This window comes from Coptis chinensis, chromosome 9, assembly GCF_015680905.1.
Source record: "Coptis chinensis isolate HL-2020 chromosome 9, ASM1568090v1, whole genome shotgun sequence".
Lineage (NCBI taxonomy): Eukaryota > Viridiplantae > Streptophyta > Magnoliopsida > Ranunculales > Ranunculaceae > Coptis > Coptis chinensis.
Window position 1 is genome coordinate 46,656,630 of NC_141464.1, and position 72,089 is coordinate 46,728,718.

General features: G+C 37.4%; 3 protein-coding genes, 1 long non-coding RNA gene and 1 other non-coding gene across 6 annotated transcripts; 4 read left to right on the forward strand and 1 right to left on the reverse strand.

Annotated features, from left to right (window-relative positions):
• The first annotated feature begins 20,536 nt into the window (after positions 1–20,536).
• On the forward strand, positions 20,537–25,432 carry LOC147476307 (formin-like protein (DUF1421)). Its single transcript, XM_086582328.1, has 3 exons — positions 20,537–20,833; positions 22,587–22,868; positions 24,015–25,432. The coding sequence occupies exons 1-3, from the start codon at positions 20,690–20,692 to the stop codon at positions 25,215–25,217; spliced, it is 1,629 nt and encodes a 542-aa protein (XP_086438454.1). The 5' UTR covers positions 20,537–20,689; the 3' UTR covers positions 25,218–25,432.
• A 2,351-nt stretch (positions 25,433–27,783) lies between these two features.
• On the forward strand, positions 27,784–36,815 carry LOC147476308 (callose synthase 12-like). Of its 2 annotated transcripts, none has more exons than XM_086581729.1 (3): positions 27,784–27,937; positions 29,010–34,411; positions 36,444–36,815. In XM_086581729.1, the coding sequence occupies exon 2, from the start codon at positions 29,057–29,059 to the stop codon at positions 34,403–34,405; it is 5,349 nt and encodes a 1,782-aa protein (XP_086437855.1). In that variant the 5' UTR covers positions 27,784–27,937; positions 29,010–29,056; the 3' UTR covers positions 34,406–34,411; positions 36,444–36,815. The 2 variants fall into 2 exon arrangements, with proteins under 2 accessions (XP_086437855.1, XP_086437854.1); XM_086581728.1 differs by lacking the exon at positions 27,784–27,937 and adding an exon at positions 28,659–28,917.
• On the forward strand, positions 32,043–32,122 carry LOC147476309 (small nucleolar RNA J33). Its single transcript, XR_015210004.1, has one exon. It is a non-coding gene; the product is annotated as a small nucleolar RNA J33 (small nucleolar RNA).
• A 3,776-nt stretch (positions 36,816–40,591) lies between the features above and the next one.
• LOC147476310 (uncharacterized) lies at positions 40,592–42,454 on the reverse strand. Its single transcript, XM_086585692.1, has 2 exons — positions 41,878–42,454; positions 40,592–40,728 (listed from the first exon to the last, which is right to left on the reverse strand). Exons 1-2 carry the CDS (start codon positions 42,452–42,454, stop codon positions 40,592–40,594), a joined length of 714 nt encoding a protein of 237 aa, XP_086441818.1.
• Positions 42,455–51,695: 9,241 nt separating this feature from the next.
• On the forward strand, positions 51,696–53,080 carry LOC147476311 (uncharacterized). The gene is made up of 2 exons (XR_015209008.1): positions 51,696–52,438; positions 52,526–53,080. It is a non-coding gene; the product is annotated as an uncharacterized LOC147476311 (long non-coding RNA).
• The last annotated feature ends 19,009 nt before the right edge of the window (positions 53,081–72,089 follow it).

Consider the following 72,089-nt stretch of genomic DNA (forward strand, 5'->3'; position numbering starts at 1 on the left):
CTTCATAATTTTTTAAATCCTCCTAGCAAACGGATATTCTTGGAAGGACAAACTATTTGACACCTTCATTTTCAGAATTGAGGCAGGTCCACACACACAATGAATGAGTTGATTGCTAAAACCACATCCTCATTGTGTACAAGCCGTCTTTTCTAGAACTTATCCATATCTACCATATTCTCCACAACCATTCACTTTTCCACACTTATTTACTAGAACACCCACTCATTCAAAATGAAAAATAAGGTGCATGATAGGTTACACAATAGGGTAATCCGACTTAGCTTTCATTTCACTAGGTTGAGTCATAGGAAAAATTGGTGTTTCATTGTGTTTGGATATGTTTTATGTGATATTTATTTATGGAATGATCCACAACTATTTCGGTTGTTGATATATGATCAACTTCATGTTCATACATATGTTTTAGATAAAGTCTCGAGTATCGACTATAAACGACTCAAATTTACGTGTTTGGTGCACTTCCTTTCACTTTAATATATTGGTGAGTGCACCATTAAGGTAACCGGCCCTCCCTATGGAGTGTGTGGGCTGTAAGTACGGATCCTAAGTCCACGGTTCACATAGTTCAAGTTTTCCACTCTTGCATGTTTTTCTCGGATTTTTTGAGTCATGTTTCTCTATGGTGTGAATTATGTCTTTATTGCTTATTATTTTTCCTTCTAAAAATAAAAATAAAAATAAAAAAATAAAAAATAAAAATAAACATAGTAATCTAGGAAGTCTCGGGAATCTGACTTTAAAAGACCCACTACTAAAAACAAATTTTCTAAGCTTCATTGTAAAAATTTGTTTGGGGGTGGGGTGTTCGTGTTTCCGTAATAAATGTTTTATGTCCCATTAGAGTTGCTTAGGCCGTTTTATTGTATTACGATTCGGATTGACATGATCTATTAATTTAGAGTTCATTCGTTCACATAACTTACGTCATGCACGCACTTCGAGGCGTTTTCCACTATCTCGTATGTCATCCGAAGTCGGAATAGAGTGTTTTATGGATCATTGGATAGGAAATTCCCTCCTGATCATTTCCATATCTCATTCGCAAAAATCGGACCGGTAACGAAGCGGCAATTTTGATTTGAAATTCGCGAAAAAATCGAAAAAATCAAAAATTTCGATTTTGGGTTTGGGCCCAACCCGCGCCCACGACCAGCGCGCTCGCGCCCTTACCTTCTTCAGCAACAGTTCATCGTTTTTTCATCTTCCACCGCCATTAACAAAGCTCCAAACCTAGAAAAATAAAAATTAAAAAGAAAATACCATAAACCCACCAAAAAATCAAATCCTAACCCCAAATCTTCTCTAAAACCAAACCACCACAACCCCCACCGATTTAAATAACTAAAACCACCAAAAATTCAAAATTTGGTGCTACGCCACCACCACTCCACCACCACCACTGTTCTTTCCGGTCGGTCAAGTCAAACCACCACCACCACATCATATTTAAACCACCATCCATTTCAAACACTAGATGGCTCAACAACGCCCGAATTATACTGGCAAGTTTTCATTCAATTCGACCATTTCGCCTCCGTTTTCACGGTGAAATGGCTAGTAGAGCTGGAATAGTCTCGGTACTTCGACCGAAGCCTTCTACCACGAAGACTTGGTCCGACGGGTTCTACAACACCGGGGAGTTGGAGGGGAGTAGGATTTTGTGATGGTAAGGAAGAAGAGAAGGGAGTTGACTCACGGATCGTTGGTGAGATTCTAGGCATTCCGCCTAGAATCCATCTGAGGCCACTTTACAGGAGCCCCAGTTTGACGGGGTAGAGCCATTGATGGGCGTTACTGTCATCAATGGGAGCTACAATACAAACTCCCATTGTGTTCGCCAGGCATCCTCCGGGACCAACCAACCGGCTATGACCCCATGGATTAATTCGGATGTCTAGGGAAGGACAAGGTCGATGACATCGGTCCGACCTGCCTCCACGACTTATGGGTACTCCAGGGAGCGTAAGTGCGATTTCTGTATCACGGAGTTTTTGGCCGAAAGCATGATTAGGGGGTCGGAAGGTCTTTGGCACCTCTTCCTATGTTAATCACCAAGATCATCTTTGAAGATGAAAGCGACTCCGCCCGATAGGATTTACATTACCCCGCACCGTAACACGCCAGATCGTATCTATAGGGAGTGTGTCCAACAAGTTTGGAGGAGGGCTGAGGATAGAGAAGAAGAAGAAGAGGATGGAGGAGCTGAGAATGAAGAGGAGGAGGATGAGGATGCCTCCGGGATGAGGAGGATGTGACTGCTTTGATCACGGATGCCTTCCGAGAGGTGTTGGTCGATCACGAGCGCATGGCTATGCTTCATAGGGGCATCGCGTTCACTAAACACTATCTGCAGACCTCCGGACTCGACGAGGCGACTATTCATCACAACTTCGGTGAGATCCGCACCCAGAGAGAGGATGAGAGATGGGAGCAGGCGGGGATGGAAGCCCAAGCCCCGGTTTAGAGTGGATATGCTTGCACGCTTCCCACCTCATCTGAGACTCTGCCCAGGGGACACACTCTTTTGAGGCATGGCGTCGTCGGCGAAGGGCGGCTTGACCTTTTCCTACGAGCCCGTGGAGCCACCACTAGAGAGTGTGCCCTCCGCCACCAAATGGCGAGGTGTTTAGAGAGTCCGAGGATTGATAGTGGTTGTTGTTTTATTTATTTTTGTTGTTTTTATTGTAATGTAACTTTTATTTCCGTAATTTGAATTTTGTAGTGGTACTCCGAATGAAATTTTAATATAAGGGCTTATTTTCATTATGCATGGTCGTTTCATATTGACCCCACCTTCCCAACTTGTTTGGGGGTGATTTTATCAATTCAAGCATGATTTTTGTATAACCCTCGTATTAGAATTAATTGCAGAGTCAAGGTGAAAATATGGTTGTTTAGGCAGAAATATGATCAAGTATCATTGTAGGATGAAATCTAGATTAAATAGGTACATTCTATCATAAAATCAACCTAAAAGATACTGGGTTTGAATTAGAATCCAGGTTATGAGTTGTTTCCGTTTTCGAGTTTGGAAATTTTAGGATTTCCGGAAACTGCCGTAATTAGTTTTGGCAACTTTCCGATCCTTTTTAGCAACTTTAAACCTATATAAACTTGATACAAACTATTCTCACAACTCACACTACACCTAAACTCCATCACTCACCCTTCACACCCGCTGATTCCCGTTTTCGACTTCATTTTTGCAAATCAGAATCTCGAGCTTCGGCTTCAGCAGTAGTAAGGCTTCAGCGCTCAAAACCGACGAAAATTTTTACTTTCGAGGCGCGCCCATTTCAGCATAACTTCACTTCGCTAAAACACTGGAATTCCAAAATACTAAGGCGCCAGCGCCTTCAAGTCAAAGCGACCATACTAGTTCTTGGAATTCCAAAATACAAAAGCGACTTCGCCCTAGTTAGTCGCTTCAGCCGCGACTTCCGTGGACCAGAAATTTTCCGTTTTTTGCTCATAGTATCCGGATCTTTTCGCGGCTATTCCAAAGCGTAATTTTGAGATGACATCTCCAACATTGATACCGGAACAGTCTTTTCGAAGATTTGTTCCAAAGCATTACTTACGGTGCTTGGTTTTGCGAGGTGATCACATCGTTGGTGGGAACCTCTTATGGTAAGACCGGCTGAACTTTATTCTCCAAAGACTTGCATCTTATTTTTATAATAACTGCATTTTCTTTGAGAGACCGGATGGAGAACAAGTGTTCTCCATCAACATTAACGAAGAACCAATGGAAATTACGGTGTTCTTGCTAGCATTTGTTCTTGGACTTGCTATGCCCGGCGAGATACAAGACCCATGGTGCTATTATTAGATTACGATAATATGCATGTCTACACTTATGAGTTTTTGCACGCGGGGCTTATGGGGCGGGCATTTTCCAGATTGAGGACCAAGGGGACTATAACGTTGCCCTTGGTAGCCCGGGTCCATGAACATAGGAACTGTTATGTTTTGGATTATGCTAAACATTTTAGGGGAATGGCGTTTTCTTACGTGAATGGCGCCACTTGCGGCGTTTTCCTTGCTTTAGCCACGGGGGCCCGGTTCTATGACCTTCCCGAACTTTGATGTCTAGTTTAGCGAGCCTATACCATGCGGCATAAGTACCTTCTTATGCCCGCTCTAATTCCGCGTATTATGCTATGTTTCTTTCCTATTTTTTGTACACGTTTCACGGATTGGATTAGGGTAGACACGGTGCGACCCACCAATAGTCTTATTCGATCTTTCCGTGCAATGACTTGGCAAGGGTGGCGGATACAACCTCACCAGGTTGCACCCTACACCCCATCAGACCAAGTGGCACTTAATAGGTTAGCAACCATAGATGATAAATGGCGTGAAGCCTGGCAAATTATCATAGCATGGCAGGACTCGAAGGAGCCTCACTTCTTTATAGAAGTAGAGGATGACGAATATGACGAATAACACCGGGAGTGGAGGTAAGTTTTATTTTCTGTTAGTGTCTGCTTATGTCCCAAACAATTTCATTCTTTTAACCCCATAATGGGTAGAACTTCGTTATAGAGTTGAGTCGGTTTATTTCCTATATTAGTGCGTTCTAACCTTCTTTTACGGATGTTCACGAATTTCACGCTTCTTCAATGGTATTTTTTTCTACCCATTTTATTTAAATGCTTTGAGGACAAAGCATGCTTCTTGTTTTTGGGGCATAGAAACACGTGTAATTAAGACATCTCTTTAGGATATAAATATGTATAATATGCATTTGTTTTCTAGTTAAAATTTCAAAAATTTAAAAATATAAATAAATAAGTTATGCTATACACTTAGGAATATTGGTATTGTTTCTTTCTCTATGCTCTTAACAATCTAGAAGTCTCACATAGCTTTTGCATCGGAATAATTGTTAGAAACTTAGGTTAATATGTAGGTAATAATCTTTGCATCTATCTATAAATATATTACATGAGTATCTATGATTGTTTGGCGATAAAGTTTTTCAAAATCTAGGCTAGAGTACTTATTCTACAAATCTGTGAGAATATAGCCTAAAGCCTTATATGAGTGAAACAATTGAGAAATGACACAAGGGAGAAGTAAAATCCGGATAGAGAAATCACACGTCCACTTGCTTGATCACTAAACCATATCCTAAGGGAGAATTTAGGCCCTTTTGGATCGATATAGCCGAAATTCAAACCTATGAATTATTTTCCGCTAGTCGCCCCATCGAGCCTTTCATTAGCCCTTCCATAAACCACAATTCCTTTACCACATTACAAAAAAAAAAAAAATATAAAATAATATATATATATATATATATATATATATATATATATATATATATATATATATATAAAAATAAATCAACCTACCCAATTTAGAATAAGTCTGAGAATAGAATGAATGAAGAAAGAAGAAGAGAAAAACCTGTGTAAACAAAAATTAGTTAGTGCTTCAGAAAATAAAGAAAATAAGTTTCCATCCAAGGAAAAGAAAAAAAATAGAAATAAAATAAAAACTCCAAAAATAGAATAAAAGGGAGTCAAAAGCCAAAGAAAAGAAAAAGAAAAATATGGCTAAGGATGGAAACAAAGTGTAGAAGCAAAAGTAAATAACAAGGTTTTCTCTAGTTACATAATATGAAGACTCTATTATCTCGGACTTGTCCTTTAGAATATCCATTTCCTTCCTTCTTAAACCATCTCCTAATCCCCGTAACACCTAATAAAGACCTCTAGCTCAATTAGGAATATGGTGTGATAGTAAGTGGCGGATGTGTTTGATCGACTCGGCTTCTGTGTGTCATTGAGATTGTAAGGTAAAGTGTGCTTATGCCCACCGTATTAATGGAGTAGCGAAACTTGAGTGGAAAAATCAGTGTTGTTTCTTGACTATTATTGTGAGAACCTACTTAAGGACGCTATTCGAAGTTCTCGAAACAAACAAACCTGCTAAACATTTTATAGTACTACTCATTGTGTATATGTTTATTGTAGATGATAGATTATTATGCATATATTAGCTTAGGTTTTTGACTTGGTTATTCTTGTTCATTTCTAGAGAGATGTATAGATAATTTGGAGCATGAATAAGGAAACAATAGTTTTATTTTTCTTAGTCGTTGTAGTATAGATGAAGTTTGTGAGTACCTTCACTGGAAAACTCTCACGAGGGCTATAACTTCGTCCACTAGGAATTCCTAGTGGTTTAAGGCCTTGTTGCATATGGTCAATGCAATCGCACTCAAATAAACGAGATTAGGTAGAACTCCATTTTTGTCACTTATTCTAATTTCTCATCTTTGCTTGAGGACAAGCAAAATGCCGCTTTGGGGTGGTTTGATAAGAGCCCAAAACTGTAGTTTTAACCCCTTAATAATCATAATGTTAGACCAATTATGTGAATAATAAGTAAGAGTTAATACCGATTACGTGTTTTTAGGCATTTCGGGGCTTCAAAGTCCATTATGTGCGAAAATGTGCCACTTTAGCGAGATAAAGGAGCAAAAGTCAACGAGAACTTCCGAATGCCATATCTTTGGACTCAGACCTCGGATTGAGGCCTACCTTATGTCAAAACGACCGGCTCGGAAAGAGCTTTGCAATGGTCCAAGCCTTGACCCAATCAGAGGAGCAGAAGTGGACGAAAAGTCTGTGGAAGCCAACTGCAGCTGAAGAGGCCTTTTTGGACTGAAAGAATTGGGTTTTGGGCCTGATTCTCTGGCCCAAAACATGGCTCCAAGCCCATGCACGATTTTTGGATCTGAATGTATAAGAACAAAAGCTTAACTCATTGTTAATGGCAGTTAGGTTAGGTAGATAGCTTAGAATAGAAAGTAGCCATTAGAATCACTTCTAGATCTAGATTTAATTGTTTTATTTAATTAGTTTCAAATCCTGTATTAGATTTAACCTTGGAATCTTGCTCTTCAATTTGATTAGATCAATAAAGTTGTATTCTTTATCAATTTCGATTTTTGTCATTTCCATTTCTAGATCTAATTTCAATTCTTGTTCTTATTTCATTTTAGTCATTAATTTAGATTTCATTATTGTTTAATTAAGTAAATTTTAATGCTTTATATTATGTTTAGTTTTAATCTAAATGGAAATGATTGCGGAATGATTCAAGGCTAAACCTCCATTAGAGGGGGTTGAGAAGCCTTGATGAAAGCTTGATTCCGTTTATCGTAGAGTCGTCGTAATTTCTATTCCACGCCCGAAAATAATTAGTTCACCATGAGAATGGGTTTAATTGTTCACATGCTAGTTATAAATTGGTAGAAATGCCATGTGTAATTAGGGATTAGGAAGAACCAATTGTTCTCATTAGCGATTCAATTCGGATTCTGACGACTTCGTCGCTAGTGGATTAAGTTGAGTTAAGGTGGAATCAATCCCCTCTAACTCCTTAACATCGAATCAACGTAGCATTCTCTTAATATTCTGATAACCGACTAGTTGCATTTAGGTGGGTAGTTGCATCGTAGTCTAGTCCCCTTTTCGTAAAAGCTCTCATTGACTTTAAGTAGAGTATTGAGACTAGAAAACAAGCATACGGAAGGACTAAGAGTGGAACGAATCACTCTACTCCACTATATCTCATAGGATTGAGAGTAGAAGAAGAAAACTTTGATAAACAAGCAACAAAAAAATAGTTTAGTTTACTTACGTTGTGAATTCATCGTTCATTTCGTAGGTAAACTATTCATTTCATTCTTATCATCAACTAAAAAGTCACAATGATGAACTTTTCTACTTCCCATGAATAGATTTGTTCTGAGTTATGACAAGGTTTTGAATATATATGAATGTAGTGATTAACAATGCCCTCATAAAAAAGACGATGAAATGCAAATTTGGAAATACTTAATGAATCTCTGTCGTTCTTTCAGAATTAACAACAAGAGCTTAGGTAAACGGAAATTAAGACAACAAAAATAGAGTATGTCTAAATTAAGAGTAATACCTGGGAGGATTTGTCTTTTCATAAGGGTTCTCATCACTCCCACTTTGTTATGCTCCATCATCTTAATGTTGCTTTTACTACCACCTACTCCATTATTTTCTTTAGACGCCATTATATTAATACCATAAAGCTTACTCATATTTTTTTTAAACTGTAAGGATTCATAACCAGAATAAAGACACATAAAAAGAGAGCTATATTTCTGTTGTGAATAGGATAATGCGGAAACAACGTTACCCATAACAAATAGATCAATCCTACACAAGGATCGATCCTACACATTAGACAACACTTCAACACCCTCCAAAGTAATCCCAACACTTCTCAATGTCAAACAAACAAGCATATAAAGTAAAACAATTAATGCTAAAGAAGAACCAACCACAAGACAAAGATATATCATGGTTCGGCAATTTGCCTACGTCTACACTGGCGAGATCCAAGCTTTACTAGATGTCCGGAGTAACACATTACAAGAGCTCTCAATTCACTCACAAAGAATGAACACTCAACTCACTAAGAATTTCTCTCTTACAATCTCTTTCTTTCTATCTTTTGGTTAGATTAGGTTTCTACAGAAAAAACCTATATTTATACTGTTTCAGAAAAGCCTTCCGAAATAGTGTTTTCAAGTTGAAATACGGTGGAGCGTGGGTCGCGCCCTCGGCCAACAAAATCGAAAAGGGTCGCGCTTTAAAATCACCGGAGGTCGCCAAAGACATGAATGAAGCGCCACGCAGCGCTTTGTCCAGTATAAATCGAATGCGGGTCGCTTTTCACAACAAAGAGAAAAACACCATTTTTCTCTACATTCTCCACCTCGGTGAGGTTTTAACACATAAAACCGAGCCGAATACATCCAACAATAACACATCCATCCAGAACTCGCAGTCAACCGACCCGAAGGGCCATGCCCACAAAGGGCCACCCACAAAGAGTGTCGTGCTCACGAGTAGCCACCCAAAAAAAGTGTCATGCTCACGAGGAGCCACCCACAAAGAGTGTCTTGCTCACGAAGAGCCACCCATAAAGAGTGTATTGCTCACGAAGAGCCACCCACAAAGAGTCATGCCCACGAAGAGCATGTCATGCCTACAAAGAGCTATCTTCACAGAGAGTCATGCTCACAAAGAGCAATCACGCCCACAAAGGGCCATACCTATGAAAGGCATCAATCAACAATGCATGAGCCTCCACCATTTGTGGAGTACCTCCAACCAATGTTAGAACTCAACTCCATAGAGAACCTTCTACAACCCAAAGTCCTTTTGCCTTTAGGCAATGAAACAAATTCCCAAATACAAAACTTGTCACAAGCCTCCACCATTTTCTGCATATCCACCGACCAATCTCTGTAATGAGCATCTCTAACAGCTTCCTTGAAGCTAAGTGGCTCATCATCTTCAATATTCAGTGCGTTGACCATAATGCTTCACTAGCTTATCATGCCCGTACTTCATAACTTGTTTCACACTTCTCTTTGGCTTTAATCTAGCCAAAGCTTGCTACTCAGGTTGTTGTAACTCTATTTGTTGTTGAATAGTTCTTTCACTAAGAACCTCACTCTCTTTAGCATCCTCAGACGCTTCTATCTTAATCACTTGAGATTCTATAGAATCACCACTATTTCCAGCCTTCTTCGCCCTGCTAAAATGTAGCACTGAAGTCTCATCAAAGGTAACCTTACTGCTGACCAGGAACTTGTGGTTCTTAAGACACCACAATCCGTATCCCTTTCCTCCTTTTGCATAGCCTAAGAATATAGCTTTCTTAGCTTTAGAATCAAGCTTACTATCCTTCATATGGTAGTAAGCACTAGATCCAAACACGCGCAAAGTACCATAATCAGCTGGTTTCCCTGTCCACACCTCATAAGGTGTCTTGCAGTCTATCGCGGGAACTGGTGATCTATTATACAAATAACACGACATGGCCAATGCATCTGCCCAGAACTCTTTGCCAAGATTGGCATTGGAAAGCAAACAACTAGCTTTCTCAAGCAACGTGCGATTCATTCTCTCTGCTAATCTATTCTGCTGCAGCATACCCTTCACTGTCCAGTGTCTGACAATTCCCTGTTGCGCACAAAACTCTTGAAAAGGCTTATAGGTATACTCAGTGCCATTGTCAGACCGTAGAGTCTTCACCTTTCTATCTGTGCAATTCTCAACCCTTGCCTTCCACTTCTTAAATGTCTCGAAAACTTCATCCTTGGACTTCAAGATATATACCCACACATAGCGTGTATAATCATCGATGAAAGAGACATAATACCGGTTACCTCCCTTAGAAGCCATTCTAGAAGGTCCCCAAACATCCGTATGCACATAATCCAGGATGCCTCTTGTCTTGTGCTTGCTTGTACCGAACTTGACTCTGCACTGCTTGCCATAGACACAATGCTCGCAGAATTCCATACTTGGTTTCTCCAAGTCTTTCAATAGCCCTCGCTTGCACAACTCAGACAATCCCTTTTGGCTCATATGCCCAAGGCATATATGCCACAATTTTGTGCACTCAGAATCATCACTACATGTACCCACTGCTACATCACCTATCACTGTACTACCCAAAAAAGTATACAAGTTTTCATGTCTTTGACCCTTCATAATGACTAAAGAGCCACTAAAGATCTTTAGGACTCCACAATTTCCCACAAAATTGTTTCCTTTGGAATCCAAGGTACCAAGAGAAATAAGGTTCTTCTTTAGCTCAGGAACATGCCTCACATCGGTTAAAGTCCTCACTACACCATCATGCATCTTGACCCGTATAGTTCTAATTCCTACCGTCTTACAAGCAACATCATTACCCATCAAAACGGAACCTCCACTCAAGTTCTCATAGGTAGCAAACCACTTCCTATTTGGACACATGTGGTAGGAACACCCGGAATCAAGAATCCACGTATCGGTCATGTGGTCATCTTGTGTAGACACCGAAAGACTTACATCATCCCCATTGAAGCCAGAAGCAAGACTTGCTTCACTAACATCCTCATTCTCAAACTTACCACTCATCTTGTTACTCTTTTTCAGGCTAGGGCAATCACATAGATTATGCCCCTTTTCCTTGCAATTGTAGCACCGTACATGTTTGAAAGGCTTCTTCGAACTATCCTTCCACTTGCTTGTGGAAGTCATCTTATTCGACATCACCCTTGTCATCTTTTCTTTTGCTTCTTTATCAAACTTCTCTACTTTAAATCTAGCATTTGACATCTTAGGAGTTTTTTTTCAAGTCACACACAATAACCCAAAAAATATCTCACTCAGAAATTTTATCGAACAGCTTGTCTACATAAATTTCGTGCACTATAGTTCTTTACCAAAACTCAAAATCCTAGGTCGTATACCTCGCTCTGATACCAATTGTTGTGAATAGGATAATGCGGAAACAACGTTACCCATAACAAATAGATCAATCCTACACAAGGATCGATCCTACACATTAGACAAGACTTCAACACCCTCCAAAGTAATCCCAACACTTCTCAATGTCAAACAAACAAGCATATAAAGTAAAACAATTAATGCTAAAGAAGAACCAACCACAAGACAAAGATATATCGTGGTTCGGCAATTTGCCTACATCCACACTGGCGAGATCCAAGCTTTACTAGATGTCCGGAGTAACAAATTACAAGAGCTCTCAATTCACTCACAAAGAATGAACACTCAACTCACTAAGAATTTCTCTATTACAATCTCTTTCTTTCTATCGTTTGGTTAGATTAGGTTTCTACAGAAAAAACCTATATTTATATTGTTTCAGAAAAGATTTCCGAAACAGTGTTTTCAAGCTGAAATACGATGGGGCGGGTCGCTACTCGGCTGGCAAAATCAAAACGGATCTCGCTTTTGTCGCTTAGAGGTCGCCAAAAGACATGAAGCGGCGCCCATTTGTCTAGGTATAAATTGAGCGCAGGTCGCGCCCTTCACACCAAAGAGAAAAACGTCCTTTTTTCTCTACAATTTCTTAACTCATCATGCCAAAAATCAAAACCACTTATAAAGCCAATAGTATGAAGGAGCACTAAAACATTTAATTATACATGCAAAATTACTATGAAACCAAACCGCCATATATGACTGTAGGCTCTTCTGGTCTAAATATACTTTCGAGAGCTAGTATTAAGAGGATAATCTGGTCCCAACAACGGAAATAGGAGGTCTTTATACCACTATAGTATAATTGGTACTAATCTGCTGCTGCTTAGCCCTTTAGGGAGCCAGTTCAATTGCAAGAAAAGTTTCACTCTCTCCAGTTGAGTTATTGCTGCCACCACCACACTATAATATTATAGAAAATCTTTTGTCCTTGGCGATATAAAACTCCCCAGATAAGGTAATAGTCGCGAGATAGAGACAATGTCAGTAGACCGAAACATTCAGCCATTATTATCAACCTGTTAGAAAATTGGTACTAATCTATTATCGGTATAAACCTATCAAAACCTGTCAGAAAATTGGCAAAAGCACGGCTATATAAACCTGTCAGCCACTATTATCAACTTGTCAGAAAATTGGCAAAAGCACAGCTGAACCACCCTAGAAGTTCAATAAACTTGTTAGCCAATATTTTCTTACCTGTATAAACCTGATGCTAACCACTATTTTGGTCTCGAATACTGATAAGTATTGCAGGTCCATAGTTCATATAGTCTTTTTCTTCTAAGACTACATGTTATAATTCATCGTTCGTACAACCATAATTACTAGATTATACAGCCATCTGATCGAGAACACACTTTGCATTAAGCAAACATGGTTCATACATTGTCTTAGACCAGCAAACATACCCAAAAACACAAGTAAAAAAACAAAACAAACCCCAAAACATAAGAAATAAATCCAACATTATGCCTATCACTTCTTGTTAGCCATGGCACACAAGCTCTTCTTCAATTCCCTGCAGTAGTTTGTGATCTTGTACTCTTGGAAGGGTTGCCAACACTAGATGACTGTGTTCCTAATGTTGCTCCATCTTTCGAAACTGTGGCAACCTAAGATCTTGTATTCTTAGATGGGCTAAAAGCACTTGATGATTGTGTGCCTAATTGTAACGTCCGTATTTAAAATACATATTTATTAATTAATTAATTAATTTAATTATTTATTTAAAATTCGCTGGATTGGATTTGGAATATGTGGGCCTGATTTTTGAGCCCGAGTCTGTGTTGGGCTTAGGTTTCAAACCCAAGTATATATACATATTTTTCTAGAGAATAGGGTTTTGAGGAGATAAAAAATAAATAAATAAAAAAATGGAGGCAGCTCGTTGGCTAGAGCGTTGGAGCGCGACGATTCGGACTAGAAGGAATTCGTCGAGCTGTTAATTAAGGTGAGTAGTTATGTTTTCCTTTTTCATCGGAACTAGAGTTTTACGTCTACGAATTTAAAACATTTGCTGCGAATAAAAATATTTACTGCCGAGTTTTTCCGCTCAGTTTCTATGTGCTGCCATTATTATTCTTTCCATGTTTTTCTTATCATGCTGAAGTGTTAAACTCGTCAGATTGTTAAACTGGTTACTTATATATTGTTTGTTGTTCGTAACTACCGAAATTATTGAAGTTGTTGGAACGGTTGGAACTCTGGAGATTTGTTAATGGAGGCGGGTGCCCCTGGGAATCGTACTGCCTTTATTATGTTGTTTGTGTTAGTGGGGTTATGTTGTGTGGTTAGTTGGATTATGATTGAATGCTGGATTGGGTGGGCTGTTGAACCTCTGTCGAAGCTTTGAAGAAGTCGTTAATGGAGGCGCGAGCTCGAGTCTGTATTGTTTGAATTTTGTTGGTTGTTTTGGGTGGGTTATGCTGTTGGGAGCTTTTGAAGGGGATTAATGGGTGCTGTTGGAAGCTTGAAGCTTGGACAAACGTTAATGGCGGACGGTCCAGATCTAGTTTTGAGGAAGGGGATGGTTTTAACTAATCGAGTTTTTGTTTTTGTTAAAGTCGTTGGGGTTTTTCCCCTGAGCAATTTTGGATAGATTAGGAGTGCCGGTGGGTGGAACCTATGGTGGTCGATCTGATGGTGGAGGGATCGGCTAGAGGAAGAAGAAAGAGAGTGTGATCCGGTGCTCCCGGACGTATTTTAATTTCATTAAATCTGTTTGGTTCGTGGGCCTTGGGCCGGAATCTAATTTTCTGTTTTGGGCCAAAATAAATCTTTTGGTTAGGCCAGTTCTATTTTGTTTCTTTGGGCCCGATTTTGGTTGTTTGGTTGGGCCAGTTCTATTTTGTTCTTGGGTCAGACCACTTTAGTTTTCTTTGGGCCGAACCAACTAAAGTTTTGGGCCAGTTTCAAGTTTGTTTTGGGGGCCGGTCCATATAACTTAAAATAGATCTAATTGGGTCTTTAAATGTTTAGACTTTTAGGGCCGGGTTCTAAGGTTTGGGTTTGGGCTTGGCTAGTTGGGTCCGAGCCATTTTCCTTAGTCATGAGCCCCTGAGCCATGCACCTTTGCCCTTAGCCATGAACCATGGCTATGACCCTGAACCTGTTGAACATGGAAACGACAGTTTGACTTTGATATTGACCGTTGACCGTTGATTGTGGAATGTTGATTTTTTTCAGATTTTCACATATTTAAAAATATGGACAAATGTAGTAATAAAATATTGTCGAAAATTGTATAACTTTGTTTGTCATTATCTAATTAAGATTTGACGTGAGTAGTGTGTAAAGAATATAAATACTGGCACGTAATAAGAGGGGAATTCTTATAAGACTTAGATATATACGTTTTTATGAGAATTAAACTACACATGGACTTAGATTCATGGACTTTAGTATTGGGCTTTAATGGTGACTTGAGTTCACATAAATATATTGAATGAATACATTACATGATTGATTACTATTGTGAGTTGCTACTTAAATGAATTGTAGTATTTACGAAGGCTTGAGATATTCTATATGGTGTAGTCCAATATATAATTGGCACGTGAAATAATAAGTTTCGAGATTTGATATAGAGATATTTGGATATCGTGCAATGAATAGTATTGGCACGGGATAATGTGGATTGTATTATAACGAGAAACGTTGAGCTTCAGTACAATTAAGTATACTGGCATGAGATAGAATAAGAATTATTCTGAGATATAAATGTATGACACTTGAATAAATTACGTAACGAAAATCCTAGAACCTAGCTACCACAACTCATGTGATTTGGCCTTGTGATGGGCGTATGTGATATAATTGGCCTTTCGGGCGTTTCAGTGAATCTGAATGGCCCTTCTGGCATAAGTAATGTGATTGGCCCTTCGGGCATTTCAGTGAAGCTGAATGGCCCTTCTGGCATAGCCGAATGGTGGCTTGATTATTCCGTTCGCAAAATTAGAACGAGACGCGCGATATTTTATGCCGAATAGTGGCAGTACTTACATAATGGCTTTCGTGTGAGGGTTACCTGGTGTGCGGCATCCCGCTCAGGGTAGTTATGCACGAAGTGGTTCATTATGTGAGGGGAGGCATGTGGATGTACATGTTCGGCGTTGGGAAGCAATTGTGGTAGCCAGGAAAACTAGGTAAGACATAGATACGACGTGATTTTAGGAACACGCAAAGAAAGCCTTAATTAATCTAATTATGGTAATATGTTGGTTAATGATATATCTTTAGATAGATGATTGTATATGGTTTTGCAGAAGGGTGGGTCAAACTAATTACTTGTGCAGAGACGACCCACTCTGTAATTGAGTATGAAATGCGGTAAGTATAGAATATGCTTGGCTGGTTATTAGTTTAGTTAGAACCTAAAACCTCGTGGAGGAACTAAATGCATTTTTATTATGCGTATGGTTTGTTGTGTGGTTAGTGGGAAGTTAAGGCGCCTCAGTGGAGGAATTACCTGCCTCACTTATTGTAGTTAAGAATGTCGTATTAGTTGTGGGAAGTTAAGGCGCCTCGGTGGAGGAACTAACTGCCTTATGGATTGTGTATGTATATATATAAGTATATGTTGTATTTTAGAGCTACTCACACCAAAGATTTTTATAATCTTGACCGATTTGCATGTTTGCTTATCGGGTGTGTTAATTAAATGAACATAGTTGATAAGTCTTGACAGGTTTAGTGTTGAAGAAGGTTGGTTGCTGCTTGTGGTTTGCGTTAGCATCGCATTTCAAGATAGGTTTTGTTTTCCCTTGAGGTGATATAGATTTTCAGTTGAGACAATGTTATTTGTATTTTCATTTGTAATTTTAAATAAAGAGTTATTGAAAAGAGATTTGTAACCTAATCTTATTTGTGAATTTTTGTAATGAAGAGGACTTTTGTTTAATCTTAAAATTTTTATTGGTTTTTAATTATCCGCATGTTTAAATTGATTATGGGTTTTGGGAGTTGAGAGTGCATCACACCTCGAAAATTGAAGAGTTGGGAACAAATAATATTTTTTCGAATTCTGTCGAAATTCGGGGTGTGACACTAATGGTGCTGTATTGCTAGCATTTGTAGATGTCTACAAATCAGTGCTGGTCTTAGGTGGTTTCCTCTTTTTTGGCATCATACTTGGGTCATACATACCTAGCTCATACAATTTTCCCCTTTTTTGCCCCCACAAGCTGCACAAAAGAAGAATATAATTTCGAAATTAAATCCAACTACATATTTCACAAAATAACTATTTTACGTTTGTATATCAAACCTTATATGATACCTTCACAAAAGTCCTCACAGTTATTTCGGATGTATGCACTCCAAATCCAATAGGTGCCTTTTCTTTAATTTTTCTTTGTTGAATAGGTACGACATTGGCTGGTACATCATTATTGCTTGAGACTTCATTGGCTGGTACATCATTGTTTGGTATTGCATTCTCTACTTCAGTGACCTAAAATTGTGTGAGAACGAATTAAATTAGAAAATTTATTGTTATATATACATCAAATAAACAAAATAGACATACTTACTTGTTCTATAGGTGGTTCGGTAGTTCGGCAGGTGGTTCTTTACACCCTGTTTTGTTATGCCCATACTCTTTACAATTGGAGCATCACATTTGCTTTCCTCTCCTTGATAGTTTTCCTGACTTGTCCAAATCTAGTTTTCTTTCTCTTAATGCACACCCCATCACCATCACATTCATCATCAGTCTCCACATGGCTATCATAGTCATATGAGTCTCTATAATCACTATCTTCAAAGTCACCAATGTTGTTACCTTCCAAAACTTCTTCCCTTTCACCAATAGCACCAACACCTTCACCACCACCACTAACACCTTCACCAACACCACCACTAACACCTTCACTAGGACTGACTCTCTCCTTATCTTTAGCGTTCCTCAGTTCAATAAGTTTCTTCCTCACCTCAATTAGCTCATCATCATCACTAACATGGTCTACGCTAGCCACTATCAGAGTTATTACACTCATCACTGTTTTCTTCATTGTCACTCCCACTCTCACCAGGTTCTATGTGTTGAACATAAACATCAATGCGTGCAAAATTATATGCCAGTTTTAATATCTCATTAATATCGTTATCTTTCATAATCATTCTCAAACCCTCTTCGATCAAGACATAAACCAGGATTGTTATAGTACAACTTATAACTGTTGACATTATACCCTAGTCGTTTTACCATTTCCTTCAGAGTGAAGACATTCAAACTACTTGGACAACTTTCATAATCGCTTTTCATACCCCCAAAAAAAAATATACTATAAGCTAGGACTTGCCTCAAACCTACCCCCATGGAAAATCTGTAAAAGGTAGAATTTCTCCATGGAACTAGGGTTTTTAATTTGTGGGCGTGGGAAGAATCCGCGTGAGAATTTCAATTTGAGAACTAGGGTTTCAATTTGGGGATTTAGGTCTTCATAGTCGATTTTGGATTTTGATTGAATAATTGATATGAGTTCTGAAGTTAGAGAAGAGATGGATGTTCGTCTGAACCTATTGGGCTGGGCTTGGTTTTTAATTTGTGGGTGTGGAAATTTTCACTTGAGAACTAGGGTTTCAATTTGGGGGAATTTGGATTTTGATTGAATAACTGATCTGAGTTGGTGCATGTTGACTTCCGCTTCATCCATTAGGCACGCGCAAGGTAATAAAAATTATCTATGACGTCATCTAAAAAATGAAATATGTTATATATTGCTAACGATCGACATCAAGCAAACTAACAGCTAGTTGTGTTTGACATTAGCAATTTCAGGGTTTTGTTCGCTTAGAAAAAAGTTTAGGGATGTAACTGGTTATCGGGGGCAAGTTCAGGGGTGACTTTTGTCAAAAATTCAAAGAATTATGTATACGATCTCACTCATACACGAGATTCTAATGTCTATCCTATCCCAGGTCTCAGCAACGATTTACTTCACTGATGGTGACTTTAACAATATAATGGGATGCAGACTAATCCAAAGGGAGATGTCATGTTGCTAGTCTCCACTAGAGATGAAACTGGTAACCAAGTTAAGGTCACAACTCACTTTAATGTCTTGGGCATTCTGACGACTTATAACGCCATCCTAGGGCGTTGATGGATTCACCAAATGCGAGCTATTCTATTAATGCTCTGTCAGGTTATCTAATTCCCTGGTCCTCATGGAATCATAAAGCTTCGTAGTGATCAACTCCAATCACAAAAGTGTGTGCCACAACAATGTAAAGAATGTTCAAACTACTGTGAATGCTAAACTATTTCAGACCGCGCGTCTTCACAGCTCTTGCTCGTACTGAAGTACATAATGTCAATTCAACTCTCAAACATGGTCAGACTTCAGTCAGGCACCCTTCATTTGCCTGAGGACTCAATCATTGAAAAGTCTATCCATATAGATTTTACAACTTCAAACAATAGAGCAGAATATGAAGCTCATATTATATCTTACAAATAAAACCAATATCTCTTCCTCTATCATTTGTTTCTCCAATTTTTTTTTTACAAACTCATCAAAACTCCACACAATTTTCTTCCCAGTCTCATTCCTCATCCTACAATTTCTAATTCATTGTTAAGTTCTCATATAATCTCATCACCGCTCTTCTACATTTTTGTATATTCATCTTTTCTATTGGTGGACCGTTTCACGATTTTCTAGTCTATTGTAATAATAATAGAATAAGAAAAAAAAAATTAAAAAGAATAAAATAAACTAGGTGAAGTCAAGAAAATCATTATGAGTTATTAGTGCTTAATCAAATTAAAATTGACTTTGTTACACGGAAACCCTTTGAGAAAAGGAAAGCAGAAAACTACCCGGTGCAGTGACACCGACCAAGAAAGAACAAATACGCCTTACATTACAAGCAACATCACCATCCAACAAACATCACCACGTGTCACAAAAACATAAACACGAGTACAACACCTAATAAACTCACATAAACAAAATACATATCATACCGGTCAATTGAAACACTTTCTCGACTTTTTATCCATATTTTTGAGTGTTACAATTTTCAAACTTCTTCTATTATTTTTTCTCTAATTTTACTGATAAACTCATTAGAAATCCGCCCTATATTCTTCTTCTCAGTTTCATCCCACAATATTTGAGTCAATGCCAACATTATCATCGTTGTCATCATAGGTCGTTTACATTTTTTTTTACTCTTATTCTTTTCCATTGTTGGTTGTACTCCCTCGCAGTTTTCTACTCCAATTTAAAAGTAATAGGAAAAAAACAAAAAAGAATAAATTAATTGGGTTGAAGTAAAAACAAATAATTATGAGTTATTTAACCACACACTTAGTGCCAATGGTCCGGTTTTTAGTGTTGTAAGAACTAAGAATCATTTAATTTTGTGGTTTCAATTCTAGTTCCGGTTCTTCACGGTTTTTAAATTGTGAAACCTTACCCATAACCACTAGTTCCTAGCGGGTATTTCCGATTTCGATTTTTCATTTCAATTTTTAAAAAATTCACTATTTACACACATTTTTTATTGGTCTTATTAAAAAATGTGTACTAAAAACACAAAAATACCCCACGAACGAGTCGGTTTTAAAATATTGATATAAATAATTATGTCATTTAATAATTAAGTCAAGTAAAATAATATATTTAAAATTGTAAGCTATATTTTTATATTATTTATAATATTAAATACTATGAAAACTATATATTACACTAATAAATATAATTTAGTAATATATAAATAAATGTTTTGAGTTTTTATATACTTTATTTAGATATTTTTTATGTTAAAATTTCGATAACATTCGGTTCTAGTCCGGTTTTAGTTATAATCTGGTTCTTTTTGTTTGCAAATATAAACCATTAGATTGTGGTTCTACACTTGTATATAGTTCGGTTTTTTTAAGTGCACATTTTCAAATGGTTCCATGATTTTTTATGCGGTTCCGGTTAAACACTTAAACCCCATGGACACCCCTTTGGCACACTTTATATTTGCAAATTAAAATTGACTTTTGTCACGCGGAAAACCTTCGAGAAAAGGAGACTACGGCTGCACCGACCAACACTCTACCTCTTTTTATCTTCTCCACGAGTAAACTTAACGTTACAATCCCAACAAACATCACCACGTGTCACAAAAACACAAACAGGAGTACAATAGCCTAACAAACTCCCAGAAACAAACACACACATAACGTAATACCGGTCAACCGAAACACTTCTATCCTTCACCAAAAAAATTCCCTTCTCTGTTTTCTTCCCCTTGAAAAATTTATCCTTATAAAAACAAACCCAAATTTCAGCTTACATAAAATTTTGAGTTACAGAATGGCGTCTGGATCATCTACTGGTAGAAGAGGTTTTGATTTTGGAACAGATGATGTGTTATGTTCTTATGATGATTTTACTAGTCAAGATATAAGTAACGGGAAAAAACATATTGATCCTGTTAATACTAATGATCATTCTAAGGTATACCCTCTTTTGTTTATTCATTAAAGATTATAACTTTATACTAATTAGTGTATAATTGTCATTGAAAAGCTTGCTTGTGAATTAGAAGTAGCTAGGAGAGAGTATATAGTTTAGTTTATAGAGGTGTTGTAGGGAACGGACACGTGTCCTAATGAGTAATGACCCCTTTCCTTTTTCTCTTTCATAAAATATTTGAATTGAGGGCTGAGAGCCTGCATTCCTTGATTGTTGAAATGGAAACAATGGACGTACTATGATTACATTTGGTTATTACCAATACTATGTGGAGAACAGCTAGAGAGAAGTGGGAAAGCTAAAATTCTTATAGAAATAGAATGGAAGAGGGATAATAACAGTAGGTGGTTTTGTTTGAAGTAGAAGAAGCAGCTGTTGAATAGAATAGAGAAAGAAGTGCAGTATCGACCCTTTTATGTTATGTGGATCTCATTTTTGTTTTCTTAAAAGGTACTAGCTTATAATTTAGGTCTGTATGGCACCGAGTTTCATTTTTTTTTTATCCAACTCTAAATATTGTAGAAATGTAAAAAAATAAAATGTTGAAAAATGACAACTCTTTCAGATTTCTTAGCTCTCTTTGCTTTTTTGCAAAAGGTAAGCAAAATTGTATCTTATCTCTCTTCTCATTGTCACACACTTATGAAAACCTTATATTGCTTTACGTATTGTTCAAATCTTATTTATATCCTTATTCAAAGCTATTATGTATGATGTCAGTGTCATGACTGGTTAATTTTAAAGGTCTCTCATCTTATTTATAGTACCAGTTTTGCGGAAAACCAACTTGTGAATCAAAGCTCATGGAACATAAAAATTCAACAATTAACAGCTTCTTTCTCTGCCCCTTTAAATTTTATCTACCTTGATCTCTCCGGCTTTTAGCTTTTCATATATTTTTTCTTCTCACATGAACACCATACCGCTGTTGGTTTAAAGCCAACATTAATTATTAATGTAGTAATGTATGCTTACAGAAAATCTCTACCACAACAAACTATGTACTCCTTTAATGCAATCTCCACCCTTAGATTACTTTCCAAATTTCTTTCTAAATTCAAGATTTCAGGCTTCTATATTACACAGATGATATAGAATTTTAAAATATGTGTAGTGTGGCGTACTTTTGATGCTGTGTTTGTTTGTTTTTATTGATCTATACCCATGTTGCTGTTTCACTATCATAACGTTGGCTGTATAAGCCAAACAAATGTAGATACTGGTGGGACAAAAGTTGTGCGAGTAACACGCTCGATACACTTGATCTTATCTTATATTGCAGCCCCTTAAAAGGTGGATTAAAGAACATGTGGATGGGCACAAATAAAAACACATCATCAGTAAAGATAGATGAGAGACATAAAATAATACACAGCCAATGGATTATATTTTCTTGTTAATATCCACGGCTGATGTCTTCATTGCATTTTTAATAACTTAGTTGTGGACTTGTGGTGTTATTTGATATCTTAATTTCATATGTAAAACTCTATGATTAGGTGCTTAACTGAAATTCATACTATTGCCTTTCATGTGATGCTTTATGATAGTCCTCTATTTTGATATGATGTAGGGTTTTGCAATTTCTAGATATATGTAGAGTGATTTGTAACGTTAGCTGAAAGCTTTTACTTTATGTTTCTTGTTATTAAGTTCAGATTAACACTTTAATTATGTTAGACCAACTATCAACTTATTTGTCTCAACGCACTAATCATTGTTCTTAATTTGGTAGGACTTCCGTGAAAGCAGAATGGGAAGATCAGCATTTTTACCTGTATATAATCAACCTGAAGAATCTCTTCACCAGGAATTGATTTCCACTGTTGAGAAGACTATGAAAAAATATGCTGACAATCTCCTCCGCTTTCTTGAGGGAATTAGTGCACGCCTGTCACAGTTGGAATTGTATTGCTACAATCTTGAGAAATCAATTGGAGAAATGCGGTCTGATTTACTTCGCGAGAACAGAGAATCAGATGCAAAGCTTAGTACTCTTGAGAAGCATCTTCAGGAAGTAAGTTTATATCCTTTTGATGGTCTGGTATGTGATTTTTTCTTGTTAGAGATATTTTGTCTTGATGAGGTGCAGTATTTGATATAGAATGGTGTTTCATTTTCATACACACACACACAAAACATATGGAAAATCTATTTAGTACCTTGCCCTGAGGCACAGTGGACATGTTATTCTAAATTAACTATACTGGTAGCTGCATCTTATTTGCAACACACTCTTTGATTCATCAAAAAGTTGGGAATTGGGATCCCTTTCTATTATGGTTTGCCATTGTTCCTATGTGACATTGACACGTATACATGTATCGGTATCCGATGGCGAAATACCAAATACTGAGGTCCAACATGGTTAAAAGCATATGCAGTGTCGATTTTGCACAGATTTGTTCTTTTATTTGTGCACTGTATATGTTTTTTTTCCAGGGTGGATTGTATGCATTCTTCTTGTTTTACATGAGGCATCGAGTATACTGTAATCTAGATACCTGGTTCGTCCTGGTTTAAATTTAGTAATAAATAATTTAAGACAAATGGGTTTTGGAAAATATGTACTTGCATAGTATAATTTAAGCGGTTTACGCGATATCATTGGGAAGTTCTCAGTAATTGCTTGCATACGTATGTCTTTATGAGCAATGCAAATGTTGATTGCCTGTGATCTGTAGTTTAAATGCCATGTTGACATCCTACAGCAGTGCACTGCTAAGTAGATTCTTCTGTGGAAAATATGCTGAGCCTACTGATTTGGTGGTACTGTATGTAAATGTAGCATACTGATTCGGTGGTACTGTCTCGTCAGCACGCGTAAAGTGTTTCCCTCTCCATTTAGTCTTTCATGCCTTTAGACTTGCACTTCTTCTGGGCTGTGATATTAGCGCATCGTTTTAGTATTTCTAGGATTCTTATGGATGCTTAAGTTAACTACCATGTGTAGAAGTAAAGTTGAGTCTTTCGTCAGATTATAATCTCCATAATTTGCATATTAACAATTAGGCTGAGGACTTTCTCAGTATTTCATGCTTAGTGGATAATGTGCAGTGGTGCATATTATAGAATTTGTAGTAATGCAGGTCCACAGGTGTTGTTGCTAATCATAGCAATTTGGGTTATTTAGTGGTTATTGAATCTTTTACGTAAAATGCAGGTCCACAGGTCCATACAGATCCTGAGAGACAAGCAAGAACTTGCTGATACTCAGAAGGAACTGGCTAAGCTTCAGCTTGTGCATAAGGAATCTTCAACTGTGAGCCATTCGCAACACAAAGAAGAGGTAGTTACACCATCTACCTCTGATCCACAAAAGCTTGACAACCCACCTGAAGTGCAGAAGCAGCAGTTAGCTCTTGCTTTACCTCACCAAGTAATCCCACCTACCTCACATCCATCCAGATCCATGGACCAGCACCCCTCGATGGCTCCCTCACCTCAAATTCCATCACAAAATGTTAATGTTCAGACCCAACCCACTTACTATCCTCAACAGAACCAGATGTCAACACCACTGCAGACTCAGCAGCCACAAGACCGGTACCTGCAAGCAGATTCCCAGTACCAAAGACCCCAGTTGCAAATTTCTCAACCATCAGCACAACCATTGCAGTCTCATGGAAGTCAAGCGCCGCCAGTGCATCCATTTACACCGTATCAACAGCAATGGCCTCAGCAATATCCTCAACAGGTACAACAACAGCAACAACACCAGCAACCATCTCCACAATCCCAGATTGGGCCCCAAACACCATCAGCTTATCCTCCATACCCACCAACCCAACCTGTAAACCCATCGCCAGAAACATACCCAGGCAACCTGTCTATCCAAGTCCCTTCGTCGGGAATTCCCCAGCCAGGAGCTGGTAGGTCAGAAGCTGTCAATTATGGTTATAGTGGGATCAACAGGGCAACTGTTCAACAGCAGCCTTCACAGCATAACATGCAAAGGCCACAGCAGCACTCTTTTGGATCAGCTGTTGGTGACAACATATACCCAGTTTCTGGGTCTCTATCTGCTCGAACTCCCAGAGAAGGGTACATGGTGTACAATGGGGAGGGTGGAAGCACTTCCCACCCAGTGCCAACACACTTCCCCCAAGGTGGCTATCCTCCGTCCATATCCTCTGTTCAGAATCCACCTCCTGTTCGTCAAACTAGCCCATCCCCGATGATGCGCAACAACAACCCGTACAATGAGCTTATTGAGAAAGCCGTGAGCATGGGTTATGGAAGGGATTTTGTTGTGCATGTGATAAACACTATGGCCATGAGTGGGCAACCTATGGATTTCAATACTCTGCTTGACAGGTTGAATATGCATTCTTCTGGAGGATCACAGGGAGCATGGTCAGGTTAGGGCGTATGCTATCTCATTGGAGCATCAACTGTTGTTCCAGTTTTCTCAAATAAGTTACTAATATATACTAAGAGTAACTTCGGTTGCACAGGTTAAAAGGTTAAAATGGAGTTGTATATTCGTGATCTCACTCTTCAAACTTATGCTTGTCAAATGCTGTTTTTAATGGTGCATTTTGAAATGCTTACGAGTAATTGAAAAATAACTTGAATGAACTCCATGTTTTACTGTCTGAGTTCTTTGCACTTTTATTTTAATTGTTCTCATGCTTCAGTGCGTAATTTGGAAGTGACTGTGTCTACTTACACAGCTGCCGAATTGAGTCGTCTGAGTTATGGAGTCAGTGGTTTCGAGTGCAATATGATTGCTCTTGTTTGTCAAGCTACTTGTATTAGGATATCTTGCATTTTGGTGGGTTATTTGAAAAAAACATATTTCATACGGTGCAGAGTACTGATGTTGTAGTCACTCTTTGCTTCCTCGTGGAATTTGTCTTTTGCTAGATCTTTGTGGAATAAAGGAAGTTCTGTGCAGTTGTCCTTACTGGTTTCTAGTCTTTTCTCCCCATTTTTATCAGAATTTGATTGCAAGTAAATACAGTTACTCCATATACTGTCAATAATTTTTCTGTGCTTCTCTACTTTAATTCATCTTTATGTCTATTAATGTATGGGAGATCATTCAGTTGACTCTATTGCGAAGTGATTCTTCTGTAGGGTGGTCTCTTTTAACACTTTTGCCGTAGGCCTTAAATTTCTTAGCATTTTTATATTTCTTTTGCTCATGCTTCAATTTCGAGGTGGCTGTTTACTTATTAAACACAGCTACTGGCTAGTTGCGAATCAGTGCTTTCGAATGCAATATGATTTCTCCTGTGTGTCAAGTGCCTGCCCACTGACCGTGCATCATAAATATTTCACGTGTGAGCTCTAATAAATATACTTCGCATCAAGTCAGCTAGTCATTTGAAAAAACAAAATTTTGATACAGTGCCTAGTACTGACGATGTGTTTCCTCTTCTTTCTTGTGGAATGTAGGAAGTTCTGTGCGGTTATCTTTATTGGTTTCTAGTTCTTTTCTCAGAATTTGATTGAGACTAACGACATCTAATCCATACAGTACTAACAATAATTCCCTAATTCTTCTATGCTTCATTACTTCTATTCGTCTTTCTAATTTCCTGGACCCTATAAATATCATGATTCATTTGAATTTTTTTTTATGGCTGTGTCTGTTAAGACTAACTCCAATGGTGCGGCAAAACACCAAATATAATGAAAATTCTGATCCAATAGTGCATCAAAACGCTAACCCGCTAATGCTATTGGTATAAGTTTACCTATTTGTAGTATCTGTAGTGCTAGTTTTAACAAAATAGCGTCAAGTCTATACGCCAATATGAGTGGCAGGTAGAAGAAATCTAAGTTACACGCCACACTTTGTGGCGGCTAGATTTTTTTTCCCCACATGCCTGGAGAATAAAACAATAAAAAAAAAAAAAAAAAAAATCTTGTACCTCGTTGCCTTCATTGGTACTGCCAGCTGTTAAAAAAAACATTGCCTTGGAAACGCTAACTAGCTAAAATGGCGCACCAAACCAGAGTTCACTCAGTCGACCTCGAATTTCAAAGTGATTTTTCTGACAAAAATGCGTGTAGTCTACTACTAGTCTACTACACGTAGCTTGAATCAAAGTCTTTTTGGAATTGCTTAAAAGTTAAAACCATTGTTGGCTTGACCCAGCAACTTTTACAGGTCAATCGGAGAACCTTATCCGTGTTATTATATAGAACTCTAGAGTCAAGATCATCTTTTCACAAAGCTCACAAAACCTTACTTGCTTTTTCCCTAAAGTTAAAAGAAAGAACACTAAAGTGATACTCTTCTTTTAACGACACTAGTTTTGAGCACGTGTCACGTGGCTATCCCATTAGTTTGCATTGACCAATTTTATTATAAAAAAAAATATATATATATATTTAATACTATTTTATTTTTAAAATATAATAATTATTAAAATGATATAAAAACAATTATTTCGTGATTTAAGATACAAAATAGGAATAGAATCGTCCAAATGGTTTGCATTAACGGAGACAATTCAATCAAAAAATTAGCCCACACTATCAATAATTTTTTTTTTATCTTTATAGTATATTTATATTTTAGCCCCTAAAATATAATAGTTATTGTAATTGCATTTAGGTAACTCTCTTGTAATTTAAGATAGGAATCGGAAACAAAACCATTTGAAGTGGTACAAACCGATTTGCCACGTCCAAATAGCTCACTTGCCTACGCAGCATTATAGGGCAGAATAGATAAAAGCTCCAGTTTCATTTGAACAAATCTTTAATCCCATTGTTCCAGTTTTTAATAATTGAGTTGTATCCATGTCTTGCCAACACATCAATAATCTCCTGGTATGATAATCAATGGATATTTCGGGTCGATATTTCAATAATTTCGGCACATTGTCATTTTGGCCAAGTCTCTAAACAGAAAATGGCACTTCACGCACGATGCCAAAAGTGTGTATGTCAGCTGAAACAACCCATTCCCTATTTGACATCTGTCCTTACAAAATTTGATCAACGTTTGTGATTACTTCTTGCAATTACACTCTTTCAAACTTTTATAATTTCAAACTTCTTCCTACTATTTTGACGGCGTCTTAAAACTTGAAACCAGAAACAATTGCTTGAGTTCCGATATTTCAGGTTAGTTCTCCGAATTTTTTTTCGTTTCTATTTGGTTCTATAGTTTGAACTGATTTCAATTCCTTTTATAAAACATTTTTGAACTAGTTGTTATTAGGGTTTTAAACTCTGCTTTGTAGTGACGAGTTTGAACTTTGAGTAGCGTCTTTGTTTTTTTTGTTCAGTAACGGCGGAAAATTTTGATTCGATTTTTTTTTAGTGATAGGATAGAATGAGTATCGGACAAATGGGATGTCACATGGAGCGGGTCCCACCTTAACATGTCATGATTATTGGGCCCACCACAGTTTATGTCTGTGCGTTATATGACGTCCAAATCAATGGTCAAGATGGATAAACTGAGTTTTAGCAATGCGTAGTTGGGCTTATTTGCGTTTACCTACTTCTGCTACCTTGAAAAAGTATGGTAATGGCCAAGTGTTTTATTACATTTCTGTAATCTTTCCTTTTTTTCACATGAAAATTGCTAAGAAGTTGCGTAATAAGAAAAGAAAAAAGTGTCTTATTAGAAATTTCCCATCCAATTGTCTTTGTTTCTGAACTTCCAAGAAGTTAAACCAATTATTTTTCATTTGTTGACAATGTCCCCATTGCAATTGCGAGATAGATATTAATACAGTGCAATTCGATTTTCAAAGTAATCAATGGTTTTGTTAATGACAATTATTTATGGGCTTAAAAATCTGCTTTGACAATATCAAATGGAGAGTACTTTTCTCACAATTATTTAATTCAAATAAGTTCTCAACAAGGTCTGCACATTCCCAGCCCATTTTCTCAGGTCCTAGACAGACAGTTCAATTCAAAAAAATAATCCTAAATTTTCCAAGATCCAAAATCCCACCCAAGTATTGACTTTTTTGGACTATAATCTATAGTCTATACTTACCCAAAAAGATATCAAAACTTAGACATTTTACATCTCCGCTCTTCAACTTCAGATTCCTCAAATCCGTTTCTCTAACACTTAAAAAAAAACAGTAACGTCCAATTAACTCCCACTTTCTTCTTTTTTGCTGTTTTATTTATCTCTACGCAACTAACACATTTTCCACTCTCTCTTTCTTTGCAGGCAAGAACAAGAAGAAGAAGAAGAACTAGTACACGAATCTCGATGCAATGAACCAACGGCTAAACCGTCCACACCAGCCCACACCAGCCCGGAATCCGGGCTACAATCCACAACCAGCAGAGCCAGCAGAGGAAATATACAACATAATACCAATACACAATCTACTTGCTGACCATCCATCACTTCGTTACCCGGAAGTACGTGCAGCAACAGCTGCACTTAAAACTGTTGGCGATTTGCGTAAACCACCTTATGTAATATGGACAGATGGTATGGACTTACTTGATTGGCTTGGTATATTTTTTGGTTTCCAACGAGATAATGTCCGTAATCAACGTGAACATCTTGTACTACATCTTGCCAATGCGCAAATGCGGTTACAGCCCCCACCGGATAATATAGATGTACTTGACCCGACCGTACTTAGGCGCTTTCGCCGTAAGTTGTTGTCTAATTACACTGCTTGGTGTTCTTACTTGGGGAGGAAATCGAATGTTTGGATCTCGGAACGGCGGGATCCTTCCAGGTCAGATCATAGGAGAGAGCTTTTGTATACTTGTTTGTATTTGTTGATATGGGGTGAATCTGCGAATTTAAGATTTGTACCGGAATGTTTGTGTTATATATTTCATCATATGGCTATGGAGTTGAATAGGATATTAGAAGATTATATTGATGAGAATACTGGCCGTCCTGTACTTCCTTCTATTAGTGGTGAAAATGCATTTTTGTATCAAGTGGTTACTCCGATTTATGATATAATTAAAAAGGAAGTTGAGAGTAGTAGGAATGGGACTGCCCCTCATTCCGCTTGGAGGAATTATGATGATATTAATGAGTATTTTTGGACTCGTCGTTGTTTTCAGAATCTTAAATGGCCTATTGATGGTGGGAGTAATTTCTTTGTGCCTAAAGGTAGTAAAGGTAGGGGAGTTGGGAAGACTGGGTTTGTGGAGCAGAGATCGTTTTGGAGTATATTTAGGAGTTTCGATCGTCTTTGGGTACTTCATATTTTGTTTCTTCAGGCTGCTATTATTGTTGCTTCGCAAGGTAGATCAGCTCCATGGCAGGCATTGGAGATTCGAGATGTTCAGGTTCGGGTGCTCACTGTGTTCATCACTTGGGCTGGTCTTCGGTTTCTTCAGTCATTGCTTGATGCGGGTACTCAGTATAGTTTGGTTTCAAAGGAGACTATGAAGCTTGGGGTGAGGATGGTTCTCAAGAGCATTGTTGCCGTGGCATGGATTGTCGCGTTTAGTGTTCTATATGCACGGATGTGGGAGCAGAAGAACAGAGACCGTGGGTGGTCTAGTCAAGCAAATAGTAGAGTGGTGAATTTTCTTATGGCCGCAGGTGTTTTTGTCCTCCCTGAAGTGCTGGCAACGATTCTTTTTATAGTCCCTTGGATCCGAAACCTCCTGGAGGAGACCAATTGGAGGATATTTTATGTGTTAACATGGTGGTTTCAGAGCCGCACCTTTGTCGGTCGTGGTCTTAGAGAAGGGCTTGTCGACAACATAAAGTATACACTGTTCTGGGTTTTTGTTCTGGCATCAAAGTTCATCTTCAGTTACTTTCTTCAAATTAAACCATTGGTTGTCCCGACAAAGGCCATTTTGAATCTCAAGAATGTAAAATACAAGTGGCACGAGTTATTTAGTGACACTAACAGGTTAGCAGTTGGCCTCTTGTGGCTTCCGGTGATTCTGGTATACCTCATGGATATGCAGATTTGGTACTCAATATATTCTTCTGTGGCTGGGGCAATTGTTGGGTTGTTCTCGCATTTGGGTGAGATTCGGAACATTCAGCAGCTGAGGCTTAGATTTCAGTTTTTCGCTAGTGCATTGCAGTTTAATCTCATGCCTGAGGAACAACTGTTCAAGGAGAGGGGGACCCTGAGAAACAAGTTCAACGATGCCATCCATCGACTGAAGCTGCGGTATGGCTTGGGTCGTCCGTACAAAAAGATAGAGTCAAACCAGGTGGAGGCGAACAAATTTGCTCTGATATGGAATGAGATAATATTGACTTTCAGGGAAGAAGACATCATCAGTGACCTTGAATTGGAACTTCTGGAATTACCACAGAATTCTTGGAACATCAGGGTTATTCGGTGGCCGTGTTTACTCCTGTGCAATGAGCTTTTGCTTGCTCTCAGCCAAGCAAAAGAGCTGGTGGATGCACCTGACAAGTGGCTTTGGAAGAAGATTGGCAAGAACGAGTATAGGCGGTGTGCTGTTATTGAAACTCATGATAGCATCAAGCACCTGCTCCTTGAGATCATCAGAAATGGCACAGAAGAGTTTTCCATCATTAGAAATTTGTTTGTGGAAATTGATCATGCTGTTCAGGTTGAGAAATTCACCGAAACATACAAGACAACTGCACTGCCACAAATTCACGCGAAGTTGATATCTCTGCTTGGTCTCCTGAACAAGCCGAAGAAAGATATGAGCAAGATAGTTAATGATTTGCAGGCCCTGTATGAGATCTTAATAAAAGATTTCCCGAAGGTGAAGCGGAACATTGATCAACTAAAGCAGGATGGTTTGGCACCTCTCAGACCGTCATCCGACACAGGCCTACTCTTTGAGAATGTTATTGAGTTGCCGGACGAAGCAAATTCTACCTTCTACCGTCAGGTGCGACGTTTGCAGACAATTCTTACCTCTAGGGATTCCATGCATAACGTCCCAAGCAATCTTGAGGCAAGACGACGCATTGCTTTCTTCAGTAATTCCTTGTTTATGAACATGCCACATGCTCCACAAGTCGAGAAAATGATGGCTTTTAGCGTTTTGACGCCGTACTATAATGAAGAAGTCGTGTATAGCAAAGAACAGCTGCGAACTGAGAATGAAGATGGGATATCCACACTTTTTTATTTACAGAAGATTTATGATGATGAGTGGAATAATTTCTTGCAAAGGATGCGTAGAGATGGCATGGTAGATGATAATGAAGTCTGGACAAACAAGCTGAGAGATCTCCGTCTTTGGGCGTCCTACCGAGGCCAGACACTCTCTCGTACTGTGAGGGGAATGATGTATTACTACAAAGCTCTTAAGATGCTGGCATACCTTGATTCTGCATCAGAGATGGATATAAGGGAGGGGTCACGAGAACTTGCTAATGTTGGTTCAATGAGGCGAGACAGTGGCATAGACGGTCTGAGCTCTGGTGGTTCACTTTCTATGCGAAGTCTGAGCAGGACAAGTAGTGGCGTCAGTCTGTTATTCAAAGGACACGAGTATGGTACTGCTCTGATGAAATACACTTATGTGGTTGCGTGCCAGATCTATGGGACACAAAAAACAAAGAAAGACCCACGTGCTGAGGATATTTTGTATCTAATGAAGAACAATGAAGCTCTTCGAGTTGCCTATGTTGATGAGGTTCACACAGGGAGGGATGATGTGGAATATTACTCTGTTCTGGTGAAGTTTGATCAGCAGTTGCAGAAGGAGGTAGAAATCTACAGGGTCAGGTTGCCTGGTCCTCTGAAGCTTGGGGAAGGAAAACCAGAGAATCAGAATCATGCGTTGATATTTACTCGTGGTGATGCAGTTCAGACCATTGACATGAACCAGGATAACTATTTTGAGGAGGCTCTCAAAATGCGGAATCTATTAGAGGAATTCAGGGTCTACTATGGTATACGGAAGCCAACTATTTTAGGAGTCCGGGAACATGTCTTCACTGGTTCTGTCTCCTCGCTTGCTTGGTTCATGTCTGCTCAGGAGACGAGCTTTGTCACCCTTGGGCAGCGCGTTTTAGCAAATCCTCTGAAAGTGAGAATGCATTATGGTCACCCTGATGTGTTTGATAGGTTCTGGTTCTTAACACGTGGTGGGATCAGCAAGGCTTCCCGGGTGATCAACATCAGTGAAGATATTTTTGCTGGGTTTAATTGCACGCTGCGAGGCGGAAATGTGACACACCACGAGTACATCCAGGTAGGTAAGGGAAGAGATGTCGGGTTGAATCAAATATCCATGTTTGAGGCCAAGGTTGCTAGTGGCAACGGTGAGCAGGTTCTTAGCAGGGATGTCTATCGATTGGGTCACAGGCTTGACTTCTTCCGGATGCTCTCATTCTTTTACACTACCGTGGGGTTCTTCTTTACCACAATGATGGTGGTCGTTACTGTTTATGCTTTTGTATGGGGCCGACTCTATCTGGCTCTCAGTGGCTTTGAGGATGCTATGAAGAAGTCTGCCAATAATAGAGCTTTTGGTGCGATTCTCAATCAGCAGTTTATCATTCAGCTTGGTCTTTTCACTGCCCTTCCAATGATTGTAGAGAATTCTCTGGAACATGGGTTTCTACCAGCAATCTGGGATTTCTTGACAATGCAGCTCCAGCTTGCATCTGTTTTTTATGCGTTCTCAATGGGAACTCGTACTCATTACTTTGGCCGGACAATTCTTCATGGGGGTGCAAAGTACCGGGCCACTGGTCGTGGTTTCGTTGTGCAGCACAAGAACTTTGCTGAGAACTATAGGCTTTATTCTCGTAGCCATTTCGTGAAGGCCATTGAGCTTGCAATCATACTGATAGTTTATGCTGCCCATAGTGCAATAGCCAAGGATACTTTTGTTTACATAGCCATGACAATCACAAGTTGGTTCCTGATAGTATCATGGATCATGGCTCCCTTTGTGTTCAATCCATCTGGGTTTGACTGGTTGAAGACGGTTTATGACTTTGATGACTTCATGAATTGGATATGGTACCGTGGTGGAATATTTACAAAGGCAGATCAGAGCTGGGAGACGTGGTGGTATGAGGAACAGGATCATTTGAGAAATACCGGTCTTTGGGGGAAGCTGTTAGAAATAATTCTGGATCTCCGCTATTTCTTTTTTCAGTATGGGATTGTGTATCAACTGGGCATCGCCAATAAAAGCACCAGTATTGCTGTTTACTTGCTCTCTTGGATTTTTGTGGTTGTGGCTGTTGCCATTTATGTGACAGTAGCATATGCTCGAGAAAAATATGCTGCAAAAGAACATATATACTATCGTCTAGTTCAGTGGAGTGTCATTGTGGTTATGGTACTTGTGATTGTTCTTTTGTTGAAGTTCACCAAGTTTAGAATCATCGATTTACTCACAAGTTTGCTAGCCTTCATTCCAACTGGGTGGGGCCTTATCTGCATTTCCCAGGTGCTCAGACCATTCCTTCAGGCGACTGTGGTATGGGATACTGTTGTTTCACTAGCTAGGCTGTATGATATACTGTTTGGGATTGTTGTTATGGCCCCTGTTGCACTGCTTTCGTGGATGCCTGGATTTCAGTCAATGCAGACAAGGATTCTCTTTAATGAAGCATTCAGTAGGGGCCTCCAGATATCTCGTATTATAACAGGGAAGAAGTCTAACGACTTGTGATTTCAGGTAAAATCTTCATTGATATGTCTATTTTTATTCGTAATTATTTGTTTATCTTACTTGTTACATTTTTGTGAGATTTTCTTCTTTGTTGTTGGGTCTCTGTGTGCGTAAGTGCTCTGAAGTTGGAATATGGGTACTGTTGTAATTTTGCATCTGGATCATGAGAGTCAAGTTTCTCTTTTCTGAAGGATCTTCTAAGGTGAAGGGCGATTTAACTGTATATATTTTAATAGGAATACACTGAGACAGTTGGGGTTCATCCATGCTTTTTTATTTTATATATCCTTAAAAATTAACATATATCTATAGGCTATAGCAATGTAAACTACATCAACCCTTGACAAATTAGCCAGTATGTAATCAAACAAGACCAAAATCACCCTGTACCACTGATATACCCTGTCCTAGAGCAAAAAGGGATTAACCCCAAAAGAGAAGAAAAGGAAATACACCCAGTAATTCCAAAGCCAAAAAACCACTTAACCAAAAAGGGGAGCAGTAGCAACGCAGATGGAACCAATCCCAACAGAACTCAGCCCCTGCTAATATATTTCTTCCCTCTCATCTTCCTAGTCATAGATGTAATTCAAATCGTCCTCCGGGGGCCTCGAAGCACTTCCTCCCTCCTGCTATCCACTTGTGTTCATCCCCCTTGAAATGCGTATACTGAATAATAACTGGAGTACTCCTAGATCTCATGCAAGCAATAAACCATGAAGTTTAGCTAACCTTTGATAAATGAGGTTAACATGGATCAGTGTTAATTTTGCGGGGAAGCCCAATCTTTTAAGTCTTTTGTCTTTCACTAAGTATCAATTTGACTTTACGATTGCCTTGTTTTGGGAGGTTGTTAGACGGTACTCCTTGTGGTTGCATTTTCTTCTCCTATAGTGTATATTCCAATATGTAATTCATGCTTGTGCTGGATCTGTGCTTAGTGCTTACTGTTGCTTTGGGCGTTTGTCATCAGAACTCGTGTCTTGTAATACTAGCTTTATATATTTTTCCATGGTTTATAGTACGTTGAAAATATGTTGATCAACTACTTCTCCTTTTCACTTAATTTCCTGTACTAGTAGTCAAAGATGACTTGTCTTCATCATCTTGTCAGGTTTTACTAAACTAAGTACTTTAGTGATTTCTGGTTTGAGAAATCTTCACATGCCAAGGAATTCCATCAGAAGTATAGAGTTATGCGTTGATAAGAAATTGGATAGATATGGGATAAGGAATGGTGTTTGGACAGATATTCAACTTCCACTCGTGACACATCTGCCAATTCCTTATCAATGCGCAGATGTACTTATAAGGAAGTTGAAATAAAAAAAATTCCCCATAAAGACTACCTCACCAACTCGCCACTGAGTTCTGACAAGAGAACCAGTATATCTGTTCCTGTCCTCTGCAATCTGATGACAGATGTATTTGTTAATCATCTCTTACTTGATTTTGCCTCCACGTGTCCGTCCAGCCCGACTAGTTGTACTTTCTGCAGTTGGTTGAACTCTTTTACTGACTAGGTTATGACCTCCTTAGAATTAGAAGATCAAAAACTTCTAAATAAATTATTCTATGTAACATGGACATGGCATAATCCAAAAATAATCCGTGTCGGATACTTATCAATGTGTCCATGTCGAACACATATTGGACACATTGTATGTGATATACCTCAATTTTTTATATTTTGCCGTGTTAGACACTACGTATCCATGTCGGATACGGACACACCTATCCGTGTCAATGTAACTTCGAAATTATTGCATACCTTATAGATTTGATCTCTTTTGGACGACAAAGAACAGGACTTAATTATGTTTCTTATTGTTCAGGACTTATTGCATACCTGTATTCTAAGCTAAGGTTTAGATTTCACTTTAACATCTGCAAATCTTATAATTGTTTCTTATTGTTCAGGAAATCCTTATAGTTGGTGACTTAATTATGTTCGCATGTAGATGTTTCTTTACATTGATAGGTTGTTTATGAGTATTTACTTGAGATTGTAATAACCAAATACTGCTATATTCTGCAGGGTTGGAGTTGGACATTGTTGATAGTGAAGGTAGAAGATAAACACATTGCATTAATATTGGATTTTATTTTTTATTTTAAGGTAATCGCAATGGTTTTCTTTTATTTCTTCGAATTTCTATCACGAGGGGAAGAGGGTTTTGAATGCTGCTTCTTTATATTCTGCTCCATCTTCCCTTCTGTTGTAAATTGATTATTTAGATTCGGTTTCATTTGTAAGGTACTTTTTCTGAGTACACTATGTAATTAGTTTTCGGTAGCATGAGGCCTTCTAATTGGTGGTGCTTATCGTTTCCACATTTTGAAACTGTTCGGCTGTAAACATATTACTTTATTGAGTTTAGTGTAAGGAGGTATTCAGTTGAGAATGTCATTCTACTGTATTTTTCAGAATAATTTTCTTTTTTTCGGATTGCCACGTGCAATACCTTAATTGCCAGTTTGCCTGTGCAGTATGTGTATCTGTTGCATCATACTGCCCCTACCTTCCTTATCACCCTCAATTTGAAAGATTGGATTCCGTTATCTTGAAAGTCAGCCAGTCTGAAGAAGTCTGTTTGGCCATAGAACTGGTACAAGAGTGGCCGAGCAGAAGAGCAGGCAAGTCCCATAACGGTGTTCTGAGAGGTCTTGTGTTTGATTGTTCACCCCATGGGGTTGGGCCGGGGGAGGTTTAGGGGAAGGAGTAAACAAAATAGGTCAGATAGAGTAAACAGACGTATTGTTTGATAGTTGCGAAATAGATAGTTTCCTTATCACCAAAATATGGGCGAGAATGCGATGGTACTACATAATTCTTAGTATTCCATTTTACTTTTTACTACATAATTCTCAGTATCCTATTTGGAAAGAGGTATAAACATCTCCATAACCATCGCTATTAGGTTGCATCGAGACGTTTTTTTTGAAAATCCCTTAACCATGCTGTGTGTTTAGCAGTTCGTACTTTATACCAGTTATTGTTCTTTTTAATTTCCTTTCACATTCCTGTGTAATGTTTTTCGTTAAAAGCATACACTTGTTTGCAAGAGGGAGTTCATTTTGATCACTAGCCAAGTGATATAACTCGAACAGGACAACTGTGACGATGTCAATAAAATCACAGGTTGGGCAATGTGAAATTGTGAATACTGTCCCCACGATCCGGTCGCAAAATATCCAAGATGTCCTCGGATCATTTCTTATGGCCTGGCTAATTTTTGAGCCACAAAATCCCAGATCGTAACTCTTAAAAAACACTTATGGCTGGCAGCAAAACGAAAAAAGTAAGGGAATTGCAGTGCAGTTTATAGCGCGTGTCCTCTGCTTCTGTAGAAAAATTTTATGAATGAAAAGGCATACAATGTGCTGCATTCTACTTTTCAGGGCATGCCAGTAAGGCCGTTTCATTGATTGATTGGCTATTCTTTTAAATTAGGCAGATAGTGGATAAATAAGGAAGTTGATTGCCCATCGAACATTTATGAAAACAATGAGAACAGTTGTGTTATTTTCAATTGCTTGATTTGAAAATCAGGAAATTAGGTATAGGTACACAGACGCAACTTTTTTAAGTTTAGAGGAAATAGCAAACTTTTTTTTTGTTTTTTCTCCATAAAAACTGAAATTTGACATTTATCTCAAATTTCAGACTGACTTTTACAATTTTGACATCTTTTATTAGTCTCAACTAAAAAAACCAACTACCAACAAAAAAAAAACTAAAATTCATCCGAAATCTACAAAATTCCAATTAAAAGTGAGATGAATTTCTGAAGAGACCAAAACAATATAGAAAATATCAACTTCAAAAACGGAAAAAATATATGTTGATTACAACTAATTTCAATACAGCTTTAACAATTTAAAATGCATCTCTGATAATTTTGAATAACATGTTTAAGCTTGATGTAATTCAAATTGTGAAATTATGAAAGGACAAATGATTTTTTTTAATAAGACAATTGTATTATTTGATTGCAGTACATCTTGGAGCAATACACACGCACCCTTGCCTGATGAGTGGCCTCGATTGACACACACACGTACAGCTTGCGTACATTAGATTTTTGTATTATTTATTTGTGGAAGAAATTGGCAATTACAAATAAAAGGGTAAAAAAGAAAAATAAAAAGTTTTAAAAACAGTTAATACACCCAAAAAGTGACGTGTTGTTAAAATTAGAGTAGAATCAAAAGATAATATTGGTCTTTCTCTAAACAAAAAACATACTAAAGAAAGTGTCTAGAGCCCAATTTCTAGATTTGAAAATCAATCCAAATTGACTGTGTTTAGGCCTTTAGGGGAGGGCAGAGAAAGATGTGCAATCAAACACACCAATATATTTGATCGAAAAAACACACACACACCATTATACTGTGTAGATTCCTCCACCAGAACACGTTTTCAGGAGTTAATGCTAAAGAGCTCCATTGGAGATGCTCTAGGGACTAGATCGCAGCATCTTGTCTGACGAATTTTAGTACAAGAATTTGCGGTTTGGATTCCTTGTATTAGTTTTGTTTCAAAGATTCCTTCTAAAGCACTCACCTTTAGAGGGAATATTGACTCGTTGAATTGCCATTTACCCTCCTTGAAAAAGTTGAAAGTGTTATTTGTATGCGACTAGTATATTGCCCTTGCCCTAAGGCGCGAGTCGCGGAGAGACACACTTTAGTGCCTCACCTTGACCAAGGTGCGAGAGCTAACATAAGGCGTGTGCTTTTTGTTGAGGCGCATTTACAGTTTTTTCATTTTTTTTTTTTTATAATTTTTGCTATACGTAACATATTTACACTTGATCCAATTGTTGTATTATACAAGAAATTGTACAAATTTAATAAATTTCATCTTGGAGTACACTCTAAGTTTAATTTTGACTAGTTTTTGTTAAGTTGTATGGATTAAGAGAAGTCACAAAGATGGATTAAATAAAGTTTTATAGGATTCCAAAATTTGAATCACGTGTTCTATTTCGTGAAGAACTCATTTGACTCAATTCGATTGGTTAACTATTTTAGTTTATTGAAGTTGAACTAGATTGTATTGAGAGATACGAGTTTTATTTTGCTATTTACTTATTGCTTTAGATTTTTCTTTTAAATGACTACACTGGTATAAATGACTCGTGGATTTTATGGGTGTTGCTCAATGGTTTCATGTTTACAATCACATAGAATTAATTTTAATATTTGGCTAAGCAAATCAATAATAATTCATGTCATATTTAATATTTATTTTATTTTTTTATTTAATTGGTTATATCTATTTTTTAGTACTCCGCGCCTCACTTTAATCAGGTGCGCGCCGCGCCACGCCTCGCGCCTTGCGCCTAAGGCACAAAGAGGGTGTTATGCCTTAGGTGCACCTTAACGCTTTGACTACACTGGAAAAACCCAGTCCATACGGCGTTGATTTTTTAAAAATTGCAATTGAAGTCCAGTCCCACATAAGCCCAACAAAAACCCATCCGAATTGCAACTGAAGCCTAGTCCCAAAAAAGCCTAGCAGCACTTGTTGACTACTATCAGCACACTCCCATTAGGACCCCATTAGCACTCTTAGATGCTCTACGTCATAAACAAAATCTAAAGGTTAGAGATTGGGGTGGTTGGTTCACACTTCCCTTCTTTGTTATATAGATCTTAGGTCTTTGTACATGATTTTATAGTATTATGTAAAATTGAAACACTGCAGCGAATGAATGGATTCTTGTCTTACGTTTGCTACGTGTAGCAAACATAAAATGTATTAAGACGTAAAGACGTGACCAGGAGTGTTTTGGGACTTTTGGCATCATCTTTATGGTGATATGGTTGAATTAAATTGAATCCAAACTTACTCTTTGTATGTATATGGCTAGATGACATAGATAAAACATTAAAACACACGAGACGGAATAAAACACTCCGTCCGAAGCTCACAACTCAGTTACTATCTCGATAGTAAATTTCACTCTCGTTTTGACTTAGTGAATAAGTCACCCTCATAGTCACCCTTGTATTGGGTAAGGATTTTTTTAACATTTGGAGGTGAAAACTCTCAATTTCCCTTCATTTTGACTTGCATTAGGCATAGCTATTCTATTAAAACTACCACTTGGTAGGATTTTCCACTTTTACGTAGTAGGCTTTGGGATAGAATTAATCGCCACTTGGAGTGAGCATCAGTTAGTCTTTTTTGTCATTATTTGAAGCTAACAATAACCTCAACACGGGAGCTACACCAAGAGCTGATTGAAGGGTGAAGAGGGAAGAATGAAGAGCATGCAAGGAGAAGTTGTGCTCAACATTTCGGCTAAAAAAGCCTGGGAGATGTACAGAGACAATGAAATATGCTGCATGTTTGCATGTGAATAGCATGAATTGAAATTTCTGGTTCACTTAAGCATGTGATGGATCCTTTCGAAGTCATCATCAACATCCATCCATCAAAACTTCATTGCTACTTCTAAACTATGCATATGAAACTTTGATTGGATTTGGCATCTAGCTAAGATATGATCTTTGGAATAAATTTAATACCAAGAACTAATCCAGCCTAAGAGCATCTCTAGGCAGTGGCGGAGCCAGAAATTTGAGTGAGGATGCATGAGCCATCCAGACAACCAAACATACCAAAAAAAAAAAAAAAAAAAAAAACTAATTTCTTTTAACTAATAATTCAAATGCAATCACAAAACAAGTATATTTCAAACATTAAATATCTTATAAAACGATACAATAGGAACATTGGGTCAAGAGTCTCTAAAATGTAATGTTTAGAGAAGAGGGCAAGAGCCGGTAGAAAGCAGTAGACAGCTAAATAACGAGGAAAATTAAAGTGAAAGGGTAAATGCCAACGCTAAGGTATGCAACCCTATGCAGAAACTTGAGGCGGGGACTGACAAGCAAAGCATTGTTATGAGAGTAAAAGATCTCAATAGGAACATTTTAACATTTTAAAACCCGCCACTGAACAAATAATGAAAACACTAGTCGAACAAGATCATGGTGTAAATTCCAGCAAACGTTCCATTAACCAGGATCACATACGGAGTTTACCAGCTTCACTAGCGAGTAATGAGTCCATTTTCACAACCTCTAACCAAAAGTCATCATATCCACATAATCAGCGGCGGAGCCAGGAATGTAAGTGAGAGTGAGCCACCCATAAACCAAGCATTAAAAAAAAAGCACTAATTTTTTTTTAACTAAAAATTCAAATCCGGTCACAAAACAAATATATTTCGAGCATAAAAAAATCATATAAAATAATTGCAATAAATGTAATATAAAAAAAAATAAGAAAAGAAAAAATAATTCAATCTAAACAAATACTTATTCATAGTAGTTGTCATCCTTCTTCATCTTTTGGAAGTGTTGCAAGATCAACTCGGTATCAATGTTATCAAAAACTTTTTTTTCAATGTATGTTATTAAACAATCATTCAACCATTCATCCGCCATCTGATTACGCAGACGATTCTTTATGATATTCATAGCAGAAAATATCCTCTCCACAGTAGCAGTAGCAACAGGTAAAATCAGCGCCAACTTAATCAACAAATACACAAGTGGGACTTGGTACACAATGTCTTTCTTTGTCTCAACCATTATTTTGGCTAGGCTGCTAATTCCGTTTACTTTACCAAACTTAGTATTGGAACGCACATCAATGATATAATTCTCAAGCTGATCCGCTAATTCCATCTGATCTATCTCTGAAAAATCATCGGGATAAAGTCTAGCAAAATGGATCAATTTTTGCTTATCGAAAGCAGCAAACGACTCACAAGGATCAAGACATGCCATGCAAAGAAGTAATTCTGTGTTTGCTTCATTAAACCGGTCGTTTAACTCTTGAAGTTGCAAATCAATACAGTGATAGAATAATCCGACACGATAGTAATGTAAATTGGTGCTTCCTTCCGCTCTTCGTCGAGACCTCCCTCGAGCCACATACCTCTCTTCTATATTTGGAACAACCACATCATGTTTGGCACATAGTGAAGAAACTTCAATCAAGAGACTACTCCACTCATCATCTCTCATCGTCTGTAAGCGTACATTTGTTATTTTAACAAGAGCCATAGCATTGACAATGTCTTGGTCTTCACGCTGCAAAGCCTTTGACAAATCATTGCTAATTCCTAGTATCGCTTTCATCAAATGCAAATTTAAGATAAATTCAAAAGACTGCACTGAACTCAATAATCCGTAAGCCTCACCTCTTTGTTCCGAGCTTGAACCATTTTCCGCTACGTTATCAAGTACATCAACTACTGAACCATAAGTGGTTATCATGCCAAGAAGTGTATAATAGTGTGAGCCCTATCGAGTGTCACCAGATCGTTTAAGACTAGTCTCTTGATTCAACCCTTTACCACTTGAAATTTCTCCGCTTTGTAAGGCTGCAACAACTCTAGCCTTCATTGCTTCGTGTAACGTATCTCGTCGCTTACATGATGCTCCAACAGTATTTACCACATTAGAGAGAACACTAAAAAGATTAGCAATTGACTCATGGTTCTTTGCAACTGATACAAGGGCTAACTGAAGCTGATGAGCGAAACAATGAACATAAAATGCAGACTCATTCTCTTTCATTATAAGTGTTTTTAGGCCATTCAAATCACCTTGCATATTGCTGGCCTCATCATACCCTTGTCCACGCAGTCTAGATATGTTTAACCCATGCTTAGAGAACAACTCATCAATTGCCTTTTTAAGTGTTACTGCACTAGTTTCCTTAACATGCACAACTCCAAAAAATCTCTCAATCACGCAACCTTTCTTGTCGACATAACGCAAAACAACTGTCATTTGCTCTTTAATTGATATATCACGTGCTTCATCGACTAAAATAGCAAACAATGAATTTCCATAATCCTTTAAAATAGCATTTGTAGTTTCCACAGCAGCTGCATTCACAATCTCTTTTTGTATATCAGGCGAGGTCAATTTCCGATTTTTAGAAGCATTATCAAGAACGTTCTTAATGACTTCGTTATGATCTTTCAAAAATCGTATAAGTTCAAGAAAATTGTCTTTACTGATCGACTCCTCTGATTCATCATGGCCACGGAAAACTAAACTTTGTCTCAAAAGAAACCTAATACAATCAGTTATTGTAGTTAGATGTATTCGGTAATCCCTTCAAACTTGGTCAGATTGTCTCTCAAGAAATGTTTCGATATGTTGCTCTTGATTTAGCAATGCCCGTACTACCCTGTAAGCAATATTATGAGCACTATTTGGTCCTCCAACATGCTCTTTTAATTTGGTTTTCCTTTCCCAATTAGTAAACCCCTTGTAAGAAAAAACATCTCGCCTCCTTGTGCCCCCTGATCAGATTTAAAGAGATAACAATAGTGACAAAACGCGGCATCTTTATGAATACTATATTCCAACCAACTAAACTCTCCATACCACTCTTTCCGAAAGCGACGGTTCCTCTTGCCTATTGTCATTGGAGGAAAAGTATGATTAGGCTGGCAAGGACCCCTAAGCAAATATGTTCTTCTCACTGAGTCACGATCATTAGGATGATAATCTGAAATCTTGTTCCTTACTATCCAGGGTCTCCTGGAAGACTAGACAAGTCAAGTTCTTCACGATTTCCACGTTGAACCTGCTTTGACGTAGGTTGTTCAACACCACCATCCTCAGTTTCTTGGTGACTTCGCTTTGAAGAGGATCCTACTTCAACACTAACAACATGATCTGTGTTACTAGTTGGTTGAGCGGGCAACGACTTTTCTTTGATCAAATACTTTAGCATAGCTATTTAAACAATTAAAATAAACCACCAATCAATTTAATTGAAATTGCACGAATTAAAATAAACCACCAATAATATTCACAAAATAAAATAATAATCACAAACATATATAAATAATATGGTTTAGGAATCAATACAAAAAGACGACAAAAAATTAAATAATATAAGGGTTACCTAGTTACCTCCACAAAACCAGTAGGTGTAAAGTTGTTTGTTTGGGTAGAAAAGTAGAAGACTTAAATTTTAATATAGAGTAATAGAGAATGGAGGAGAAAAGAAGTAGAGTAGGTGAGAGGGATTTTTTATTTCTATTTTTTTTTAATAGATACATGATGGTTTCTGTTTGGGTTTATATATGGGTGGATAAATACGAGATAAAGAGGAACACAAGTAGCATTGGGTTTTCTATTTGCTTTTTGGTACTATTTGCTTTAACCGAATCAAATTTGTACATCAAGTACATCACATGACATCAGCACATCTCTTTTGTTTCCTCTCTCATGACTCATGAGCACATATCACTTTTCTTTTTCTGTTTTGTCTTTTACCTGTTACCACTTAGCAGTTAGCAGCTATAACTAGTTTTTTTTTTGTTTGGGTCAGGTGAGGGTACACCTACCACTTAGCAGTTAGTAGCCATAACTAGTTTTTTTTTTTGTTTGGGTCAGGTGAGGGTACGCCAGGGTGTATGCTGGCCCCCCTGGCTCTGCCACTGCACATAATGACCTATTTACAGTCATTATTTTCCAACACTCTAGCATGGGTTGGAACATCTTCAATCTTCATAAAGAATACCAATATGGGATCTTGCATCTGCCATAAAAACTCATCCCTAAGTACTAACGCAACCTCTGTCGACTAAAAAAAGTAAACTCCACCATTTAATTAAACACACCTCAGGTCTCAGTCGGCAGTCGCAATAATGACAGCCATAATTAATACTATAACACATTAACTCTCTTAAAAAACTCCTAAATACAACCAGAAATGGACCTAATTAACCAGAATATACAATCCACAAATTGCCCTTACAGTTGCAAACCTAAATATTTAGTAAATTCACGACAAGAAATTAAGTAAGAATTATCATTAAATAATATGGTTTAGGAATCAGTACAAAAAGAAAAAAAAAGAAGACGCGAAATTAAATAATGTGAGTTTTACCTAGTTACTCCACAAAAAGAGTAGAAGACTTTTAATAGAATAATTGAGAAGGGAGTTAGGGAAGAGAAGTGGAGTGCGTGAGGGGTTTCTTTTGTTTGGGTTTCTGGCGTTTTTTTTTCTTTTATTTTGTTTTCTTTTGTTTTTGTTCAAGTGATACACTGATACTATAATTTTTTTTCCGGAAAGTTGAGGGTGATCCAGAGCGTAACCTGGCCCCCCTGGCTCCGCCACTGTCTCTAGGTGGTGGTAGTATCACGTATTTCCATGCAAAGAAAAAAGACAGAGAATACGAAAAATTTGGACATATATTTAACAACAAAAAAATAAATTAAACTATAAAAAATAAATTCGTTGGTTACCCCAGTGGTTGAACTTTGTATGAGAAGCAACATACTCTCATAACTCTAGGCCACTAGCCTACCCAAGTCAATCCTTTTATAAGAGGGACGTGACTGTCACACATGCCTATCACAATTTTTTTTTACGAAGTCAAATCTTATTGGTTGGGATTACTGAAGGAGAACGAGTTATTGAATAAAAACCAACTTCTTGTGCCTTCTCTACTCTTATTGAATAAAAAACCAACTCAGAGAGGATCAGGAATATCTTCCATTGAAGAAAGGAGATTGGTTTGTGGCAAGTAAGATACGCTCACATCGTTAACCAGTTATTCATGTAGTTATCTTCTTCTCACTAAAGTTTGAATTGTTTAGATGTAACTTTTTGAACTTCGCCAAGAATACAAAATGCTTGCTATGTAAAGAAAAGCCTCCAAGTCGGCAACTCAATCCAGGAGAGTGGGAATGTGACTCGTGAGTTTTTAGCTTTCAGCTATCGAATTTTCGGAATTCAAAAATGCTTAGAAGTGATTATGTTTGGTTGTTAGATATTCGATGCATGTTCTTGAACATAAATAGCACAAGCCCTTGTTTTTTCAGGTGCAATTACGTCAATTTTAAAAGGAATATGGTATACTTGAAGTGTGATTGGAGAAGGCCAAAAACATCACATTACTCCGAGACTTCTGCTCAGAACCAAAACCAGTATGGAGACTCTCATCAATCTTATGGGATGAACTTTGTCAGAGACGATGACAGATATAATGGTCGGTCGTCTGCCGTTCAAGAAAGACGAAGCAGAAATGAAAGTATCTTCTGTGGACTAGCATCAAGGGAAAGTGTAGTTCATGATGATTTGGATTTGCAGCTTACTGACGATGAGGAGATAGCTGAGTGGTTTGGATGTCGGAAAAAGAGTGAACCTCAGATTTAGAAAGATGTACACATATAAGGAGAGGGCACGAGAAGTTGGTTTTTGATTCAATAACTCATTCTCCTTTTATCGCCCCGTCATTAATCCCAACCAATAAGATTTGACTTCGTAAAAAAAATTTGTACTAGTCCACGTGTGACAGTCGCGCTTTTATAAGAGTGGGAATGAATATTACAATTAATATAATCACCCCTCTCAAGTATCTCTACACTTAAGGGTATCTCCAATAGAGTGTAAAAATTCACCTCCACATAGGCGCTATTAGGATTATACACTATCTAAATTCCAAATACATAAAGTGTATATTTACTATTTGTGGCTATTCCAATGGGAAGTGGAGGTAAATGTGTAAAAATAGATAACAACGGACTTAAACTGTCACAACCCATTCAAAATAATGAAAAATGACGGGTTTGATCAGTCTCAAAAGCTTAAAACAAATAGTGGTCCACTTTCATACGTTATTTAAAGTAACATCGATCCGTGTTTTGTAAAAGGGACATAGGGTAAATCACTGAGCGACGGACTTAGACCGTCGCAAACAGAAAAATAAAACTTCACACGTGAGTTGAAGTGACGTCCCAGTTTTTAAGTTAAACAGACGTTACTATAAGTGATGTCCGGGTTTTTTTATTAGCTAATAGCGGGATGGGGAATTCTCCACCCCATCTATTGACTAATAACTTATTACATACGATATACAACCCCTATTAGAAGGAGTTTTTTAGCATTTGAAGTGTAAATTTTACACTTTATACTGTTTACACTCCCTATTGGAGATGCCCTTATTAGGTCTCATTTTACTAATCTCTCTCTTTACAAAAATTTTTTGTTTGCAAAGGTTTTATATTTATTTTGGTTGCCTCTCAAAATTGGTTTCTCTCCCTCATTATTATGGGTTAGAAACCCTAATTTCTTATATGTAGTGTTTCTGAAATTTCAATGAGATGGAAAAATTTCAATTCATTCAGAGCATTTGCAATGCAGGTGGATAAGGGGGGTTTGTGACTATAGTCACCAGTTTTGTTAAAAAAAAGGGTGTGCAATGCAGAGGTGAAAAACTGGTGATTATTTTTCCCAGTTGAAATCAAGGTGAAACATTCTATCGAGATAGTGGCTGATTTGTTAACTTCGGACGGGATGTTGGATTCCGTCTCGTGTGTTTTTTTCGATTTTATTTTCGGACAGAATGTTTCATTCCGTCTCGCGTGTTTTTTCGGTTTTTTTAACTTCAGACAAAATACCGGACGGGATGTTACATTCTGTCTCGATAAAAAAACCTCCAGACGGAATCTAACATTCCGTCCGAGATTTTTTTTTCACCTTTGCATTGCACAACTTCACCTTGCTTTTCACTGTTTTGGTGAAATGAGGTGAATAAATACCTACGTGGAGGTGAATAAGGAGGGAATTATTTTGACTTGCATTACAAATGCTCTCAGCAAACAGATGCTGAGATATCATGCTTGGCTCGGTAACTCGCTGCTGGAAAACCAAATTAGTCAGGTCATTTTGTCACGTTCAGTACTGAGATACCAAATTGGCTTCACTTTCTCAATACCTAGCTGCTGGTCATGCCACCATACTCGGTATCAAGATGCTGTCTCCGGATCCCAACACCTCTTTCATCGTATCCACTCTGTAACAGAATTGTATAGATGGCCACTTCTAGTAAAGTTGTAAAAAACCACAAGTTAGCATCGAAACAATTTCGTCCGCCTTCCTCCCTGAGGCCTGAACAATACAATTTAATGTATCAGTTTAAAAGTAGTTTGTTTGCAGACTGTCGTAGAAGACAATTCGTGCTAGTGTAGCACATCCTCCATAGAAACATTATCTATTAAATTCCCACTTGAACTTAAGTTCTTGTTTTTGCTCAAACATTAGTAATGTGTTCCATTATTATATGCAAATGAGATCGAGCTTACCAAGTTGACTATACATACAGAGGTAACCCTCTCTGCCTTGCGCGATATACACAGTTTTGCACACGTCACTTAATTGAGAAAATAATATACGTGTTGTTTTCAGTGGCAACTGGCAAGCGGGTGGATTAAAAATGTTCCTTCAATATGTTTATTGCAAATTAAGGTAGAACAGGTTTGAGATGTGTTAAAGGCTTAGAGCTCGATCAAGTGTCGCTCAAAAGCTATCATAATCATCAAGTTAATAGCTCCTACACTAAAATTCACTATCTCCACGTACACTTGAAAACAAAGTACAATACTAGAGGAAGGAGAAGAACTTCAGAAACAAACGGGAAACTTGGCAAGAGGTAAAAGAGAGGCTAATAAAAGACATGAGGACGTACTTACAAGGTCAACTAAAGACAGTAAAGGATGTTCAGAGAGACAAAGCTCTTGTTCAAAGACTTGGAATACTAGTAGACTACACAACTTTTACTCCAACAAGATGTAGGTGGTTAAAGCCGTCGGTGGGAGTTTTAAACTGAACTCTGATGGATCAGTTTCTTGTAATGGTGGAAGTTCAGGTGGAATAATCATAGACTCTGAAGGAGAGCGAGGTCTCACTCTGTTACTCAGATTCTGGAGGTTTGAAATCGGTTTTATTCCAGGAACTTAATTGAATCCTAAATGGCTTAAAAGGATGCGGGCTTATACAAGTTGATAAGGTTATAGTTGCTTCAGACTCGCTGAGAGCAATTAACATCCTTCAAGACAAAGAAAGAGCTCCATGGTACTGTAGGAATATGGTAGCTGCTGATTTCCTGGCAGCTCCAACGGATGTAACAGGTTGCTACTATTTTGTACCTCCCCTAACTTCACAACTAGCCACTATTGTTGAGGAGGATAAAGGGCAAAGGTTTATGTAAGATTCTAATACAGGTTCGGGTCTGCCTAACCCAAAAATTATTTTTTTAACAAAAAAGTACAATACCAGAGAAAAACCCTGGCGATGACATCCTCATTAATCTTCACAGTGAAAGAAGTGAACCTGAACTCATTACTCCAGCTAAGCCGAAATCATGAGTTAAAAGCCCTCTCGGACATCGATGATTAGAGGCTTCTTCGGTTTCAGGGTCCAAATATACTTTTCTATCGAAACGTTGTGGCAACGCAAGGAAGAGATCCATTGAAGGTTATTAAAGAGGCCATTGCTAAAACACTAGTCTATTACTGTCCCCTTGCTTAGGGAAGGGCCTAATGATAAGCTTATGGTTGAGTGTACGTACTGGTGAAAACATTTTGTTCATTAAGGCCAGTGTAGATGTGAGGTTAGACCAATTTGGTGGTGTTCTACCAACTTTCCCATGTATATATTGGAGATCTCCTCTATGACCAAATATGATCAAAATACTAAGTGATGACGAAAGAGATGAAGAACGTAGAAAAATAGTAAAAAAGCGATGGTGATCGAGTGAATGATGAGACTGTACCTTTCGGTTGCCTACGTACCCATCTAAAATTATCGATGAGATCAAGTTTTAAGAACGTAGTTCTGTATGAAAAATAGTTTTGTATTTATACCTATAGAGTAGAGATTTTTTATAGCTCAAGTAATTGTAATTAAACCTGACTTTTAATTGATGATTATCTCTTTTATATGAAATATATCTAAACATAAATTAATAAATGTAAGCCAAATATATGTAAACCTGACTTTTATCGATGGGATCAAGTCTTAAGTGGCAAGCCATGTGGCTAGGGTTCAGCCCTAGACGCATGAGTTAATGGGCCTATATATTAATCTATGATATTGTAAATTGGGTTTTAACCCTGTTGATTAAACGAATAAAGTGGAGACTCCTACCAATAGACGTTTGCCACGTAGGTGGGGGTCGAAACACTGCCTCCTTTTTGGCATGCGAACAAAGTTCATATGACAAAGAAGAGAAAAAAAAAAAAATAGAATAAAAAAAGAGTGAGCGGAATATATAACAAATGGTCGTGTGAATGTAAACGATAGGAAAATAAACTGTCGAGAAAAATTCGTGAATTATTATGAACGGAATAATATCAAACTAACGTATATTGGATGCAATGTAGTTAAATGAAAAATGGCTGAAGTGAGAATTGAAATGGGTGGCACAAAAAAAATTGTAAAAGAAATTGATGGCAAAAACTATACCGAAATTATTAATATAATAATAATAAAATTGATTATGACTACCCATGCCAGTGAAAGAGTTATATTAGGATTAAACAATTAAAATTAAATGTAGGAGCAATTTAGTATTAATAGAAAGAAAAAGAAGTTAAATACGAATTGGATTCGAAGGTGAAGACTTTAGCGACTAAAATTGGTATTAATAGGAAGAAAAAAAAGTTAAATACGAATTGAATTCGAAGGTAAAGACTTTAGCGACTAAAATTGGATGTAACTTCGGATTAGATAAAAAGACAGATTAGATAAGAATTCGGATTAGATAAGGGTTTGGATTAGATAAGAATTCGGATTAGATAAGAGTTTGAATATAGTTTTATTTAGTTAAAGCGTCAAAGATGCCATAATATATTGGCTTGAAAAATTGGCCTGAGAAACATATTAAAGTAAAAAAATTGAGAGAAAAACAAGAACCCAATAATCATGTTGAATAAAGAGAACAAAGTGTAGAGCTCGAGATCTCTGTAACAAGAACCCAATATTTGAAGTCATGTTGAATAAAGAGAACAAAGTGTAGGTACTTGTTTGAATTATATTGGTTTTGTATTTACGTACGACTAAACATGAATAAGGTAAGATGAAGTGAACTTTTGGTATCTCTTAATTATGTGTTTTGGTATGGGTCTGTCAAGTCAAGAAGATTCGATGGGCAGCGCCGTTCTGCAATATTCTTTCAATTTATTTTTGAAGCCCTTACCGAAATACCAGACCGGATTGAATGGAGCCAAGCTAGGGCCCGTCTCAAATAGGGCAGTTCAAATAGTTGCTTCAAGTCGTAACATGACCTGATGACAGTATTCTCTAGCTTGAATTATTGGTTGGGCCCAGGTTGGGCCCTTAAGCATTTGAATTGAGAAAAAATAGAAATAGAAGGTGAGGGACGCATCAAGTCATTGTTATATAAATCCAGCACATGCCTTACTAGCCACACCTGTCCATTCTGGATGCACCGTATCATTCACGAACAGAGAAATCTTTGTTTGGAGTATCGATCAAATTCCGAAATTGTCGGGGAAAATTCACCGATTTAGAAACTCCCAAATCATTGCAAACACCAAAGGGGCAACCTTCCGAATTCTATTCCAACACTTGATGCCCGAATCAAGCTCCACAAGATAGAAAAACAGAAAAACAGATTTTGGGGGAGGCAGAAACTTGAGTTAGCGCTAGCGGAATTGAAGTTTGGGCAAACCGAATTGGGAGAAGACGACACCACTGCTGGACTACGGTTTTGCGATTATTATCTCTTCTTTTAACTTCGTTTTTCCCTTCATTAATATTTTTATGTGTAACTATACATCTGGATCACTAGCTCTTAGTACTTGGTTCCTACAATCAAGATTAAGGACTCGAAATCGAGTGGATTTATAAAGAATAAGACGATGCAAGAAGGTTGAGATCGAAAAAGATGGATTTAGTGATCGATTTAACCACAGAGCGTGGTTTTACAATTAAGTCTATACTGGAATTTCACTATATTATGAGATGGCGGTAATTTCGAATTGAATAGGCAGTTAAAGATTGATCGGCATAATCGAGCTTAGGATCGATCAGTTTCAAATTGGATCTGCGAGGCTATTAAGCTCAAATTATTTGGTTTCGATCAAAATTAAATTTGGCATGTCGAAGAAGACGGAGTAAAGTTTGAAGAATATGACAAAACGGTGTCAAAGATTTTCGACAGCATGAAACAGGTATGTTAGTATTTTTTTTTTATCAGTTATCTTCAAATTTTGGTTAAGTCTGAAAGACTAACGAAAAGATTTGTATTTTTGCTGCAGGTTGAAATGGCGGAATTACGAGCAAAAGATATTGACGAAAAGTTTCGAGCGGAAAGATCACAATGCCTTAGAAAAAATAAATAAGCTGAAGAAAGTTTTCGCTAAGAAAATTGACGTAATAAAAATTGACGTAATACGAATTTTTGCCGCACGGAGAAATGACGGTAGTTCGAGCAAAATATATTTACAAAGAGTCGACGTAGAAAAGTTTAGCACAACAAGGTGTCAATTAATGCCGTAGAAGAATGAAAAAAGCTGACAGAAGTTTCGTTGAGAAAAACCGGCTCAATGCCTTAGAAAAAATAATGAAGCTGTTGGAAAATTTCAATTCACTCGGAAAGATTTGCTAAGAAAAAATAATGAAACTGTCGGAAAATATTTAACCGAAAGCGTTAAGCGAAGCGAATGTAGATTTCGAAGAAGAAAACGAAAATTTAATCGAGCGACCGTAAGACAATTGACCGAGACAATTAATTAGGTAATTGTGGGAATGTAATACCATAAAGCTAAAAAATTTGTTGATGAAAAATAAAAATAAAGTATGTGTTTGCTATTGAATATTGTTATTGTGTTAGATAACATACCTGCAGAAAACTGACAATGTTGTTGAATTATGTAGTTGAAATGGAATAAAACGAAAATCCCCCATGTAGAGAAAGACGCCCCTAATGCTAACTTAACTAAGCAAAATTAGACTAAGCGAGCGTAAAAGCAGTCAAACTTAGATTGACGAAGCTAAACACGGTAACTTCGTCAGATTTTGTCGTAACGATAATAACGAACTAAGCGAGCGTAAAACGTTCAAACCTAGACTGATGAAGCTAAACGTGGTAACTTCATCAGATTTTTTCGTAGCGATAGTAACAAACTAAGCGATCGTAAAAGTATTCAAACTTAGACTGACGAAGCTAAACGTGGTAACTTCGACAAAGTTTGTCATAGCAGTAGTAACGAACTAAGCGTAAAAGCGTTCAAACTTAGACTGACGAAGCTAAACGCGGTAACTTCGTCAGATTTTGTCGTAACGATAGTAACGAACTAAGCGAGCGTAAAAGCGTTCAATTTAGACTGACGAAGCTAAACGTGGTAACTTCGTCAGATTTTGTCGTAGCGATAATAACGAACTAAACGAGCGTAAAAACATTCAAACTTAGACTGACGAAGCTAAATGTGGTAACTTCGTCAGATTTTGTCGTAGCGATAATAACATACTAAGCGAGCGTAAAAATATTCAAACTTAGACTGACGAAGCTAAACGTGGTAATTTTATTAAATTTTGTTGTAGCGATAGTAACGTACTAAGTGAGCATAAAAACGTTCAAATTTAGACTGATGAAGCTAAACGTGGTAACTTCATCAGATTTTGTCGTAGCGATAGTAACGTACTAAACGAGCGTAAAAGTATTCAAACTAGCTTAGACTGATGAAGCTAAACATGGTAACTTCGTCAGATTTTTTCATAGCGATAATAATGTTGCGATGGAAACCAAATTATACCATTAGAACTGAAGTGAAAGAAATACTTTATTGATCACCAAATCTTGAAATGTGCAAAGATAATAATGGAAAAGAAACTATTAAACTAGCAACAGACTAACAATTTTTTGTCCGGTTTTTCATTCAACTTGTCTATTTTGTCCGCTTACTTAGTAAAATAATTTGTTACGACGAGCAAAAAACGAACACAGCTAGGGGCTGTTGGAAATAAACCATCAATGTAAAGGCCCCATTTTGTAAATGACCAAGGTTTATGGATTGGATGACGCTTCATCATGGGAAGTTTGACCCATATCACATATCATGTTTTTGACAAGGCATACACTTCTCGGACAAACGCTTAACATTCTTTGGCATGCAAGACCACCAATATCATTGGGTCATTGCTGTAACGCCCGTATTTGTAATCTACATTTATTTATTAATTTATTTTTTTTATTTAAAATTTGTTGGATTGGATTTAGGATATGTGGGCCTGATTTCTGGGATCGAGTCGGTGTTGGGCTTAGGTTTCAAACCCAGGTATATAGTCATATTTTTCTAGAGAATAGAGTTTTTTGGATAATAAAATAAAATAAAATGGAGGCAGAGATAAAAGCTCGCTTGCTAGAGATTTGGAGCGCGACAATTCGGACTAGGAGGAATTCGTGAAGCTTTTAATTAATGTGAGTAGATTAGTTTTCTATTTCACGTCTAATTTTATTGTTCAAGGTTTCCGCTCGTATTTTCGGCTCATTCTTCTGTCATTATTATTCGTCCTGTCGTTGTTAAAACTGGTTAAACTGTCGTTGTTAAAACTTGTTAAACTCTGTTGAGACTCAGAAATCGACATTGAACTGTTGAAGCTTGATGGGCCGTTAATGGCGTCGCCAAGCCCAAAAGAAAAAATCGGTCATGTCTAGTATTTGAATTCTCCTGGTTGTGGTTTTGAACCCTTACTGAGGTGGTTATGGTTGAATGATGTTAAGTGGTTGTGGTGAAGTGTTGGGTATGTGGTATTGACGCTGGTTTGAGTGAGTTCGAAGCTTGAAGGACGTGTTAATGGCGGCTCGCCCAAATATAATCTTGTAAAATATTTTGAACTGTTATTCTTTTGATTGTGTTGGTTGATTTATGATTGGTTGTAGTGGGGTAGTGTAGTGTGTGAGGGCTGTCGAATGGGGGCTGTTGGAAGCTTGAAGACTCGTTAATGGCGGTCGGGGTTGAGTTTTGGATGTAAGGGGAATCGGGTTATGATGGTATCAATAGATGGGGTTTTCATGAGGGTTAAAACCGCTGGGTTTTAAGGGGTCAAATGTGGGCGGTTGATGGTGGTGGATCGGTGGAAGTGGTGGAGGAGAGGCTGCTGGTGAGCTGAGGGAGACGACCTGTTGGTCGGTTGGGCTTGAGCCTAACCCTTTGTTAGTTGTTGGGCCGGAACTGAGTTAGATTGTTTGGTTGGGCCTTGGGCCAAAAATTAGTTTAGTTTGTTTTGGGGCCAGTTTCATTTTAGTGGTTTGTGGGCCAAACCAATTAAAGTTTTGGGCCAGTTTAAGTTTCATTTTTTGTTGGTTTGGGCCGAAACCAATTAGCTTTCTTTGGGCCAGTTTCAAGTTTGTTTTGGGACCGGTCCATATAAATTAAAATAGATCCAATGGGGTCTTTAAATATTTGGACTTTTAGGTTTTGGTTTTGGGCTTTGATTGTGGACTTTTGACGGTTGAATTGTGCTATGTTTTATGTTGTAAATTGTATGGACAAGTCCAATGATAGAATATTGTGAAAACTTGTATAAATTGGTTTGTCATTATCTAAGAAAGATTTGACGTTGATATTGTGTAATTTTTGACACGTGACGATATAGAAATTTTAGGAGACATAATCTTCCTAAAACGCTATAAAAATGTTATGCGGTACGTTTGGAGAAGTTGTGACATTATGTAGTATGTTGACATTGTTGTTCTGTTAAATGATATCATAGGTTAAGATATCTATTAAATGCAATATCTTTGAGAAATTGATATAAACGCTCCATTATTATATATGTGAGATGCTACTATGAGGTAGTATAGTATTTGTGGATATTTTCCCACAGAATTGTGGCTTAGTGCAATAATATATTGGCACGTGAAAGAAGAAAATGTGTTATGAGATGTATTGAGATATTTCTAAATATTGTGGCTTAGTGCAATAATGTATTTGACATGCACGTGATATAATGAAATGGTTATGAGATATAAATGTATGACACCTGAATACATTATGTAACGAAAATCCTAGAACCTAGCTACCACAATTCATGTGATTTGGCCCTTGTGATGGGCGTATGTGATATGATTAGCCCTTTTGGCGTTTCAGTGAATCTAAATGGCTCTTCTGGCGTAGCCGAATAGTGGCTTGATTATTCCGTTCGCAAAATTAGAACGAGACTCGCGATATTTTTATGCTGAATAGTGGCAGTACTCACATAATGGCTTTCGTGTGAGGGTTACCTGGTATGCGATATCTCGCTTAGGGTAGCTACGCACGGAGTGGTTCATTATGTGAGGGGAGGCATATGGATGTACATGTTCGGCGTTGGGTAGCGATTGTGGTAGCCAGGGAAACTAGGTAAAATATAGAGACGATATGATTCTAGAGACACTTGAAGAAACTCTAAACAATAACTGTGATGATATATCTAAGCGTACGTTAAATCGATAATAAATGATTTATGGTGGTTGTAAAATTGGTATTTGAGATGGTTCTTGTTGGTTCAAATGAGATGTTTGGAATTAGGTATATGATATGCTTGTTCTATTGTAACTTAGGTTGCATTCAATTCACAAGGTTTTGCAGAAGGGTGGGTAGAATTGATTAGTTATGCAGGTGTGACCCACTCTATGATTTGGCCTATACCAGTGTAAGTAAATAGTAAGTTTATGTTTATTATTTGATTATTAGATATAGTTGATATAGTACGGTTTGAAGCTAAGGCGCCTCGGTGGAGGAACTAAATACCTTACTATTAATGAATTGGAAGCTAAGGCGCCTCAGTGGAGGAACTACCTGCCTTAATTAGTATAAATAAGAATGTTGTATTAGTCGTTGGAAGTTAAGGTGCCTCGGTGGAAGAACTAACTGCCTTATGGATTGTGTATATATATATATTGTATTTTAGGGCTACTCACACCAGCATTGTTTATAGTGCTGACCCGATTTGTATGTTTGCTTATCGGGTGTGTTCATTAAATGAACATAGTTGATAAGTCTTGACAGGATTAGTGTTGAAGAAGGTTGGTTGCTGCTTGTGGTTTGCGTTAGCGTTGCATTCAGGATATGTTTTGTTTTCCCTTAAGGTGTAATAGATTTTAGTAGAGACAATGTTGTTTTATATTTTTCAGTTATAATTATAATTATGGAGTTGTTGAAAGAAGATTTGTAATTTAATCTTATTTGTGAGTTTTTGGTTATGAAGAGGACTTTTGTTTATTTGAAAATTTTTATTGGTTTTTAATTATCCGCATATTTAAACTGATTATGGGTTTTTAGGAGTTGAGAGTGCATCACACCTCGAAAATCGAAGAGTCGGAAACAAATATTGTTTTTCCGTATTCTGTCAAAATTCGGGGCGTGACAATTGCTATGTTAAAATTCGGGAGTGGTGTTCACATAGTCCTAAATGAATTTCTTCGAGGCCTAGTAAATCATTCATTCTGCCCAAACAACGAATGATAGGATTGAGACTTGTGCCGCTGCGATAGAGTTTTTGGTCATCAGGAATTTCGAGCATCGACAGTTGCATTATCGTCGTCGGTAGATACCGAGACATTATCAGTGCCAAGCTCGTTGGAATTATCTGACAGCATAAGTGGTTAATACAGTGTTGTCGTGACAGTGACGACTTGATTTTCCACGGATAAGTATACGATAGAATCAAGATGTCTTACATCATAACGCGGATATTGTATAATACTGATATATGTAAAATTTTATGCAATTCGTTGAACAAAGTCCAAATAAACGTCTAATATATCATCGCAAGCTGCATATTTTCATTCAAAGTGGCTAGTGATTAACTTAGAATAATTAATCGTAACTTAGTCGCCCCCAGCTGAAGAGTTGTGCATATACCACAAATGACAGTTTCGTACTCAGCCATATAATGTGAAGCGTCAAAACCTAAACGTAGAGACTTCACTACACCATAATTGCTGAAAAACGACACCCTCTTAAGACTGTCCTGACCGTCCTTAATTTAGAACTTCAAAGTGACCTAAGCTAAAATAGAGGACGGGTTTTACTGTACTAAATACACGACGGTAGAGGTAGTTTTGGAACTCGTCGCTTAGGTGGTGGGGCTAGTTTTTCATTCTAGCGCTCACTGTTTTTTCATTTTAGCGCTCAATGTTTTCCATTATGGCGCTCATTTTTTTCACTAGCACAGCCAGAAATACAAAAATACAGAAATACTAGTGGAAAGAGAGAGAGACAAAAAAAGGGGGTAACTTCTAACAAGTTGTTCAGAGCTTCTGCCAAGGAACAACAAAGCAAGTGCTTCTGTGAAATTGTAAGCTCCCTCTCCCTCTCCCTCTCAAAACATAATATTTAGTTAATGATTTTAAAGCTTCAAATTTGAGTTTTTTTTTTTACTGATTTTTGTTTGTTAAATTGATGTATGGTTCACTAAACTGAAATGGGTATTGCAACTTGAATCAAATCAAAGTTCCTTCTCAAAATTGAGGTAAAGTTCTTTCCTTTTTTCATTCTTTTTCATTTCTTATTGTTTTATTACTATGGATTCAATGTGGTTCGCTGAATCTATCATGGGTATTTGTTATTTCGATTTTTCTTTGATGGGGTTGGGGTTTTAGATTAAGAGGTTAAATACGTATATGAGTGTCACTTTGGGTGATAAAAAATCATTGATGGGGTTGTTCCTGATTTTTTTTGTTTGCACCTAGAAATTCTTTGTATAAACATAATATGTCGAAGGAATTGCTATCATAAGGACCTTAGTTTTCTCCTTGGAACTCTTGACTAGTGGTCTTGACCTTAACACTTAGTAGTGCCCATGAAGAAGAATAATGTATTGATTAAATGTTTAACTTCCTCATCAACATTGCTTGTTTGTAGTATCTTTCGTGAACATTTGCTGCGAGTATTTTTATTTGATCCATAGATTAAATTAGCCGAGGTATGCATATTAGCTTCTATGCTGTTTTTTATGACATGCTTCTGTAGCAGTTAGTGTGACTTGGGGCTTGGCTCACTGCTTGTTTGTAGTCCTTGTTGTTTGATAGTGCATATTTGGAATTTGACGTGAATAGGTGTATGTGGATATATTACCTATTTCAACTTGCTTCATAGTAATGAATGTATATATAATTATAAATGTTCAGATTTATTGGTCAATTATCTATAAGAATAATGTTTTTTCTTGTCCTTCTTTTGCTTGATTTTTCAAGATTATATCTTGTTACGGTGGTTTTCTGGTATTTAGTATATTTGTAATAAGCCATAGTCTTAATTGAAATGTTGTATCGTAGAATAGTGAAAATCATTTGGGTTATATGGCATGCCAACTTCATAGTGAACTATTGCTAATTGATTATGTTATTTTCTATTATATATGTAAAAGTATATTCTATGCTTGTCTTGCGCTCCATTTGGGGTCGCAATAAACTACTTATAAACCTTTTTTCTTCGTTTATGTGAAGTAAAAGGAGACAGAGATCTAAACTTCTATGCTAGATGGCTTCTACTTCTCCAAGCAAGGCTTGGATGAAAAAAATACGACTCTAGACCAAGTATTTGGCAGGTGTTGGTCTTTTATGAAATTTGCCAAAGGCAACTCTGGGGGTGTTGATTGGTATCTTTGCCCATGTGTAAATTGTCGTAATGTTGGTGATGGAAAAACTTATGAAGTGATGAGGGAACATTTAATTTGTGAGGGTATAATGTCATCATACACTACATGGTATTGTCATGGCGAACCCCTTAAACCGATTGAGGCTAACCCTGAGAGGTATAAGGCATATGTTAATGGTGAGACTCAGGGATCTGTTAGTGGTCAAACTCAAGGAGAGCAGCCTAGAATGCCTGATTTGGTGAATGACACTTTTAGGCATGTTCATCTTGAGGACCTCGATGCTTGTATGAATGAATTAAATTCGCATGACAATCTTTCTACTAGCTAATCATGAAGAAGAAGAAGATCATGCTCAAAACAATTCACGCAAGGATATGAAAGCAAAAAAATTAAGAGATGATGATATTCAACCTTTATATCCATCATGTAGCATTGAAGACACAAAGTTATCTGTCATAGTTGAGTTAATGGGCTTGAAATCAACGCATAATTGGTCTAACAAAAGCTTTAATGCATTGCTGAAAACACTCAAGTGGGTCCTTCCTAGTGGTAACACCCTACCCGATAGTACATCAGATTCTTTGGAAATTATCAAGTCATTGGGTATGGATTACAAGTCTATCGATGCATACCCAAATGATTGTATTATGTATTGGAAAGATAATAACGCTTTGAAACGGTGTCCTACATGTGGAGAGAGCAGGTATAAGGCTGAGTTCCATAATAAGGCGTCGCTTGTCCCAAAGAAAGTGTTGAGATACTTTCCTTTAACACCACGGCTGCGTAGGCTATACAGGTTAGTTACTTCTTCTCTAGTAATTATTTTTCCTATATGTTCATCTCATACAAAATTGTTTCATATAAGTTTTCTAATTGTCTCTACTTTCTAGCATTCCTTGGATTGCTGAGATGATGACATGGCATTTCAAATCAGCCTCCCCAATTGGATACATGCGTCACCCATCAGATTCTTTTTGTTGGAAAGGAATTGATATTGCATATCCTGAATTTGCCGCTGAGCCGCGTAATGTTCGGTTAGGGCTTTCAACTGATGGATTCAATCCATTCGGAAACAAGAGCCTTTCTTATAGTTGTTGGCCCATAATGGTTGTTCCATACAACCTTCCACCTTTTTTTGCATGCTGAAAGAATTTACTATGCTATCATTGTTAATTCCCGGAAAAAATAGTCCGGAAAGAAACATTGATGTGTACTTGGAACTGCTAGTGGATGAGCTGATTGATTTGTGGAATACTGGATCACAAGTTTATGACTCTCATAGTAAAAAGTGTTTTACAATGAAAGCTATACTTTTGTAGACTATACAAGATTTTCCAGCCTATGGCTACCTTTTGGGTTGCAAAACTGCTGGGAAGTACGCGTGTCCAATCTGCGGTGAAGATATATCATCAATTAGGCTTAAACATGGAATGAAACAAGCTTACATGGGTCACATATGCTTCCTTCCTGATGAACATCCATTTAGAAAACAAAAATTTCAGTTTAATGGAAAAGAAGAACATGGAAAGGCTCCTAAGTGGTTACCTAGCAGCAAGGTACTTGAAAAAGTTAAAAACCTTCAATATGTGTATGGAAAAGTAGCAGCTAGGAAAAGAAAGAGACTTGAGGATGACAATTTGACTCCGTGGTCTAGTGAGTCAATCCTATTTAGGTTGCCTTATTGGAAGGTACAATCTTAATAGCTGTCAATTCCATTTTGGTATTAACATTTACTTAATCATTTAAATTTGAATGTATATGCAAAGTTTGGACGTCCGTAACAACGTAGATGTCATGCACGTGGAAAAAAATGTTGCTAAAAATCTCTTAGCTACAATAATGGGCATGAAGTGTAAGACTAAGGATGGCCTTCAAGCTCGTTTTGAATATCCGGAAAAAAATGTGGCCAGTCCAAAATGGGAATAGAACATTTTTGCCGAATGCTCCCTTTTTACTTTCAAAGCAAGAGAGGAAGCTATTTTGTCAAACCCTTCAATCATTGAAAGTTCTGATTGGGTACAGTTCTAATTGGAAGTATAATGTGAACATGGAGGACCTTCAAATCAGGTGTCCTAAATCACATGATTATTACATTGTTATACAACAATTATTGCCGGTACTATTGATGTACGCCTACAAGACTCAAAAGCCGTTGGCTGCTGCCATTAGACAACTGTCTATATTTTTCGATGTCCTTTGCGCCAAGGTTATTTGCCGGAAGGACCTTGATCTTGCAAGTCGACAAATTTTTGAAGTTTTATGTTTGTTCGAGAAGTACTTTCCACCTTCCTTTTTTGTTTCGATGACACACCTTGTAGTGCACTTAGCAGAGGAATCACGAATATGTGGTCCTGTTAGATTTCGGTGGATGTATCCTTTTGAGAGGTTAGTGAATTAGTTAACTGCTCATTGATGATTTCAGTGTTGATTATCAATGAAAATGTTTAACTAGTGTCTTGTTTTAGGATGATGAGAACTTTCAAAACATACGTGAAGAATAAAAGGTATCCAGAAGGGTGTATTGCAGAGTGGTACCTTGTTGAAGAGTCGATATTATACTGTAATGAATACATGCCAGAAGGTGGGAATGGAAGTCATAGTTGCGGAAGGAAAAAATTCATGGATGAAGAGAAGGGGTGTTCAAGTGAGCATCCTATGGGTAGAAAGGGAAGGGTGTACAAGCTTTCAAATTTGCAATACGAGCAAGCAAGAAGATGAGTTTTAGAGTGCTCTAAAGATGTTGTTCCATGGAGAGAGTACGTACAACTTCTACTTAAAATTCCATAAACTTTAATGTCCAATCTAGCTAGTAGATAACATTCAGTACTTATGCCTATTCTGAAAGAGGAAATACGAGTCTTACCAACAAAACCACCCAGCTAGGAGGAGAGGGCGAAAGGGAAAAACAATCGAAAAACTATTGAATTTTATTACATGGCTTAGAGAACAGGTCTGTATGAGCCATATATAGCTCTCTAGTAATTTCTGACATTTAGGTTATACAAGAATTCTAACATTATGCATTTTCACCTCACTAGTTGGAAAAAGAGGAGATGTCCACTTTGAAAAGGCTTGCTGAAGTCCCGTCTTTTAAAGCTACCTCATATAACCAATATAGTGTAAATGGGTATACATTTTGCACAGCGGAGTATGAAATTTCTAAGATAACACAAAACAGCGGGGTTACCATGAATGCTATGACAAGCTTTAGAGCAAGCGCTAAAGATAAGAACTATGTTGACGGGGATGCGACCTATTATGGTGTTGTTAACTTGATTCTTGAACTGGATTATATTGATTTCAAGCAAACAGTTTTTTGTATTGGGTACGAACAGGTGATAGAGTAAATGGATGTTCGATTGATCCGAAAACAATGTTAACTTTTGTGAATTTTAGAAAGTTCATGAACAATTCAAAAGTTGATGACGAGCCTTTTATCCTTGCCTCTCAAGCACACCAACTCTTTTATTGCAAAGATCCCAAAAGAGATGATTGGCATGTTGTTTTAGATGCTCCTAAGAAGTTAACCTGAGATGTTGATTCCTATGAGGATCCTCTGGTTTTTCGCTCAAGAGTGAATGTAGATGCTTTTAGATCCACATTAGTGGATGAGGTGGTAGATGAAGAGATAAACGAGGGATCATGGGTTGATTAAGTTTTAAAAGAGCAACAACACTTTTATTATGGTACTTTTGTTTGTTTTGTAATGCTGTGTGTACCTCATGTGTCACAATCCTTGGTTGAAATGCAACTCCTGTTTGTATGTATTGGTTTGTACTTGTTCTTTTTGTGTGGACTTGTTTTGCTAGGTTCGTCTTCATGTTTGTATGTAATGGTTTAAAGTGCAATAGATGAAAGTGTATTTGTTATGAGTACTGGGTCTGGCTACCCATCACGTATTTTTTACATTTTTTTATCGCCTGTTTTGCGTAAGATTTCAGCATAAGATTCTGGGGTGTTTTGCATAAGATTTCAGCATAATGTCTTCTAAATCTCAACATTCTAAGGGTGGGACTGGATCTGGACAAAGTGAGCATGGTGATGATGGTAAGCAATGTATTGTTTACTTATTGGAAATTATATGATACGCGCATTTTTTTTTTTCTAAAGTATTTTTTTCTTTATTGTAGCAATTGTTGAAGAGAAGCTTGTTTTATTCGATGAAGATGGAAGACCTGTTGGAGACAAATCTGCAGATTTCTCTAGTTCCCTTGGTGAAATCAGTCGTGCCCATACTCCAATTGTATTCCAAAAGTGGAAAGACGTACCCAACCAAAAGAAAGACCTCATCTGGGAACTGATCTCAGTGAGTTTGGTGTTATGTGGATTAAATCTTGTATTGGTCATATCTTTCTCGTGTCAAATCCATTTTACAAACCGTTTTCACCGCCGTCTTTGTGATTTCAGTGAATGTCTTTTAGAACTACTGAAATGTTCATAACTAGTGCTTTAATCCTATATTTTAGTCGTCCTTTATTGTTGGTCAGTGTACATTACTTAATAGTTTACTTCATTTTTACTAAGATGTTATGGTCATTGCAAAAAGAATTCATAGTAACTGGAATATTGGAGAAAGTACAAGAGCAGTAAACTAAGGAAGATATATGACAAATTTCGTACGGATGAATGAAGAAAGGAAAGAAATTGCCCTGGTTGTGTGAGACAAGAAGATTGGGAAAGGTTCATTGATAATGAGTCTACGGAAGCAGCAAAGCTTCGCCGTGTTAAAGGCAAGATCTGTAAGGAGGCTGCAAAAGCATGTCACAGATTTGGTAGAAAGGGTTCAGCTAGATTAGCTCATGATATGGTAATAATTAGATAATATTTTTGTTATTTACTTATGGAAATAATGCAAGTAGTTTTATTAGACATACTATGTCGTGTTTGAGTGCAGTGGGGGTTGGGCTGTTTTTTGTGTGTGGATATTGGTGGGAGACTACTGGTGGGTGTGTAGTAACCTCATTTTGACATTTGGTTCTTTATATTGGTTTGGTTCTTCACACAAGTATGGGTGTTTTGCTACTGGAAATTCATCCTCTAATCGTTCTCACCCCCATTAAAACTCTTAACGATCAATTGGAAACTCAAAATAGTTTGGTTCGAAACTTTTGTGGGGAATGGAGTTTGGGAGTATTCACTCTTGAAGATTGGAGTCTTGTAGTTCTTTATAGCTTGGGTTGCTCAAGGTTTGAGGTAGGTGTCTTCCTCCCCCTTTATTTCCACCATGTTAGGAGCTTGCTAGAGACTGTTCTCAATAATTGACTTATGTTCTAATTTCGTTAGAATTGAATTGAAGTTTGTTAAGTGCTGATTTTTGGTACAAGTTAACTCATAGTTTCACAAGTAAGGTTTATGACACATTTTGAACTAAAGCACATAATACTTGTTTAGAATGATGTAAAACCATTTTCATTAATTGTATTAGTTTACTTATGCTTTCTTATTATGCATTCAGCCACTAAACTTGGACTGCAGCAAGTCTTCCCATCTGAAATTGCAATACTTCAGCAAGAATTTTTCGGAAGTTTTGATTGGGTTAATTAGAACTTATATTGTTTTGGCCATAACTTTCTCGTTATAACTCCGTTTGTCGAACCGTTTTCACTGTTGCATTCCAAATTCTAAGGAGAATGACTTGAATTAGGTTTGAAGCTTGAATTCATAGGTGTTATATTTTGGTTTATTATTATTCGTAGTTGTATTATTGATTGGTGAATGTCGAGAGAAAGGGCTTCTGAAATTGTTTTTGTATTTCATATATTGTATCGCAGCTTGTGAGATTTGTAGTTGGCGTTAATATATGAGGACTCATCCTATTGAGTCACCAGGTGCATCCCACGAGCAGTGTGCTCCAAAGTGGGATGTCACAGGGTGTGTGCAAGTGGGTGGGTGAATACTGGTGGGCGTGTGTAGGTTGAGTGAGTGAATGCAGGTGGATGGTGTGGTCTGAATTGTGTTGGAAAGTGGGTGGGAGACTACTGGTGGGTGTGTGCAAGTGGGTAGGTGAATACTTGTGGGCGTATGAAGGTTGGGTGGGTGAGTGCAGGTGGATGGTGTTGTCTGAATGTTGAGTGCAAGTGGGTGGTGTGGTCTGAATTGTCTTGGTACGTGTGCGTGCGTGTGTGTGTGTGTGTGTGTGTGTGTGTGTGTGTGTGTGTTGCAGTGTTATTTTATCTTTGTACATGTGTGTGGGTTGGTGCTAGGTGTGTGCAAGTGTTTTAGCAAATGGAGGATGCTTTGTCATATTTGGTTTGGTGGTCATATTTTGTATATAACATAGATTGTTTCTTCTGACATTTCAGAAAGAAAAGAATCCTAACACTCTTGTTACTAGAACACTCGTGTATGTCGCTTTACATACCAATGACGACGGCACTTGCCCCACCAAAGAGCATCGAGATGAAGTGATAAGAATGTTAATAAGTGGTAAAAATTTTATGTCATGTAGTATCTTCTAACTAATATACAAGTTATCTTTTTATAGGAAAGCATAAAGGAAATTGCTGCGAATGATCCCTCTAGCACTTTGTTAGATTTGGATCATGACCCTGTTGCACGTGTCTATGGTCTTGATTCTAAGGGTCGTGTGTGCGGTATGGGTAGTGGGGTTACTAAAAGGGGACTTGATGCTTCAACCCATGCAAAGTATCAACTCAAAAAACAGAAGGAAAAAGAATTAGCTCTTGTGGGAGAGATTGAAAACCTGAAAGTGTTATACTAAAAGATGCAAGAAGATGTCAACATCATGAAGTCTGCTCAAGGGTCAAATGCACATTTCTCTCCTGATTCTTCTCATATAAGTTTTCACTTTTTATAGTTATTGCGTATTTGACCCAAACTTTCAATGTTTTAACTTTGCCATTACATTTTAAATCTATGTCTAGCTGAATCATCACGGACCAGCACCAGATGGATTTCCTTCTGAGCTAAGCTCAGTGAGTTGTAAATTGTACTCAATGCGTCGTGTGCATGTGGCGAGTGGTAGGGCTATCTTAGGAGAAGAAGGCAATCAAGAAATAATTTAGACTTATGATGTTGTTTTGGATTTGGTGCTTGTACCTATTGCTCAAAGTACACACATGGACACTCTTGGGGAGGAAGAGATAGGCGGGATTATCGAATGGCCTAAAGCTTTTACCGTCTTTAACTGTTAGGTATGTATATATATATGATCTTATAGTAACTTATATTAACGTTTTCGATTGATACTAATACATATGTACTTTAAATTTGTTTGCAGGATGTGGATGTGACTTTTGTATGTTCATCTTTTTTTTTATATCGGTGTTTATGGTGGTTTTGGAAGATGCTTGTACAGGTCTTAGCTTTAACATTTTGTATATCAGGATGCATGTGAAAGATTAGATTATCTGATATGTTTTTTGTACACCGATGTTTAATTATGTCAGATGTAAATCTTATAGGTCTATTCTTTTGTAAGAAGACAAATATTAAGGTGTACTACTAGTTCAATGTTTTAATTTGAAATTACAAGTTGTTTATGTATGTTCATATTTTTTTTGGATATGGTGCGTGGTTTACATGTATGTTCTTTTTTTTATATTTCGGAACACAAGCAACCAAAAAATGATCCTTCCATGTTAAAACAGAAAATAATAATAATAATAATAATAATAATAATAATAATGTCAAAAATAGAAAAAAAAAAAAAAATATTAAACATTAAAAAATAAATATTACGACGGTCTAAGGGGTCGCATATTCAAAAAAAAATAAAGATGTTTGGGAAGTGGTTTTAAGACAATAAATTCCGTCGTTAATATTAACGACAGAGGGATATACGACGGAATTGAAGATGGTTTTTACCGTCGTAAATCTCATTTTAGGACGGTTTTTGCCGTCGTTTATTAGGTTTTCTGATGCAGTGCCTCCCAATTATGTCTTCATTTAGCTTCAAAATGACAAAACCAAGATCGGAGCCAGACTTATTATGCAAACTATCGGTGTAAATCTAACAATCAGCTGATATATCCGATAAGTATTTCAAGTCATCGCCCCCGGGAGATAATGACAATTAGGGATCGACGTGTTCTTCATCGAGTAATGCGTTCGACATAAGAATATCATCGATAAGAAAATCAGCCATTAGTGAAACCAAAGTTTGTCTCTTTTTAACTGTATGAGTGTCAAAGATAACGTTGTAAGCGCTAAGGTAACTTTTTCATTCTGCGACTCGATCCGTAGACATTGCGAAAAAACTTGCGCAGCGGATATTCGATAAGTATAAACTTCGACTATTCTTTCTTTGAAATAAGCTTAAAACGTCTGACAGTATGAAACAAGGGCAATGCAATTTTCTTAAAGCAAGAATGTCTCCATTCAGCTGATATAAGAGTCGTACTAACAAATAATATGAGACGACCATCGTCACTATCAAACGACAATGGACAAATATGAATTAGATACGCTTTACTGAGATTCATGAAAAGTAACTATTGCGAAGTCCGTATTTATTGTCTTGAACTCGTGGGTAATTATTGCAAACAACAAGAATCTAATCATTACCACTTAAACGATCCCACACGCAACTATATTCACTACAAGAAACAGGGTCATTGGCGACAAAAAAAACAGTCGCTGAAAATTGCCAAAACGTCGCCAATTACATTTTGAGACGGTTTTTGGAGTGTTGTGTCAGCGTCGCTAATGCTATAGTCGGCAATGATATGGGCCTACGATTTTTCAACGTCGCCAAATATCATATATTCACCGATGATTCCTAGTGTCACCAATTACCTAATTGCGTCGCTAACTCTTTTCCGTATTCTAAATGCAATAACGTAGCAAAAGATGGGGTTTTTGCGACATATTCAAAATCGTCGGCAATGAGGATTACTAGCTACGTTTTTATTGTCGATAAAAGTTCAGAAAATTTGAAAATTTTAGAGTTATTAGCGACGTTTTTATCGTCGATAAAAGTTAATTTTTTTTGAAAATTTTAGCTTTATTAGTGACGTTTTAATCATCACTATAAGTCCAATTTTTTTTAAAAAAAAAGATAGTATTAGCAATGTTTTTAGTGTCCCTAGAGATAACAGTAATTTGAAACTTTGTTCATATAAGCGATGTTTTTATCGTCGTTAAAGATTTAAAATATTTGAATTTTGTGTGTTTTTAGCAATGTTTCTATCGTCGACGAAGCTAAAACGAATTTAAAAAATTGGCATCATAAGCGACGTTCTAATCGTCACTAGAGTCCAAAAAAGTCTATTCGTTGTGTTCATATTCCGACACTACATGCGCCGCAGAAGACTATTTTTATCACTAATATCGTTGCCAATTGTGCCCCATTTGTACAAATTATTTTTCACCTGCCCCCCCCCCCCAACTATCATTTAACAAATAAACCTAAAAACAAAAAACATAACATCAAATATCTAATAATATGTAATAAATAACAAATTTTCAATAAATAAAATTGGGTCAATTTACTCTGTTATAAACAAATGAGTTGCATATTTTTTTTTTCTAAACTCTTCTTAATAATAAAGGTATTAACTTAACAAAAACAATTCTAAACATCCCCCAAGTAGCTTTCAAATAAAACCATCTTCACTAAAAAGCAAAAACAAAAAATGACATAAAATAGCATATAGATTCATCTTAGGCCTCTTGTAATTCCAAACCGCCATTTCTTCACTCCTCTTTTGATGTACGTTTATCTGCACACGAAAATGTTATCTATTAGACCTTTTGCATTGTAGAGCATAATAACATGAGCAAGCAATATACAAACAACTGAAATCATAAACAATACTAACACAAGGTTCTTCGTCCTGTTCGTTTAAGTAAATAAATTAAAGTTGTGATTATGACTGAAGAATCCCAAGTTTAATCGAACTGTCCAAAAATGAATGTGGGTGCGAACATATAATATATGTCATCGTAAGCTGGTAGCATATATCTGCTACTGCCAATTCATTTGAGATGTTCACTGCATGTCCACTCTTTATAGCATAATACTCTCAAACTTATACACCAGTCTAAAAGTTAATAATAGGAACGATTCATTGATGTGAAAATTAGCACAGGAATACAAGTTTAGGCTGCAGTGTTTTTTCATTTTATTGTAGTATTTGTAGTGAACAACGTGTTAGGTGTGTAGACTGTAGCAAATCTACAAAGTCTAGCATCAGGGAGGCTCTCACCCCATAGCCTCATAATGAACCACTCCAAATTTGCAAAGTCCAGCAAATCTGCAAAGTTGTGATCCTTCACTTAACATGCATGTGACTAGCTGTCCATGTTAACTTGAAGTTATCTAAAATGTATGGAAACGCAAAAAGGTGTAATACAGTAATACTGTCATGACACATTTTTAAGCTATAATCTCTCTTTCTGTCTTTTTCTTTTTGGTAATTACCAGATATACATGTATTAATGTATATATTTAAGGTTCCAGGCTTACAGAAGATCTATCCCTCTCTAATACATCAATTAACCAGGGTGGAGGCATAGCTGTCCACTCCACAGTAGAGGGGATTAAATGATATAAGAGGCTGTCGGGTGTGCAACTTGGTTATCAAATCTATGCACCCATTTGATGCAAACATGTTCATAGGACCATATTATAGCTATTGCATCAGTTAATATTGGTTCAGAAGTCCCTGAAAGACTGGACTGTTGTTGCTTTAGGTAGTTAGTAGCACCTGCCTCAGCGTCCACTTCTATTTCTAGGTTGGTGGTGACAAAGTTCTTGCTCCATGATATTGCTCGGGCGTCGGAGAATTCCTTTGCATTTTGCCTCTTCACAATTTCTTGTTTTGTCTCTGTCAGATCCCGCATCAATGAAAAAACCATTATAATCACGCAGTGCATATCCAAAAGAAGCCTCACTAGTTTGTTTGTAGCTTGCAATAATCCACATGGAGTTTAAGATGACTCATAAAAGGTGGTGTCTAGACGTCTAGTTACTATTATTGGCCTGAATTTTTGTCTTCACTTCTTTTGGTTTCAAGACCCTTGGATCATCAAAGAACTTCTGAGTGGTGTAGGCGTGTAGCTTACTCTATAAAAATCTGGAACCTTGTGGTTAGCCAATATATTACGTCTTTCTAACCGGATATTCCAATAGATCATCAAACAAAATGCCTTCCATATGTTTGTATCAATAATAGGCCAATCTGTTGGTGGATTAAACCAATGATAAGTTCTCAATATGGGTTAGTCTTATGTGCCATGGTATAGACTATAGAGTACCAGCGACTCAGAGAGCCTTGGTAAAAGAACAAGTGATAAGAATGTGTTGAATAAATTTTGTTGTCGTTCGACACAGAAGATGAGTTCTGTCAGGTATGTGGAAGAGCCTAGCAAGGTGCTCTCTAGTGGGTACTATACCGTGGACTCTGGTAACATTTCCAAGAAAAGAGGGAGTCTCTAGGATTGTTTTCATTCTGGCAGAAGGCCATGTTTGTTTTATTAGCGACAGTGGTAATAGACTGCGTACATATGACATGATTCCCTAACACCAGCCTTGGGCTCCATTGGCTCTACCACTGTATACTATGGAGTTTAAATAACTACTGTTGAATCTCATTTCGCAAAACTTGACCAAGTTTAAATAACCACCGATGAGTTTTCCATAACTGATAACTCCATTGGCAGTTAGATTCCACCATGGCGCGGGGGCTTACCTCAAAAGGCCTCGGGGTGTAGTATTTAGGGATTAGAGTCCACTCTTTCCATTGAAATACTTCTTTATTGCTTTACGAGACTAGCTTTCATAGAGATGATGATCATCTAATCAATTTTGGGACTGATGTACATGTCTGAGTTCGCAGTACAATACTCAAAATGATACTACTCATGGGTTGCATGTTACTAAAAGGCCACTCTTAGGAATCAACTTCGGTTCCCAATCATTCTATCCCCTTCTAAGTGCAACCTTACATACTACAGTGTGCCCCCTTCCCTCCACGTAATCTAATACCCTTCCTTTTTTATTGTTGGTTAAGATGTACTTTTCTCCAAATTGTTCCTTCAAAGGTCTTTCTCAAACCCAAATATAATCCCAAAAGTAATTAGATTCAGCCGTACTAGGTGCAAAAGCTACACCTTTGACGCCATCCCAAAAACACCCGGCGGCCTGTGGGCAAAACTTGATAACAACTGAAATTGGTGCCCTAACCATGTCTTGCTCTGTATAGCCACCGAATTTTGGTTAAGATTATATCATTCACCACAGATCTAATAACACCGGTCCATCAATTTATCTGA

What these genes read in the sequence shown, in the direction of transcription:
- LOC147476308 (XM_086581729.1), top strand. Translation starts at nt 29,057, where the DNA reads ATGAACCAACGGCTAAACCGTCCACACCAGCCCACACCAGCCCGGAAT.
- LOC147476310 (XM_086585692.1), bottom strand. Translation starts at nt 42,454, where the DNA reads ATGAGAGATGATGAGTGGAGTAGTCTCTTGATTGAAGTTTCTTCACTA. An exon ending in TATCATAAAGAATCGTCTGC is followed by an intron (nt 40,729 to 41,877) that starts GTAATCAGATGG and finishes TACATCTCCCAG; the next exon opens with GCTTTTTTAGCCGAAATGTT.
- LOC147476307 (XM_086582328.1), top strand. Translation starts at nt 20,690, where the DNA reads ATGGCGTCTGGATCATCTACTGGTAGAAGAGGTTTTGATTTTGGAACA. An exon ending in ATACTAATGATCATTCTAAG is followed by an intron (nt 20,834 to 22,586) that starts GTATACCCTCTT and finishes TTAATTTGGTAG; the next exon opens with GACTTCCGTGAAAGCAGAAT. An exon ending in TTGAGAAGCATCTTCAGGAA is followed by an intron (nt 22,869 to 24,014) that starts GTAAGTTTATAT and finishes CGTAAAATGCAG; the next exon opens with GTCCACAGGTCCATACAGAT.